The sequence below is a fragment of the Neopsephotus bourkii genome, unplaced genomic scaffold (assembly GCF_033783945.1).
Source record: "Neopsephotus bourkii isolate Nb327-2 ecotype Australia unplaced genomic scaffold, CSIRO-AGI_Nbou_v1 NB_1663, whole genome shotgun sequence".
Classification (NCBI taxonomy): domain Eukaryota; kingdom Metazoa; phylum Chordata; class Aves; order Psittaciformes; family Psittacidae; genus Neopsephotus; species Neopsephotus bourkii.
Window position 1 is genome coordinate 5,052,370 of NW_026902137.1, and position 72,089 is coordinate 5,124,458.

General features: G+C 40.5%; 1 protein-coding gene across 4 annotated transcripts; it reads left to right on the plus strand.

Moving 5' to 3' along the window:
• Window positions 1-2,401: 2,401 nt before the first annotated feature.
• Window positions 2,402-49,962, plus strand: BCAS1 (brain enriched myelin associated protein 1). 4 transcript variants are annotated; one of them, XM_061375532.1, is made up of 11 exons: window positions 2,402-2,475; window positions 2,581-2,662; window positions 11,554-12,110; window positions 17,454-17,609; window positions 18,151-18,195; window positions 21,625-21,765; window positions 24,864-24,899; window positions 25,241-25,444; window positions 33,908-34,075; window positions 43,156-43,422; window positions 48,879-49,962. In XM_061375532.1, the coding sequence occupies exons 1-11, from the start codon at window positions 2,407-2,409 to the stop codon at window positions 48,951-48,953; spliced, it is 1,800 nt and encodes a 599-aa protein (XP_061231516.1). In that variant the 5' UTR covers window positions 2,402-2,406; the 3' UTR covers window positions 48,954-49,962. The 4 variants fall into 4 exon arrangements, with proteins under 4 accessions (XP_061231516.1, XP_061231518.1, XP_061231517.1 ...); XM_061375534.1 differs by lacking the exon at window positions 43,156-43,422; XM_061375533.1 differs by lacking the exon at window positions 21,625-21,765.
• Window positions 49,963-72,089: the final 22,127 nt, after the last annotated feature.

Sequence of the window (72,089 nt, forward strand, 5' to 3'; positions counted from 1 at the left end):
TGACCACTGTGTGTGTTTTATTTCAGTGAGAATTGTAAACTCAATGGTAGAAAATGGGTAATCTCTCCTAGAGCAAAATATGACATAGATTGGAGCCTGTGATCTCTGCTCTGCATTAGTTAACTTACTTGATGTGAGCAGAGGTGCACCAACAGGAAACTGGGGTAACTGAGAATCAAGCTACACATCATTGTCAAAATAAATAAAGAAATTAAAGATGAATTTTCTTCTCTTGCTCCCTTCAGATAAGCACTGATTTTACAGCACATGTGAAAAAGGAAGCACGTAACCTGCAAATATTCCATCCTCTGCTTAAGTTGTCTCCTGGCATAAACCAGGCGGCCCTGTGAATGGAAAACAAAAGTAAATCCTCCAGATCCAAGCAGATACTAAATTTACCATCGAGACTAAGCAGTAGGATTTGAATCTTGTCTTCTTCTCTTCCGATAGGATAATACTTAAAGTTGCTAGGAAACGGAATTACATAGCAAGGACAAGAGGCCATTGTACATCCATGGGGAAGCATTGGCTGTTTTCCACCATAAATCAGAAGTTCTGATTTATAGTGGAAATATCAGCTGAGAAGATAAAATCCCTGTAAAATAACTGCACTCTGAAATCAAGGCTCAGCCTTACAGCCACTATTTATGCAGTGATTCTCAGCAGTGCACGACTGCATTTCATGTTTCAGCATCAGTGAGGGCCATTCAGTGTCCAGCACGGCATTAGGCATTTAGCAGAGAACAATACCCATCTCTGGAGAGAGGCCCAGCTTGGATTTCACGTCAGCTAGGATGCAGCATGAAATAGAAACCAGATCTGGACCATCCCTGTAAAGCAGAGGTTTGTAGATCGGGGTTAGGAAAAACCCACAACCAGCCTGAGCTCTGTAAAGAGTAACTGGAAGCAGACACTTGAGGCTGAAAGGAGAGCTGCCCCCCTTCTTGCATTCAAATTCTACTGAACGCAATTTAGCAAAACTACTCTTTTCCTTTAACTAAAATTCCCCAAAAGTTGCTCTCATCCATACCTCTGCAGCTTCACTAATATGCACTGGCATAAACCAGAGCTACAGTAAACCAGAAGGGCACTTAGTACCTATAGCGGCTGTGCAGGACATCCAACAGGATGAGCACTGAGGCTGGAGCTGACCCTCAACCTCTCTCTTTCAAGGTGTGGCTCAGAATAGTTTGTCCTTCTTGTTTGTGTATCTTTACCAGTATAGATACATATATATACTGAGCCAGTCAATAGGAAACTTCCTCTTGACTTCAACCTTGTTTGCCTGTCAACCATGTTGAAGGGAGCGTATTTGGTCCCAAAGAGTTCACAGTCCTAAAGCATAGCATATATATATATATAGGGTATATAAATGTATTTTTGATTAAGGGCGAAAGAAAAGGAAAAAGAAAGAAAAAAACACTAACCAACAGGTTTATGTATACTTGTACATAGGAAAGAGGCTAAAATTGAATCAAACTCATTGCTCCTGAAATGAAGTTGAAAGAAATCAGAACAGTTTCACCAAGTGCTGAATAATCTAATGGACTAATAGTAAATAACTAGATAAAGTTATGCTTGGACTGCAGTCAGAGCTGTGACTCCAGAGGTATGAACATAAGCAAGCCATTTGAAACTGACTACCTTGGGTATCAGTAGTGCTGCACCTGTGGCAACACAAGATGCTTGAAAAACACATCCAGGATCATGGATGATGGTGCCTGGTTCAACTTGTTGCTGACCTGCTACAGCTGCAGTCTTGGCAGCATTCAAACTGGCCAAGGAAATGTATCTCAGTTACTTGTGTGAGCTGCAGCTGACCGGTAAGGCCACCAAGAGCAGGACAAACACTTCCGAAGCCACAGGAGAATTTCCCCCAGAGAATTTGTTATACATAGCTGCAGGACACACAGGACCCAGTTTTACATGATGAATTTACGTGCTACCTCTTTTCTCTCTCTTTTTCTTTTTAATGGAAACCAACCAAACATATAAAACCTCACCAAGACACTGTGATTTATTAATCTATTTTGGTCTTTTTCACCTTATTCTGCTACTAACTCCATGTTACTATCTGATCAGTCTTAATGGATGATGCAGGTGTGATTGCACACCATTTTCCTCAACAAACAAGGAAAGTTTGTTAGGTTGTACCGGGTTTGGTGAGCAGCTGAGAGCCCCTATGCATAATTGGGTTGTGTAAGGATGGTCGGTGCAGCCTTGTGACTATAAGGGCAGGTGCCTTGGGGAAAGCAGGTGGGGTATACTAGAAATTGAAGCAGTCTGTCTTCATTGGCTGGCTCTTAATTTGAGTTAGGCAGGAAAATCATATGTATGTGAAAGAAAAGGCTGTTTGAGGGTTGGTTGATTATTTTTTTTTCCCCTCTCTTCCATCTTTCAGGAGCTATGGGGAATACAGTCAGCATCTCAGAGAGAACTGAAGAAGACAATACATGCACAGTAAAGAGCTATCAGGTAAACAAGAGCTTTCCACTCTGCATATACCTGGTTATTGCACATTGTAATTTTCAAATCCTATTATGTACCCAGTCCTAAGAACTGTGTTTTTTGCTATTTCAGGCTCTATCTGAATCTCCTGACAATATCAAGAATGGATCTGTTGCATTTGTTCAGGCTCATTGTCCTGCAATGAATGGTGAAGGTATGTACTTGGTGGATGTTTGTACGTATTTTGCCACAAGACAGGCAGAGAGAGGTTTATGCTGGAGCAGTAATAAATACTGATGCATGGTCTCAAATTAAGACAAGCCCATGTAACAGCTCTTCCTCATGGATCAGCATGTGTGGCTTTTCAGAAGCCTGAAAGCTTAAAGATAATGAATGGTGAAACAGGAAAACATTTCTCAAGTCCTCTGGTTAACTGTTGTGACTGAAGTGTATGTGCTGTTGGTCAGGCTGCTCTGCTTTGCCAAACCCTTCTCTGGTCACAGCGGCAGCAACTCTGGGGCTATACAGAGACCAGGCTGTTATTTGGAGAGCCACTGCAAATATTCTGTTTATAAAAGAAATCAGTAGTGTGCTCTGGACTTAAGGCTCTATCCCCAAATTGCCTATTAATGATGCCTAAAGACAGGTTTCTACAAAGATTTGCAGAAACTGAGTATTTTGGTATGGATAGAGAAGGTAAAACAGTAATGGGACAGGCAAATTACTATTGTCACATTGCTCTGCTAACACTGATCTGCTTACCAATGAACCTCACTTGGTTCAAATTTCATAAGGAGCTTGACAAAGGCACTTCAAGGGATGCCTGAGATTGGCACAGCAGCTCATTCTGCTGCTCTGCCATGATTCTGAGGGGTGACCCAGGCTGTTACAACATTGAGCGTAGCAAATGGTGATGAAATCATGCAAGCCCAAAACCAATGTGATAGTGTAAATTATTAAAATCCCAGAGTAACAGTGTATTGAGATGACAAAGGGAATAAGGGAGTAGGAAGCTGTTGGAGGGGGGAATGTGACTTCTTTTAGTGTCTGCAATAAAAGGCATCCTTCTGACATGTTCTGTGTGCACTCAGCCTTCTGGGGGTGGCTTGAGCAGTTTAATAAAAGGATGTTTTTCAAAATTCTTTGCCAGCTGGTTACAAAAACTGAAATAAAACTTAAAATCCAGATCCTCGCTACATGTTCTCATCCCCAAGTTTGCACAGTCTTAAAAGCCACCTCTACACTTCTGTTGTGACACCACAGTTCTGATCCTTTTGGTAGCAATTTCAACAGATGCTATGATAGAATGTGAGCACCTTTTTGTTCATCTAAACGTTTCCATCTTGTTCTGACTTCTTGTCCTGTGTTCCTGAGTCGGTGCATGGCTTTGATTTCAAAGATACCAAACAATTATTTGTTAAGAACTAAATACATATAGGGATGTGATTTTCTGTCCTGTTTGTCACTTAGAAAAAGTGCTTGGCTGGGGAAAGTACTGTAAGGAGGTAGGCATTATACCTGTAGGGATGCTGTTCTAGACCTCTAGAGTTTTGTCACTTCTGATCCTAAGCTGGTCCTTAATGGTACCTTTCATATATAGAAATCTACATTGCAGTCATTTTAGAAGTGATAGTCCTTCCTGAAGAGAGCAGAGCATGTCTAATCTGCAGGGAAATTTCATAAACAAAATATAACTGTGTGGACTGCCTGTGTTTGAGTTCTAGAGAATTTGGGGTACAGCACAGACATTTATAGAGGTGGGAATGCAAGCATGGCCTGACAGCATTATTACTAAAAGGTCAGTCCTATTTACCAGAATTTATTCAAACTGGGTCTCAAGACTAATGTTGTAACCCTGACCACCCCTTTCCTGATGCTGTTATAGGATGTGTTAGATATTACTGAACTACTGCCAGGACAGGAAGAGGTTTTCAGGGGAGTGATGACTTGTTTCTCTTTCTTTTTATACTAATGAAATAAAATTGATATGGTTCTGCTAAATATGAACTGTGGGTGTTACTGTAGAAGTTGAATAGTTGGTGGGGGCATGTGTAAATCATTACTCAGTAAGAGAATCCTGTTTCAGACCTAGCTGGGTGGTGTTCAGAGCAGGACAGCAAATGGGGTTTTGAGTGATCACACCCGGGGCAGGATGGACCCTGGGCTGCCCATGGAAAGGTGCCTGTGAGCAGCTGAGCCTCACTTCCAGTGCTGATGTCCTTAACATCTGGTGTGAACTACATGGCCTGAGCATTAAAAATTTGTCTCCAAGTAGTTTTGAGATGGTATCTCCACTTACTCACGGGCAATTGCTCCCATGTGTGTCTCTCCTCACCTTTCAGTGCCTCATTAATTTCACCTTGCATACCTTGTTGGCTTTGGAGCCTTTTTGAGCAGCATTCAGGCAGCATCCATTTGGAGCACTGAAGTGAAGTAAGGCACCTCTGCAGATTCAGCCACATTAATTTTGCCATTCTTTGCCTTGTGTTGGTTTTTTTTCTGTTTTCAGACTACAATAAAAACCAACAATTCCGTCCAATCTCTGTAAAGAAAAAAATCACTGTTTTATTTAAGAGAACCCTCTCAGCCTGTTACATCCATTTGAAAAATCTAAGCTTAGGTGCAAATAATCAAAGACTGGTATGGCAGTATGCAGATGGTACTGATTACAGTTCAGAATCTCTGTTCCATGGCTAATTTTCTAATGCCATCTCGCTATAATAAGTCAGTTTAAACAGTTGCCTACTAGAAAATAAAAGCTTGTAGCTGTATTTCTGCTAGTGTAAACCAGGAATGCTCTGGGAAGCAAATAAAAGCCACAGGATTTACATTGTCTGAAGACCTAGAAAATAAGTGCACATTTTACTCTTACTACATAAAATGAAGCATATGGCATTGTTTTACTTAAATGGATTACTAAATTAATGTAATTACTAAATCAGCTTAAGTAGCAAGTTGAAGAATTGGACTGTCCTGTGTTGATATTACTTCGATTTTAACTTTATTAATGTTTAAAAAGCAGTTAAAATCATTAACTGTTTAGATATCACTGCAGTCTCACTGGTTTCTGTAATGTAATCAAGGTCCTGGTCCAATAAAAGTGCAAGGGATGTTTGGAGGTGGAAGTTACTCCTATAGAGAATGTAGTTGATAGCCTTTATAAAATGAAATAGTGCAAGGACTAGTACTGTTATTATTTAATAGTCATGAAGTGAGCACTTCTGGAGAAGACAAAACGGCTGCAAAAAAGCAAGTGAAGCAAGAGGATTTTATTAATAATGTGATATGTTTGTGGTCTTTGTCTGGTTAGTTTGCATTTCTGTGATTGCCAGTGATCTGACCATGTGCTGTGCATTAAGTGGTATAGTTGATAAATGAGTCTACGAAATCTATATCTGTTAATATAATGAGAAAAGAATCCAGAGAGTTAACTTAATCTGACCAGAGGAAGTAATGTTATTTGGAAGAGCCCCATCACCATCTGCTTCACATCTGGGTGAGCAGATTGGTGACTGGTTCCCTGTGTTTGCTGCTTCTCCTCAAAAAGGCTGACAGATCTGTGGACTTGGGGATTCTTTCCATGACTTGCCTTTCCTGCTCCTATTGATTATCAGGGCTGCAGACATTGCACATCCACCTTCTTCTCCTGTAATGCCATTTAAAGAGTAGTGGTGCCCTTACTGCTACCTTGTGATGTGTTGTTTTGCAAGCAAATGGAGAGCAAACTTGATCCTGGCTTTTCTTAATGTTTTCTGTTTCCTTTGTTGAACTTTAATACAAGTATCTGTTGGACAGCAGGTAAAGGGAAGACCACCAGAACTAAAAGCCATGTACCTCTGAGATTTGCACTATGCAGAACAGAAATGTATCAGGAGGACAAAATGGGACAATTTTTGTTTGTTATTTAGGTGGTAATCACATGCAGATTAAAACAATGACCTGCTTATAAAAAGGAAAGATTACACAAGGAAGAAAAAGCTCAGTTTAAGATGCAGCTCCTTTGTTCTAGAGGATAAATCTGAGTAAGCAAATTCTGCTACTAGCCAGTATCTAGCAGATATCAGTGTATTGCAATAACTCTATGTGCCTGTAAGGTGTGAAACACAGTGCATTGTAGTCTGCTGGGTTTGTGGGGTTTCTATTTTAAAGGGTGATTACTATTCCTGCTATTTTTCTTCTCTGGTTTCCATTCATTTTGGTAAATGAGTTAGGTAAATAACGATGCTAGTTAACTTAGTGAAACACAATTCTTCTTAGAGCATAAATGTACAGTCAATTTTATTTGCTGGAAGTAGTCAAGCAAGACTGTGGAAGAATATTAGTATGTCTTTTCTTTTTTAAGAAAAGGGGGAAATGTCTTATTTTGAATTTTCTAATGCTTCTGAAAACTCGGTTATTCACTCTTGTCACAAGTATTTGGGGAGTCTCCCCAGCAAACATGAGGTATATTTAAAGATCTGAAAATTCTACAGCTATTAGAGCATTATGACACCAACTCAGTTCTAAATAATGGAAGGAAAAAATAACTTATGCTACACCTATAAAATTACCAGAAATTTAAAAACTCACTCTTTGTTGCTGTTTAGATTTTTAAGGCTAGTACTTGCTGCAGTAATTCATTCACGGCTATTGTAATTCATTGTGCTGGCTTACACTGATGGACTTCTTAGTGCCAACTGTTGCCTTGTAGGCCTTAATGGTTCCTTCATGGCCATTTATATCTATTGTCTCTATGATTATCTGAACTCTAGGGAACAAGCTAATGCTGTGGTACTATAATTACATTACTAAGCAAAATACCTTTTTCTAACTGGCTTGTATTCAAAATAGCCAAAGCTACTAAAACCATTTTGTAGCTGGTTATTTTTTTCTACTGACAAATGTAAAAACATTTTCTCCTGGCATTTCTTTTCTGTCATGTTCCCATACTGGTGGCCTACAGGAAGAGATGTCTGTGCTGAAGACCTTGCCAATTCAACTTGTCCCTCACTCAACAGCTAAAAATTACTTGCACTATGAAAGAGTCAGGATAAATGGCAGGAGGTGAAAAGCTGCCAGGATAAGGCATCACAGGACCTTATTTTACCTGTTTCCTATGTGTAAGTATTAGACATGGGGCTGAATATAACTGCTGAAACCAGACTAACAATCAAAGGCTAAGGAAAAGGAGCATGTTTTAAGAAAGCAAGGATTTAACTTGGGCAAATTGAGCGTCAAAAATAGACACTGAGTACGTGGCTTAGGCTGTTGCCAGGTGTACAAAGAGCAAACTAAGATTCAGAGAAAGCCAGGAGTGGGGAAGGCAGTCTGGAAGTGCTGGACAGAAATGATCTTGGTCCCACTTGAGGGAGTTTGGCTGCCATCTGTTCTGTGCACCAGACTGAAGTCTGGTTATATTCCCACTGATTAGCAAAAGCAAATCAGCTGAAAAAAGCTTGGTTAGCATTTTTATTTGTGTTGGACTGGTGGCTCTGAACTTCCTTTCATGTCAGTTGCATCCTCGGTATTCTATCCCCATCTGATGTTCCCTCTGGTTGAGTGCTGCGTCTTGATCCCAAACCCATGGGAAATAGGTGCTTCACTGCTAGCACTCTACACTGATGCTTTGAGCAATGCTGCCTGTCCATGGGGTCTGAGCACCCTGGGTCCCATAGCGAAAGAAATAGTTCCGCAGCTCACATGGTCATCTTGAAGCCTGTGCTCACCGTAAGGCTTTGTCTGTTATAATATTTTATCTGCTGGCTCTGTTTGTTAGAACCTAAGCACTTGCTTTTCAAAATGCAGTGCTAATTCTGCAGACTTGGTCACATTCTGTGTCAGCAAACTTAGTGCTGTTCTTCATCCACAGCCTATGGAAGTGCTTAAAATGCTGAAGTCTAGGATACAAAAGGAAGGGGGAGAAAGTCTGTCAGCAATTACTTCTGAGCAGGGAAATGGTATTGACATAATACTGCACTAACCATTACTCTTTTCTGTAGAGTTTTTATTAAAGAAAAAATTGGTCTAATCTAGCAAATTTCAGAATAAATAGTCTTATTTTGCATATGCTCTTACAGAAGAGAGGATATGTGAGCCATAGCATTGCCTTTCAACATGCTGATAAAGTGGAGCTAAAGGAAGGACAAATCTGCACTGTGACTCTTATTAAATACCTGAAAAGGAAATGCCTGTGTAGTAGTAGCATGAAATGCAATCTTGCAGCAGTGCTGTAAATTGTATATTGATTTTAGTTTCAGAGCAGTTATTAACCTCATTAAGTGAGCAGCTTTGATCTACTTGCAGAGCTGGCCTAGAATTTAGGATATTTTGTTTCTATCCTTAATTCTGCCCCTGGAATGTGGAATAACTTTGGGAAGAATGGCACATCTGTGTCTCTAAAAACAAAAAAATCATGCACTTTTCATCCAAGTACTGCCATTTCAAAGCCCTTCTCCTTCACAGCTTGCTGGGAATACAGCAATGAATATGAGTCAAGTTCTTGTGTTCATCCCACCACGGCAGCATCTCCTTTCTGGTGGTGGGATCTGCATTGCCTGGTGTCTGAGCAGAAACAGTTTGAACTGTTTTGACACAGGAGACATGCTGCAGAGCTCATGCTGGTGATATTTTCCAGGTCTTTCATTCCTTCCATGATAATTAGAGATAAAAAGAGCTTGATAGGTTCATGAGCTGCTTTTCGGTTGGTTGGTTTTCTTAATGATGAGTTTATATTCCTATTTTTATACTAAAGGCAGTTTTCCCGTGCATTTTTTTATCTGTTACATAAAGCAGAAGTTTAGCATCTATTACAATTATTTTCCAATTGATACTGTTTCTGCTTTCTTTAGCTGGGGAAGGGTTTGCTTTTTGCTTCCTTCCCAAGTTTCCAACTATAATTAGAACTTAGTGCTTTCATGTAGTACTACAGGAGACTTAGGAAACTATAACTGATACTTAGTGGCCTTGACTGAAGAGCTGAATAGGTTGTTGGGCAGCTACTTATTTGTACCTTTTCTTTGCATGTCAGTACACTGAAATGTACTCACGAAATATTGCAGAATATTGTTGTCAAAGGGTCTTGCCAGTGTGAGTTGTTTTCTCACATAAACAGCAACAGAGAGAATCCAGGGGAAGAAATTTTCTCTATTAGAGTGCACACAAAGGAATAAAAATCTATTTACCTGGATAGAACAGCTTGTACTGAGGCACTCTGGTTCCTTTGTGTGCTTGAATGTGACCAAAACATAATAAGAAAGCAAATGTCATGTTAAGGTTAGAAGTGAAGTTAGGAGCCAGCTCCCCAGCAGCTGGTAAAATGCAGGCTGCAATTGGGTGCTGCCACCACAGCCCTTGATTTGTCCCCTCTTTTGCTGCTGCCAGTGTTTCAGTCAAGTCACTTGAGGTTCATGCTGGCGCTTTTCACCTCTATGGTTTATGGAAGCTCCCACCTTTTGCTAGTCAGGACCAGCCCTGAGCTGTGAAGCAAGAGTCTAGCAGGGATGCTCAGTCACAGTTAAGGCTGTGAGGAAGAGGATGTCACAGCTGAATGCTGGATCTCTATTCTTCATTCCCCAGGGACATGACCAGGGACTCTGGGTGCTGCCGCAGGACAGTATCAAAGGGATGCAGGGATGTGTTATACAGCATCTGCTGATGTTTGTGTGGTGTTATGCAAAATCCTTCAGGGGGTGGAACACTGGGATAATTCAGCTGTGAAGAGCTGAGGGGTAGTATTGAAAGCTGTGATCTACAGATATTCTGCTTTCCTTACCTTAAAAAGGAAACTGAACATTGCAGGTCTGTGCTGTGAAAGGCAGGTGTTTGAATCAGGATGTGTTGGCATCTGGGGTTTTATTGCTGTTAAAGTAAAATGTGAAGGCATAATATTGACTAGACTATTGCAATTATCATTTGAAATAATTTCAATTTTCCACCAAACCTGTCAATTTTAAAATTGTAATTTAGCAAGTCAGTTTGAGACTGTCAGGTTTTCACTTATAATGAAGCTCATCTACATCCATCCTTGAAATCTGTGGTGCTGATTGACAGGGAAATCAGATCTATATTCTAGTCAAAGTAGGGAAGAGAAGCTCATCTGAGGAGAAGCTATAAGGCTTACTTCTTGACAAGCCTCCTCTTGTTTACTGGGGTTTCACACCACATCATCTGTGATTCAGTCTCCCAGCCACAAAGCATATACAATGCTGTATTTTCTTGTCTCTTGTTTCTTTTGTCTTCTGTGAAGCAGGAGCCTTCTCCTGTCTGCATACAGAGTGTTGGGGACTTTCACCTCAGTTCTGTTATCAAAGTGCCATTGCAATATAAAATCATAGCATATACTTTTAAGATGAAAGATTTTTTCACATCTGAAGTGTGATTGTCAAGGGAAAATTATCTGTGAGAATTGGGGGGGGGGGGGGGAACGTGATTAATAGCAGTTTGTGGGTAAGAAGAGTCGGAAACACAAGGATAAGAAGCCTGGCTCAGATGTGATTTATAAGTATTCAAATCAGGCTTAAGCTAACCTGCAGACAATAGGGGTGTGCAAGCAGAAACTGCACTATGGAGAGCAGGCAACGAGGCAGAGTACTGGAAAAATGAATGAAATAAGTTATGACTGCAAAGCCCTGTGAGGAGTTTGGCAAGCCAGGAAACAAGATCAATCCCTGCAGTTTTCACTCTTTTTTTCCCATTCAGCTTTGACAGAGGAAAGCGTAATATATTAATATATAACTTTGTCTCAAGGTTTACCCTCACCTCACTTCTTTAATCTTTATTGGAAGCAAAATATCCTCAGCATGTCCACTGGGCTTAGCAGTCAAACACCTGGGCTGTTACCTGACTTTGGCAGTTAAGAGGGGACTGAAGACCATTAAACTTGCACTGACTTCAATGAGGAGTGACAGGGAAGAAAATCAGACAGGCAGGTCTGATCAGTGAGCGGCAGCTTGTATTTAGCAGAGGAAGACAAAGGGGTCTGTCAACAAGATGCACTCTGTGTAGTCCTCCCAGAGGCTCCACATATCCATTAGTTTATTAAAGAGTGAGATCTCCATAATTAATTGTACAACTGATATAACTCCTTTGCTGTGCTGGATAACTACAGCTCTATGCTTCTGTTTGTAGTGGATGCAAAGGCGAGTGTTGCACAGGATAATGTGGCCGTTTCTTCCCCCAAGACAATGGAGCAGAGCCTCGGGAGCGCTGCCAGCAGAGCTCTGCCATCTGCTACACCCCGCTCTGTCTTTGCGTTTGCCTGGGCTGTACCAGGGCGTACCGAAGATCCAGCTACAGATTCATCAGTTGGAGCGGGGAAACTTGATGTCAGCTCAGAGGCGCCCGGAGTGAACAAAGCACCAAGTGACAGCACGGAGGTTCCCCCAGCAGCTGGGTGGGAGGAAGGAGCACATAAAAACCTGACCCAGGCCCCGGTGGCACCATCCCTTCATGACATCGGTCTTGTGGCATCGGTGACACCTGAAGGAGAGGGTGCAGCTGCCTCAAAGCCAAAACAAGTAACCTTCTTTGACAGGATCTTCAAGCTGGAGAAGGGAAAGGAAAGGAGTAAAGCACAAATTGATACCCAGGAGGAAAGGCAGACTTCAGACTTTCCTGACGGGCACATCACAGTGAAAGAGGCTGCTGGATTACAGAGCACATCAAACAGTGTCCCACAGGGGAAGGCAAGTGCTTGAGTAGGAATATCCATTTCACTCCTAATGAAACCTCTTAGAAATATTACTAGCATAGGACACCGTAATGCCATAATGCTGTGTGACTGGGTCGGTGTTGCGGGGTGGCTGAATAGAGGTACGGGAGAGGAACCTAAAGCGGAGTGGGAATAGCTCTGATGTCTGCCTCATGACTAAATGCTGGCATCTGACCTCGAGTTTAAATTCACTTGTAATTCTCTGAAAGGTCTAGGCAAGATAGCTGTGTTCATGCTCTTTGACAGGATGATGAACAGCAGTCAGCTATGAGTGAGAAGTACCTGAAAGTAAAATTGTTTCTTGTGGTTTAGAAGCTTGGAGCTTGACCCTGGATGGTTTTACAGTAGTTCTCTTGCATGTTTTGTGCCATTTTTAAAATAGTCACTCTTCAGCAATAGCTGCTTGTTGCATGCCCTACATAACAGGGTAAGGAATATTATGCAGCAGCAATTTTTGCATTCTTAGCTATTGTAATCTTATTCTTTTTATAGTCAAGGAAACCTGGTCCCTTAGAATTGATTTTATGGGATGAGAATGTGATATAAGTAATTAACTTGCCTGAAAGCATGTTACTCAAAGGAGCTGAAAACAGACCTGGGTTTAGATTTTGCACTTCCTGCAAAGTTTGATATCAGCAGATATACTCTAGGATTAATTTTCAAGTAATTAACTATTGAAAAAAGTCCATCCTGCAGACAGGAATAAGTGTCATAACTTGTATTAGCTCTGCTGGAGAGGTGCCAGCAGGCACTAATTGGTGATCTACCTCAAATACTGTCCAATGCCAGGAGCAGTAGGGAGAAACTAGCTGCATGGCTCCCTCATCACAATCTGTAAATGCCATTTTAATAGTAACTGTGTTTGTTGGCCTTGTTCAGGCTTAAAAATAAGACTGCTGTATGATTGGTAATGCTTTGAATAGTGTTGAATGTAGTTCACAAGATGCTCACTGTTTGCACTGATGACTTTACAAGGTGTGCCCAAAAGTCTCTTCAATTTCAGTTCTATCTTGTCTCCTATCTTATGCGTCCTCCCATTTGAAGATCATATTTCTTACATAAATTGTAATATTTTTCTGAAGTCATTTGTAAGACTGAACAGTTGCATTTTTTTCACTATTGCCCTCCAGAAGCGGCACCCATCACTGGTATTTCAGACAGCTATATATGAGCATTTAAAGAGTCTGTAGTCTCAACCTAGCCAGCATACCAAGTCATTCACTACATAAACAGAACAGGGTGCATAATTCAGAATAAATAATCTATTCAGTGCATATTGATACTTCTGGCTACAGATTATAAGACTGAAGATTTTCAACATTGTCGATTCCTGCAGATATTTTTGAGTAACACACACAAAGAATAGCTTCTCCTGTGACTCACAAGAATTGTTACTCTTACAATTAAATGCAGAATTCATTATTTTCTATTTTGCCATGACTGCAAACTACAAAGCGCAAAAGGTCACAGTTTGTGCTGTTAAAGTAATAGTGAGACTCTAGTGGAATAGCAGTCTGATGAAGCTTTAACCACAAGTCAAACATTTGCTGGTAGCAAATAGTTATGTTGGGAAAGCTCAGCTAAGAACGTGTTTGTGACAAGCAATAGGACAAGGTAACCTAAGCCTTTTTCTGCCATTTCAAACAGATATTGGAAGCATTCTCTCAGATAAAGTTTTTTTTCTATCAATAATGCCTCACTTTCTCATTAGTTCTGAATCTCTGCTCCAGTCCTCAGCTTACATCTATCACATCCTGAACCTCGCTAATGGAAATGATCTGGAAATCCTGGGCACTCATCAGCTGTAGGGTGTGTTTGTTATGAGTGTGTTTGCAGGATCCTAGCCCACACAACAGCTTTTGACATGCTTGAGGACAGGTCTCCCATGTAACAACATTGCCTGTGTTTATATGTGTTCTTAAAGCTGTACCACAAAAAAAAAATCTTTTGAGGACTCAAAATCAGGTTTGAGTTGCTCAGAGTAAGTGAATGGCAGAACTGTATCACAGGAGAGAGTGAAATTGTAACCTTATCCTTAATTTTCTGGAGTATTTCTGTCTTTGATTCTTCAAATATGAAATGGGATGTTCAGCACAGAAGTTAAGGACCTTTTCTGGGAAAAATAAGGTCCCTTCCAACCCAAACCATTCTGTGATTAAGCACTGCTGATATGTTGTCAAACTAACTTTATTTCTAAAACAAAGTCTGTGGTTCTGCCTTGCAGCACAGTTGCCTTCTGTTCCCACTAAAGTTGCTGGTTCTCCTGTAGGATGCGTGAATGACCAAGTCTAATTTAATTGCTGTTACTGTAGTAACTACAGACTGTTACCAAATAATCATACTAAAAATCCAGATATTGCTGCCAACAATTTCTCCCCCCTCTTTTTGTTTTTTTGGTGGATTATGACTTGTAGTATCTGTAAAAGCTAAAAGGAAAGCAAAGCTTCCCTGAATTGAGTGCCAGCACAAAACAAACAGCATTGCTGGTAAGTAAGAGAGAGGCTCCACAGTTGTAGCTTAAGAGCTGCACAAACATTCTGTGTTTGGTGAACCACTCTTTATTTTTTGTGGTCCACAAAACTACATTCAGAGCACAGCATAATTAAAACAAGGACAGAATTCATGAATTCATGAAGCATTTACTATGTAAGCCAAAGAAAAGATAAATTATATGCCTGAAATGTTTCACTGAGCCATGATTCATACAGACAAAAGTGCTGGCAAGGATACGTTCTTTGGTATGTTTTTCTAATGACTGAACTGAAACTGCAGTGTAAGTATTTAAGATGGTTATTACCCCCAAATTTGGCTCCTCAGAGGAATGAACTGAACATTTACATGGTATCTGTTAACTTCTAATGCTGACTTGTTATTTCTAGTTTTCTTTCGCTATTTGCCTCTGGGGCTTTGCACAGTGTATTGTGCAGTGAGCTGCTGCAGAGGGAGGGGTTTATGGTTATTTGACTATGACTCTGAAAATGTGACACTGTAGGACTCCACATTATCTCTGCCTGATTTATATGCTGATGGCCTGAGTCTCTGCTCCTTGCTACAGCAGTATTCCCACGAAAGGCCAAGATCATAGCATCTATCAAAGTCCAGGTTTGAGTTCTCAGTCACTAATGGCAGCCTTAGCTTGGGAATCCTGGAGTAGGGCTCCTCATGCAGTAGTAGGCCATTACAAGACCCATTTGTGTTCTGCAAGTCAGAGCTCAGGGATTTTTTGATGGTGGTGTTATTCCTGTGCTCTGCATAGGCTGCAATAGGTTTCACTTTTTCAGGGCAAAGTGTGTTCCAGGGAGATACACTTGAACAACTAGTGTTACCAGAGGTGGTACCTGTCACCACTGCGGTTGTCCCAGGTGGTACCTGCTGCTAACTGCTCTTTGCTGCAGTACTGAGCCAAAAGATTCTTTCCTCCCAAACACAGTGCAGCCCACTACCAGAGCCTGGGCTTGTGTGTGTGAAAAAGGATGTCTGATAGCACCCACTAGTTGAGTTATGAAGCTGGTTTTATTTTGAAACATCTTCTGCCTCCTGCTTCTTTGGTCTCTTGCCTCATGCTTTTGTTGCCCCTTTATATCTGAAACAGAGCCAGCATTCTTCATATGACCCAGGCTCTCTAGATGGCATCTCTAGAAGCAGGGCTGCCAAAGCTGGCCTGGCCACGCATGTTCTGCATGGGACATATTGTTCTTGGAGCTATTCTGGCCTGTAACTGGCTGCTGGGTAAAGCGGTGTGTTAGACCCTTGTAAGAAACTTCTAAATAGCCTGTTGAAGCACTCTCAGCTGCTGTGCTGCGTTTCTTCCTGGGTAAACTTGGAAAACAGTGGGTGGAGAATTAGACAGAAGTCCATTCTTGCAAGTAAAACCTTGTGCATTTTAACTTCTTAAATGCTGATGGAGACTGACCACTCAGGCTTATCTTTCCTGATGACAAATTAGCCCTCTGAAGTTTTAAAACGTTTCTCTTCAGTCTGCTCCTTCCTTTAGTGACCTATGGAAATGTATGACCTCTGCAAATCCTATACAAACATCATGGCCCAGTACAGGGAAACGTTCTCAAGAGTACAACTTCATTTTAACTTTTCCTAGTGGGAATTGCCCTGAACTATATTGAATTGGCAGGCTAGGAGAAAAACCTTGGTGTCATTTAGAGCTCCAGGTAGTCTGAGAGCGGTGATTTGAAGATGCTGTTTGCTGGAGACACATGGACAGGCTCATCAGTTTTCTTTTCTGTCCTGATTTTTCTTCTGGATTAATCTGGGCATTTTTGTATCCTAACAACTGCTTCTCAAGTCACTGTTTCTGAAGTGACCAGAGGTGTACTGCTGTCTAAAGAGCTGGCGATGGTAACTTCTGAAGAATTATGGCACTGCTATGATTGGTGTTCAATAAGGTCTCAAATCCCCAGCCAAAGTGGAGGCCATCGCTGTGCTGGGCACAAATTACTTTAATAATAGACAGGTCCAGCCTTGCTCTTACCCTGCGGACAGACAAAAGGAAGGAGGATTATTGGTAACAGACATTACTAGCCAGATGTAGTACGCTTGTATATTATGGGATATGATGACTTGCCTCATGCTGCTCTGTCCTGCACTTTTGTGATGGTTCTACCTGTGCAGGCTTCAGGTGAAAGTGGCCAGAATGGCAGACAAATTCAGTGTGAAAGGGGGCCAAGCTCTCCCAAACTGGTCCAAGAGAGTTTTTTGAGAATCAGACCCTTGTTTAACTGTCTAAAATTGTGTGACTTAATATTGCATACTGGTGAGTGCTTGAGCACTGGAAAACGTCAAAACATTTTTGGGCTGTGGGAACTGTAATTCCAGGAAGAGAGGAGGCAGCTCCATCTGACTCAGAAGAATTCCTTTGGGTTGTTGCTTTTTGTGTTTGATAAAAATTATTTCTGGAAATGCAGAATACAGAGTATCTGAAGCAATCTTTGTATGGTACAGTCAGACACTGAGCCATGAGAGGCCAAAATCTCTGCATTTGTTCTTGTTCACAAGTTCAGCCTTGAAAAGAGAAAAGTGGTGGTGTTTGGGATGTTGTGTGCAACTCTACTCGTGTTTGTTATACTTGGTAGCTGAGAACAATGTTCCTTCAACCAATGGGAAATGCTGAATATATGAGAAATGAGGGGGGGAAAGAGATGTATAAATGCTCAATTGTTCTGAATACGTAGGCTGGAGAAGTATGGTTGGAATTAGGGTTGTGACTCTCGGCAACATAATGCAAGTCACAAATGTTACTTTTGCATTCCACTGGAAATTAAGCAAGCTAGGACTCAGGGAATTCTGCCCCTTTTTTTAATAGGAGATAGATGCCTGCAACCAAAAAGACCTACAGCAGGACTCTGCAGGTGTCAACAGCCTCACTGCTGAGCAATCTCAAACAGCAGAGGGAAAACAAGAAAGCCCTCAAACAGCTGCTGCAGTAGATAACTCCATCATGAGTTTCCTTAAAACACTGGTAAGCTTTTGCCTTTCCTTTTCATCTCTAGGCTATGCTTTAAATTGCTTACAAAAACCCCATGTGGATGCGTTGAGCTAAACATATAGCATTCACTGTCCACGGGCACTGGGAAGTAATGAAGCCAGATACCTTAGAGACTGACTTAGATGATGTGTAGGTACAGTGCAGTTACGATCAAATTATGACCTAATCTGGAAACTTCCACTTCTGCATAGATACTCATTGACCTGGAGGTGTTCACCTGTCCTAAGGATTTTTCTGTCTTCTTTATTTTTCGATAGCTCTAAAAGTTCATTTTTATGGATTAATTGGATGTATAAGCTTGAATAACATTTCTTTGGTCCAGATATTTTCATTTTCACCATTAATTTGTCGGCAAACGTTTATATTACAAACTTCCCCATATGGGGGGAAAGCAGTGTTTGTGCTTATTTCACCTTTGTTAGAATAAAACTGCTAGTTTCAAACACCTGATCTTTCAGATCTTTCACAAGACTGATTTGGGTGTGACTGTTTATTTTTCTCAAATATATTTAAGGTCTCCCCAAGCAAAGCTGAAGCCAAAAGTGATTCTGAAGACAAGGTAGGCGCATTCCTCTTTCTGTTGCTGCTCACCAGATGTTTTTGATGCTATTTCCTCCTCACTGTGTTGGTTTTTAGCCCAGTTGATGTTATCACTTGAAGTAATTTTAAACATTTTCCTCCTGAATAAATTTGAAAGGAAGATGAGCATAGACAGTGTGATTCTTCACATCCTGCGTTACAACCAACATCTGAACTGTAGCATTTTCTGCAAGGTTGATGATGAGCTGGCAATGCTTTTTGATTGTTACTCTGACTTGTCCTTGATTTAAAACTAGAGGTCCCTGGAGTGAAATCCTCCCGAGTCCACAGAAAACTACTGCCCAGAACTTTTCCCTTTACACACAGAGATGCAGACCAGGGCTTTGAGTTTTAAGCAGGGTGAATTGAACACTCTGCTGTTCTAACAAATGCATTGGGCTGACTGCAAGTGTGTGATGTTCCTGCTGGGAACTGAAATCTATATTAGGTGGACAGGTACAGAACCAGTCTGAGGAATACTCCTCCATGCAATGGGCAGGTGTGGCATCTTGCCTCTCTCTTTACAAACCATTTGTTCTTGGATGCCACTGACAAGAAGAAATGTGCTTCTTATTGTCCATAAGCAGTGCTGGTCCTTTACATGTGAATTCAGAGAAACTTCATTATTATAGCTTTCATTTGGTATTAGAGATATTGAAAATACCAGATTGATCCAATGTATTTAACAATCTTGTAAAATAAAGCGGAAAAACTTAAACTGTAAAAAATAAGTTGAAAACAGTCATCTAAAAATGGAAAAATATAGGTGTTTAAAGCCTTCTCCTTTCCCCCTTTTTTCCTGTTGTGTTAGTGCCAAAACAGTAGCTTCAACAGAAGCAGAAGTGAGACAATTTGTATTAAGCTGTCTTCTATCTTCCACTGTTTCCATGGCTTACAGGCATATCACTGCATAACAGGGAACTTCCAGATTATATGTCCTTACACATTGTTATTGCTATAATAACTAAAGCTGTTATCATGATGCCTGTGATAAAGTTTAATTAACACATAAAATATAAAACCCTACAAAAGGAAATGGTCTTTCCATGCAACTATTAAGTAGCCAAAACCACTACAGGCATCAACATTTTTGTTTTCAATCTTATTTTTCACCTCTTGTCCCATTCATTTTTTTTATATATGGCCTGATACTAAAATTATGTCAGCTTTTCCAGGAAGTGTGGGGGATACACATCACTCTTCAGTTATAGCTCAATGGCTCTGGAAATCATTAACCAGGGCTAAGGTCTTCAAAGATATCCAGAAAAGGTGGTTATCAAATTGCATGGTTTCAGTGAGACTTGTAGTACTTTCAGTAACTCCTGAAGCATCGAGTCCTGTTTGCATACCTGACTTTATCGAGCACACCCATGTGTTTCTATAACTGGTGCCTGTTAGTGCGGGTGTAATGTGATTTGGAAACAAATAGGCTGTTTGGGTTTGGTTTTCTCACACCTGTAAGGATAAACAAATCCAGGGGACCAGAAAGATATGCAAACTTTATAGACAGGTTAAATGAGAGTTCTTTTCTGTAGAACTCCTTTATCTTCACTATCTTCTTGATACAAAGAATGACATTTTCACTATGTTAAAGAGCAAATATGTTTAAAAGGTTAATTTATCAACCACCATACAGAAAAGTTGCAGATTTTCCAGCCACTATATATAATGAAATAATTGTAATTTTCCCCCTGAGAAATAACTTCTATCTTAATAGTAGAGATACGCTCCCAAGTGAGGCTTTCACCTTCACATAGTCTGAGCCTCTCTGGGTGTTTTCATGTGGTTAGGCTTGCACAGGGACTGTCTTTGAGTCCTTTCATGCTTTCATTTTGGCTGGTCCTGCACCTCTTTTGCAGGGAAAAGCTGGCATTTATCCCACAGGGACTGATATTTTCCCAGTGTGTCTCAGCAGGGTTCTCCCATGTGAAGAGGGCAGACAAGCTTCCTTATAAATCCTTATAATCTTTCTTGCAAAGTACGGCAACATGCTCCTTCCTGCTGAAACGCAGAGGTCTTGTGGCATCAGCAAAGCTGAGCTTGGTGGGTTTTGTAGCAACATGCTGTCATCAGTGATGCCTCTGGCTTTAATCAGCTGGTTAAAGGCATGCATGCTTTCAGCAGCCTGAGCACTCCCTCAGCGACTGTCATTTCTTCTGTAAACAGCGGAGTTTACGTAAGTTGAGTCATCCTTTCTTGGATGAATTGATCCTTAGCAAGTGTATACTAATGAACATGATATTTGGATTAGATCTGTCCCAGATCCTTCTGTTGCAAATCCTGACTTGTTCTCACTTCACTGTACCTTTGGGAATACTGAGAATGGTACAGAGCACCACAGGGAAAAATGGCTGATTTTGATGTCACTGGCCACAGCCTCTTCATGGTATGAAGCACTTTGTAGGGAGCTTATAATTGCATTGAATGAAACCATCTAGAGACCAAGATCTCAGCTTCACATGCTCATGTGTGTTACATTCTGTACGCTGGACCTTCTACCCTATTAGTTGCAGTCAACCACAGTGCTTGGTACTTCACGTGGTAAATGCTGTAGGCTGATTGTTTCTTTGGAGTTTGGCTCTCCTTGTACTTAGCAATTCCTGGAAATTTTTGTCAACAAAGCTTAAAGCTTTTTATTGGTTGGAAGCTGCATTGTACAAATGCAAAATAGAATGAGACTTGCAAAGGGACAAGGTAATTACCTGGAGGGTGGGCACTCTTTTTCCATAGAGACATCTATCAGCACTCCTTTATTTTATAGCCCTTTCTAGTGGAATTTTCACTGGGCTGCCTAGTTTTTTAGAGATCCAGTCTCTAGTATCAGTGGGTGATGACTCCCAGAACAAGTGCCTCCTGCAGCTATTTTAACTGGAATGAAAAGAAAGCAGCACTCATTCAGCACTCTAGTATCAATTACTATTTTTTTGGATACTTCCATTTCTAACTAATTTTATGAACATTAGAGCAAACTTGAAATATACAGATAGCACATATAATGAATATTCACACTTCCCTTTTCCTAAATAATGCACTATGAAAAACAGTTAAAGGTTCCTATAATACTGCACTAAAAAGAATGAAGGTACTTTCAAAGACTTATATAGCTGCCTATTTTAAAATTATAAATTACAAACTCAGTCTCAGTCCTTGTGGAATTCGGGTCTTAATGAATATTTTAAGGAGCAAATTGTGATTTAATGCTCAGGCAGCTGTATTGTTGTACCATTTATATTTATTTCACTACTTGCATGAAAAAGTCTAAGGAGAACTGAGTGATCACGTCATTTGTTGTCCAGAGCTAAAAGCAAATGTCTGGGTTTAATACTGCATGTGAGTGTTTGAATGTCTTCCATGAACCAAATGAGAACTTTGCACTGAGTACTCAACTTCAAATGCTGTTGTACAAAAGGGATCAAAAGCGGAAAAAGGCCATGGTGGGCAACCTGCTCTGAAGACAGCACCTGAATCCCACACTAAAGGAGCCAAGAAAAAGAAGGCAGAGAGTCCCAAGCTAGGACACACTACATTTAGTAAACTCTTCAGGCATAAGGTCTGTATGAAACTCTAGCAAGAACAGAACCCTGAGCAGTAACAGATGGCTCCCGTTGCAAAGTGGAGTTATTTAATTGGGAACTGAAATCAGCATCTGGCCAGCTGTGCAGTGCTCTGAGAACTATTGGCATGAGCATTTCTGTGCCATGCATTATGAAAGCAATCTGCGTGTGCAGCATTTCTCTTTATACCATCTGTGAATTCAGGATTCTGAAACGATTCCTCTAACCTTCCCCAATTCCTGCTTCCCAGTTACACTTGCTAATGCTAACTAAGCTTCCTTGGCCACTGAAAATAAAAGGTACTGACAAACAATGAATTCTATAGATATGAACAGTGCTTGCAATTGTAGGACAAGTTTAATAGATCAGTCCAATCACAATCAAGGCTTTATGGTCCACACTGCCTGGTGATTGAGTGAACTGGGGCATCTGATATGGTGCAGCGAAGATTGGAACATGGAATTTCCTTCAGAAACAGTTACTTTTGCTGAAAACAAGTAATTGATTGAATTCTAAGTTTAGTTTGGAGGGGAAAAGTGGTTTTTGAGGATGCTCTAAAGCTGTTCAAAATGCTTTTTGTCCAAGTGATTGTTTCAGAGGACACTAGCTTTTATCTTTAAAAAGAAATCACTGAAATTTTTTTGTTTGAAAGTCCGTATTTGGGCATTTCTGCATTCTCTGACGATAATCTGCCATGCTGTTCTATGGCAGGGAAGCAGAGAAACGGTAGCTTTCTAGCCCAAAGAATGCAGAAGCAGAGACCCTTCCACTGGGGGAGGAAAGTAATTAATATTTAATGCTCACTCAGCACACCCACATGGAATTTCTGGTGAGTAGGGGGCTTTATAATGAAGAGCACAAGTCAAAGGGAGCTCTTTTAGTTACTTTCAAAACAGAAATGTTCTTGACTCTGTTTCATTTTTGAGATGTCATCCACATGTTACTGAAGGAATAATGATCCTGCCAATGGCTTCAAATCTACAGTTCTAGCCAACAGCTTAAAGTTAAGATCTCATCTTGCACGTACTACATTAATAGTTTTGATATTTAATACAATTAAAACAGGAATGATTTGTTCATGATGAGCTGGGGCTTCCTGGTAAAAACCACACCTGGCTAGAATTTGTCAAGGTGCTAAGCCTCTTTTGCAACAGTTAAAAAACTTGCAGTGAGTTGCTGGGAGATACAATTGGTTTTCATTAGGCTTTTAGATAGAATTTTAAAGACTTCTGGTCTGGAGTGAAGGCCATTATCTTGAAGGAATGTGGCGGCACTAAATTTTTACACCAATAAAATCTGTCTCGTAAAATGTCATTACTTCCAAAATAGTTTTCTTGTTTCAAAATGTATTTTCACAGCTTTCCTTCCACATACAAAATACAGAAGCAATAACTGAAGTATCATTTCTGACATATTAAGAACAAAGGAGATGGATTAGAATGGTGCCAACAGTTGGCTTGTAAGGTTGATTGAAAGTGGAAATTCAAACTGGAGCACTGATGTAACAGGCAAGCCCTGAAGTTATCACAGCTAGTAAAAATTAAAGAAAAAGTAGTTTATGCCTTTTCTTTTGAAATGCCTCAGCATGATGTGCCAACTGGATGAATAGGCAATGAAGTTCTTTATTTGAAATTATCACTTTAATATATGTATTTGTATTTAATATTAAGCACTTCACTGTCTCCTGTGAAAGTTCTTTCTCTGCAAGTCTTCCAAAACGCAATTCTCTGTACCTTAGTTAAGAACAGATTGACTATTAGGTTAACAAAATTATTGTTTTTCAGTGTCTTGTTGTTTACATGAGTATTAACTTTAAAGCAAGTTGTGAATGTTGTTTTCAAACAGCAATGTGCATCCTAATATAAACCATAACATAAGCTGCTGGAATGTGATTTGGCCATTTGACTTCAAAGACTGAGTTTGGATGGCATTTGACAGTTGGCTCTCCGTCTGGTTTTATTCCCATCCATGTATATTTCCCTTGCACTGCATGCCAGTTTTGCAGTAGAACTGTACCAAATTATGGAATTTTTACTTGGAAAAGAAGGGTTAACTACTTCAGCATTACTACTGAAGGCTTGTGGCATTACTATCTCACTACTACTTACCACTTGCTTTGTACCTTGTTTAATAAAGTTAACCACAAAAAGAAGCTCTTGGCTCCTGCAAAATAACTCACCTATTCTTTCAAGAGATCCACAAAGCATGTGGCAGGCTGCCTAAACCCAGAGGTGCTACATTCCCGTTTACTTGAGGTGGTGGCTTGCTGCTCTTCTTTGTAAGGCTTAGATACTAGTCTTGAGTGTAAACTATGCTGGATGCTAGGGTAATAGAAACTGATGTGAATCACTGGCCAAGAAGAAGTTTAAACGAACTGGATTTTTCCTGGCTTTGTGCATTCTGATGAAACCAGGAGACTCATCACTGTGAATGATTTCTTTTCACAAAAGAGTAAATCCCACCTCCCACACAAAAATGTGAGTGGCTGGACTAAACCAACCTCCAGCACCTGCAGAGCTGCTCTTTGTAGAGCTGCAACTCTTAAGTTATAAAGCCACTGCTGTTCTATGCCATTCGTTTCCAGCCAGCCATCTGCCTATGTTTTGTGTCCCAGAAAGCAAAGCTTCCCGTGTTAGAGGTGATGTTAGCACATCCCTGACTGGTATGCGATTCCCAAGTGGAAAAGGCCCAGCTCTGGCTTGTATGTGTGCACTGGAAGTTGCAGATGCAGACACAGCTCAGAAATCTCTCTTAAAACCCTGCACAGTGTCTCATGTGAAGAAGCTGGGAATGCATATGTAAACATACACACTTGTAAAGAACAAATTGAGGGCTGCAAGCACGGCAGTGTGAGCACAGAGCAATTTGACACATGGCTGCAACACTGCTGCAGGTAGAAGGATGCAAGCTGGCAGTCTCTTCAGGCAGCCTCGCCTGTGCTAGAGATCAGTTTCCATGGTTGCAGGAGCCAGGACTTTCACAAACATTCACTAAAAATAAAATAATCTATGACACAGACAATTCCTGAACTGTGTAACTGTGAGCACTGACACTGCCGGAGACAGACTTGTCTTTGTGTTTTGTTTCCCTTCAGGCTGCAAAAGAGACCCAACAGACAACTAATACCAAAGTGAGTAGGATGATTCAAGTTATGTGTATGAGTAATGCAGTTAAAGAGGAATTATTCTCACTGTCATTTTTAATCTAAAAGACAGTGTTTTAATTTCTTTAGCAATTAACCATTTCAGTTACAAAGGGTGGGTTGCTGTGTAATCTGCTTCATCTGTTCAAGACACTCATTTGCAAAGGAACAGGGACACAGCTCAGGAGCTGCACCTTGTTGCCTTGTGTGTCCCGTGCAATGGTGGTCTGCTGCATGCCTGTCTCTTGTACCAGATGATGCCTGAATTTGCTGCAGTATCTTGTTCTTTGCATATTTCCAATAGCCTGTGTGTTCATGATTCTTTCTAGAGCATTGAACAGCAGCCTGTTACCTCTGTAAAATCAGACAAAAATGTCCCTTCCTCTCAAGAGGCACAGACAACTAAGCAGAGTACAAAAGCTCCTGAGGCTGCAGCCCAACAGCAGGCAGTGCCCAGCGATGCCCCCAAAGAGGTGACAAAGGAGAGATCATCATCTGCTCCCATGCCGCTGAGCAAGCTCTTTTGGAAAAAGGTATGTCTGGATTTCAGAGCTGGTCCTTCACACAGCATCTAGTGTTAAGATTAAGTCAATATAGTAAAGCTGTCAAATCTGCAAAGTTGAGCATATCCCATATGCTAAATGCAAGAGGGGTATAAACAATACATGCATGTACAAACACGTGAGTTTTGGGCAGTCACTTAGGCACATGGCTAGTAATACAGTTAGACTGCTGCAGAAAAATCATGTAAACAAGCCTTTTAAACCTGTCAGTGGCACTTTTTTTTAATGATACTATGGAAGCAGGAATGTTGTTCTCTGTCAATTCAACTTATCTGTTAAAAAAACCCACAGAAATTATAGCATTCTTTACCAGATTATATCATTAATATAGATGCAGCTATAAAAACCCATTTCATTTTCATGAGAACTGTTTGCTTTAGGTTTTATCAAGGTCTGAAAACCTGGAATCTGAAAATCTGGTAGCTCTATTCTTTCCCAATAGAAATAGTTCCATACCAGAGTGGATCAGTCCTTGGGCTTGGGAACAGAGGTTGATTGCTTGGGAAGACACGTTTTTCTTCAAGTTGAATAATGGTTTTAACTAAAATTAGGACTAACTTTGAAAACATGGTTCCTGTTTCCATGATCCTTATGGTTTATAAGCTGAAGGATTACACTTTTCTTGTTTCACTTAAGAGAAGAGCTGTATTAAACTTTACTGAATCACTGCATGTTGAATAACTGCTTTCCTGGGCTTCTGTTCAAGTTCAAATCCCAGAAATGAACTGTTTCCAAATACACAGATGCTGACTGAGCAACTAGCCCTGCAGCTTCTTTAGCTGTATTTTCCCCACTCAACAGTGTTAGTGGAGATATGGTTTGAGTATGTTACTTAGATTTTAAGAAAGGAAGGTATTTAGCTATTTAGAGTAAACATGTTTGAAAACAGTCTAAACTTGAGACATTTGTTACTTGGGATTTAATTTCCTGTGGAACTGGGCAAATCAGGTGTGTAAAATGAGAGGAAAGTTGTGAAGAAGAGGGAGAGGGAAGGGCTTTATATAGTTATTATTGCTCCAGAAACCTCCTCCTCTAAGTAGTCTGGCTTATTTGAAAATAGAGATGGGAAGTAGGATGTATACTGGACATCAGGATGAAGTAAGAAAGAAGAGGCCTTCTGGCAGGCAGTTGTATACAATTTCAGTGTAAAGTTGAGAGCAATAGATCTGGTCTGAAGTTCAGTAATTTCATAATAAAGTAACAAGGCCTTTTAAAATAGAAAAAGCATGTGAGAAAGGCACATATTCCTGTGGAAAAAATAGTGAAAATAATTCCTGTGAAGGAGAAATTGGTGGTGATAGTTGATTTTAAAAAACTGGATCTGGTAAGGCTTTGGTAAGATTTTAGAACATTATTTTGAAAGACGGATACAAACTAACCCAGTTATAGATATTTTACTGTTCCTCATAATGCAGGTTCTGCCCACAGTGAATATCAGCTGCTTCTGTCAGTGGAAAGTGTTATAAAGAACTCTCTATAACTCTGTAGGTTTTGGTTACTACCAAAACTATTAAGGACTAGTTAAACCATTTACACAAATGCACTGAATCACAATAGTATGTGAAATCTGAAATGGGTAAAATGACCCCACTTCTGTGTCATTAGAATTTCTTGGGTCTGGATTTGTGCTAAAAATCAAATATTTTTGCAAGTTTTCTGGATTAACTGAATTTGGTCCCTGCAATGTGTGCTTGCAGCCCAGAACCAAGTGTATGCTGAGATGCATCCCCAGAGCATGAGCAGCAGGTTATGGAGGGGAGTCTTCCCCTCTACAGTGTGTGCTCTGGAGGGACACCCCGCCCCCCCCCCGCAGTCCTGATCCAGCTCTGGGGCAACAGCACAAGAGGGACGTGGAGCTGTTGGAGAGAGTCCAGAGAAGGCCATAGAGATGCTGAGAGGGCTGGAGCAGCTCTGCTCTGGAGCCAGCCTGAGCCAGCTGGGCTGGTTCATCCTGGAGAAGAGAAGGCTCCTTAAGGGAAGACCTTCGAGCAGCTCCAGTGCCTAAAGGGGCTACAGGAAAACTGGAGAGGGGCTTTGGACACAGGATTTAAAGGACAGGACAAGGGGAATGGCTTTAATGTGCCGGAGGGGAGATTGAGATGAGCTCTTAGGCAGAAGCTCTTCCCTGTGAGGGTGCTGAGGCGTTGGCACAGGGTGCCCAGAGAAGCTGTGGCTGCCCCATCCCTGGCAGTGTTCAAGGCCAGATTGGATGGGGCTTGGAGCAATCTGCTATAGTAGAAGGTGTCCCTGCCCCTGGCAGGGGGCTGGAACTGGATGAGCTTTAAGGTCCCTTCCAACCCAAACAATTCTGTGAACTTAAAACCCCCAAAAAATTCTTACCTGCTTGAGCATTGAATCTTTACCTATAAAAAGCTGATGCTGCTTTACTGGATTTTCTTGACAGAGAATAATATTTTATTTCCTTTGATGAAAGACCTTGGTGACCCAGTCAGCTTGGAGCAAAAAAAAAAACCCAAGGATAAATGTGGAGGAAAAAAAAGGTCCTTAGACTACAGGTCAGCCTCAAACCCAGCTTGGTTTGAAGATCTGTCTTCTTTTTCTGCAGTGATCTTTCTTTCTGGCACACTTAATGTACTGCCCTTTTGCTAAGATAGAGAATCGAAGCTAGTGACTGTTTCAAATGGGTGTACAATTCAGTCATGTGTAGCTTTTCTTTTGAAATAACAAATAGCAACCAAAACATTCAATAGATCTGGGATTTAGATCCAGCATCTCTCTTTCCAGGCAGTCTCTTAAACGTCTACCTTCTGATGAACTTCCACTTCAAAGTAAAGCTAACAAAGTGCCTGTCAACACACTGCAGTTAACACTGTTGCTCTGACTACAGATGAATAAATATGTAAAAGGAGGAAGAAAAAAATCCTTATTCAGCTCCTTAGATGGAAACCACTTTGTGCTTGCCCCATTTCCTGAATTTCAAGAATTTTTATAACTGTTACCCAAATGTTTGTTATGCTAACATTTGTTTGTTTGTTTTTGCAAATACTAAGCAATACTAATAGAAAATTAGAGTTAGTAATTTCCAATATTTGTGTTGGAAACCTGGTTCCAAGACCTTGTAGATATTTGATCTGGGCAGAAAAATGTGATGCTTCATTTATATCTGATCCAAGCATGCCAGTAAATGGAGGAAGGTGACTGAAGGAGTATTATTTAGATTGCTCTGGCAATTATCTTTTAAAAATAGGTATTTTTTTCAAGAACTAGAATTTTAACCTGTTGCAATTTTGTTGCCATACAAACCCAGAAAAATCACTGCCTTTTTACTGAGGGGTATTTATGTAATGATCATACAAACAGCAAACTGGTTAGCTATTAAGTGAAGCATAATAACACATTTTTTTGCTGAGTCTGCAACCATACTTTGCCATAGGAAGGCAAAGATAAATATCTGGGTGGAATGTATAGGATAAACGTTAAAATTACCCATGAGTTACTAAGTTTCTACTCTTATCCTGGAATATACCACCTGCCAGGCAGGAGAAAAGGGAATTCTGGCTGGTTTTTGCTGGGTGAAGGAACTTGAAAGAGAATTCCCCCTGGCTGTGGGAGTGCAGAGGACAATAAGCAATGGGCTTCTGGGGACCATTTCACAACCTGATTACTGATATAGCTGCCTTCCTGGCATCAGGGAGGGCCCTTAACCAAACCACCTCAACCCAGCGAATAAAACCAGTAGGATTTGTGAGTTAGCTCCTGGGCTGTTTACAGACCAGTGTGGTTTAACTGTGGTTAACACTAATTGGTTAATAGTCTGAGCTGTTATAGCTCAAGATCTGGTGAGTGATCTTCAAGCAGCAGCCGCAGGTCACAGGGGGCTTTAGGGTAGAAGACTGAAAGCATGTTCACGGCTAAAGCAGAGCTACCTTAACTGCAGCAACCTCTTTGCTTTGGCAAAGGAGGGCAGGAAGGCGGGTTAAAGCCTTTCTAACCCTCCCTGCTTCCTGCCTGTGAGTCTGTAAGCGGCAGGAACAGATCTCAAGCATGACTGCCCTTTTAAGTGGAAATTTCTTGCGCAAAAGGTCATCTCTCCTATATATTTTTAAGATAAAAGTAAAGCTGCTTCATAAAGAAGGCATGACCCAGGAAAACATGAACTGTTCCTTGTGTCTAATGAAATGTAGTGGAGAGTGCCAGTTCAGACTCCAGCACAAGATCAAAGTAAGGTAGTGTTTACATGAATTTTGAGGAGAGATACAGCAAGCAAAAGGAAAACTCCTATCAAAGTTATCTGGGTTACAAAATAAGTTACACTCTCACGAGGCAACTATTTATAGGGTCAAGAACCTAGATGAGAAAATGCTATAGTAACAATTCTACAAAACTATAAGAGGGTTTTTAAGAACCAGAAGATGACTTAAAGAGTAGACACAATTTTTCACCACAACTGTTTTAAGTAAGCTTATTACTGAGATTAAATTAAGACCACTGTCATTTAAGAGATGGAAGAATGTTTTGCAAATATAGTGAAATAAAGAGCTCAGTAAAACTCTTCTAGAACACCACTAGTACAGATAAATTAAAATACTACTTTGGAAAAGAAAACAAAGCTAGCTCTGTAATAGGGAGAACAAAGGATGGCGCTCATCTTCCTTCAAACAAATGTATCTTGAAATGTTTTCTAAGCTTGGCAGAGTGCCTTTAAAAGAAGAAAAATAAAATAACCCAACAGCACTTCTGTCTCTGTGGTGCATAACAGCAACAGCTGCTGACTTAAGTCGAGTTTCTTACAATCCACGTCTAAGGAAACTGGAGGCGGAATTTGGGCCCACGAATGCAGCAACCTCAGCTGATGTAGTTTATAGTTATAAGGAGATAACTTGCTTTAGTGAGAACATTTATGTATCAAAGACTCATGAAGCTGTTTATAAATTATTATTATAAACAAGTTGCATTTTCTTCCCCAAAATAGTCACAAAAGTTGATAAAACCGTTTGGTTTTCTCCCATGTGAATTGAGGAAACTGAGCCCACTGCTCTACAGAACAGTTTAGGCTAATGTAACATCATTTGAAGTTTACTTCTTTGTCAGGCTCTTCCTATTAGACTTTCAATTCCTGCCAGAAACACCTTGGTGGTTTTCTTGAACGCACAAATGGAAATATTTCTTCTAGTTTCTCAGGGGAAACAGGAACGAAGATTAAAAACTCTGTTCTTCAAAGTATGTCAGAAAATCTTCTATACTGGGAGGGGTTTTCCCAACTACTGAGATACTATACCTTCTCTGCCTCTTAAAAGTATACGACATACCACATTATGTATCATCAGTCTCCAAGAGCCTGCCACCTTGGTCAGTCTTATTTGAGAGGATTTTGTTATGTCTCTATAGTTTCTGTTTGGCCCAGTATGTCTGAATACCGTCATGTGATTGCACGCAAGCTGCGGAACCTCCAGTGCTGCAGATACCAAAAGCTCAACTTGACAAGTTTCTCAGCAGCTTTGAGCAGAAGGTTAAACTACATTTCAGAGGTATCTTTGAGATCACAAAACCATAAAATAAAATCTTCAGCATCAATTAATCCAGTCTTACAGACGGAGATGGGCATACAAGAATGATTCCTGCAGATAATGATAAGAAATTTATCATAACTTTTTTAATAGCAAGGCTAAGATCTCAAACAAGATAACCTGTAACTTCAGCGACAATCTGGATATGCTTAATACTATCAAGTTAAAGTAACTGCAAAAATACACTGGATATCTAAGCTCAAAAAAAAGAAGGGGGGGGGGGGCAAAAATAAGGTATTCTAAAACAAGATTTCAACTTTCCTGAAGCTTCCTATGGAAAAAAAGTATAAAAAAGACACTGATTACTTTAATCAATCTCCCTGAATAGTTCACTATCGCTTTGCTCTTTATTTCAATAGACAGTGCTTTTCAGAGTTTGGCATTTTGCCCCAAGATGCATTTGTTATCAGCAGTGTCACTAACATTGCATACACATAGCTTGAGAGACAAAACTCATTTGGGTTGCAGCTGTAACAGTGCAGCAGTAATATGATCCCAAACTGTGATCTTTGAATGATGAGCTCCTAGAAGCAAGGTTGCTGCTTTATTGAGCCACTGTTTCAACTCATGCAATGAATCATTTCCTTCAAGCAAATAGATGGTGAATTGATTATATGTATGTGTGAATAGGCAGAAATATAGATTAAAATTATTATAGATTATCTCAAAAGTGTTCATAAATATAAATTAAATCTGCAATTCTGGGGGGGGAAGCAGGCTGGGCCGCAGTCATTTCAGGCAGCTGGAGACAAGGAATATTTATACCCTCATAATTTTCTCCCCCCTACCTTACCCCCAAAATGTTCATTTCTTCCACAAAAGAGGAGTAAAGAACAAAACAAAACCTTTCATGCTGCTGCAGAAGTTCATGGGGAGTTCCCATGTTGCATGTGGGGTGCCCTTCAACTCAATTATAATAGAACTAAAAGGTATGCTACTGAGACAAAAATGCATAAATGTATTGAATGGTTTCTCTATAAAGAACTTACATAAATTAGTTCAAAGGAAGATGACAAGAGCATACAGAATGACTACTGTAACATAAAAGGTGAATAGGAAAGATCAGTCGTTGCTCAAAATAAAAGCAGACTATCAAATAAAATTATTTGGTGACAGAAATAAACTACTTTTCAAAACAAACAAACAAAATAAAAAGCATATTTTAGCTGTTGAATCTTCTGCCACAGGATGCTGCTGAATACCGGGAATTTCATCAACTCAGAAACTGTTTAGCTAAATTTCTGTAGGAAAAAAATCCCTCAAGGGCTATTAAACCAAAGATACTATATGGGAATTACCAAGTGGAAGACAACTGGAAAAGTACATGAGGGCAGTAGTACTGTATGGATGCTGGAGGAGGCATCCCTTTTTCATCACTCTCTGAGGCTGGGGTGAATCTTTGGTATTACCTTTTAAATTATTCTCATGTTCATGTGGCTAAAATTAATCCGATCTAAAGAACTACAAGTATGAATTTACACATGAGTTCCTGTAAGTGCATGTAAAAATTGTGAGCTATCATTCTGATATTTATTTACAGCAGTTCTTTCCTATAGTAACCATAATATATGCTTCAGGTGTAACTGTGTTGATTTCTAAGCAGAAGTATGTGTTGAAATGCCAATACCTAGGGTAACTGCTTCTGTTTGACTCAGTATTGGAGGCATAGGTTGCAACATATTCTGCTTTTATAATGTTCTGCACCTTTCTGTAATAGGCTGCCAAATGACCAAGGGCTTGCTCCAGGTCAAATTACCTTGTTATTAGCATAATAGCTTCTGTTTATGGCAGAAGCGAAGATACGTCTTTACACAGTTACACTGGCATGGGAATTAATTAGTGGTTCTTGAGGGCACAGAAGAATGTTATTTACCAGGGCAGTGTAGTCAGCTAAGGAAGTGCCTGTGCAGCCTCCTGCCCAGTCGTGCCTCCACCTCCTGCGGCACCAGTGTGCCTCCTGCTCACGTATTCTGCTCTGCACAGGTCTTGTCCAGTTAAACACGTTCAGCGTTCCCAGGATAGCCTTGAGAGGGCTGTGGAATGAAACATGCAGGAGATTAATCAATAAATCTTATGGGGATCCATATTTCAGAGCAATGTACACACTGCATGCCTCTGGTTGAAGTGCTGTTTTAATAGAAGGAACTTTCCAGTACTTCACAAAGGCTCAGTGGGACCCAAAATCCTTCTATAGAGGCAACGTTGCTGAGTACCCACCAGCTTTTCTTGAACTCAGATGAAGGTCAGCACTATCAAAGAGGGTGACTGTGACCCATGGGATTAGGTGAAGTAATAGATGAGCTACTTAACTACCTTGTACCTCAAGAAGTCATTTATATCTTTACAACTGGGAATAGGCACTAACGCGAATACAGCCAGCCTGGGAACGCTGTGGCTGGTATGTTCTGTACATCACCAAGAAGGGTGCTAAACAGTTTTAACGGTGTCCATGGTGTGTTTTAATTAATCCCATTTGTGTTCTTGTGTGCAAGCTCCTGGGTGTGATCCTTCTCATATTTATCAGTTTTGCATGAGTGGCATCTACTCAGGGAACGTATTACTGTATGTGATTTCATTTATATTTTCAGCTGTAATCAAAGATTAATGACTGTGTTTGGGATCTGGCACTGCAACTCAGGAAAGCCTATTTCTTCAGTATAAACAAGAGCTTAAAATCCCACCAGCCTATATAAATGCCATTTTCAATAGGGATGAATAGACTTCCTGAAGAGACACATACAGATAGAGTGAAGCTGATAATGCTTTCGTGCCACACGTTAGTGATATACCAACATACCGCACTGCTGCTTGTAACCTCTTTTAAAAACCAAAACCTCACTGCTTAGGCCTGAATTTTATTATATTTTTCCCCCCTTTCTCACCATTTACCAAAACCCAACCCCAGAACACATCGGAAGAAGCGGAGATGGTAAGCAATGAGAAAGCAGACATGTCTTCAGAACCTGCTGCTCCTGACAAGGATGACAGTAAGAACCCAGAAGCCGCAGAAGTGAAACCCAGAAGAGAAGAAAGTAAAACCCCCAAAGCAAACCTGAGGAAGTTTTTTAAACTGGTAAGCAAGCAGTCGGTTTAAGAGTTTACAGCAATATGTGTGCTGCGAGGACGGGTTGTAATTCTTCGCAAAATCTCTTGAAAAGCGTGCTGCAGCAGAGCTATGCCGGCCTCCAGCGGCCCGTGCTGCTGTGGGACCTAACCTCGCCGCTACTTTTGCCCCCCCCCCCTCCCGCCGCCATTTGCCCCTCGCCCCGTGGCCGCCGCCGCCCGTGCCGCGTTCTGCATCTCCCTCTCGTGGCTCGCCCGGGAACAGCCCCGGGGCTCCGCGCTGGCCCTTTCCCCCCCGCGAGGTGGCACAGGGCGGCCCGGGAGCTCTGAGCCTCCGAGGAAGGCTTCAGCCACCCAAACCGCTTCCACTGGTGCTGCGAGGTCCGGGCTCCTGGAGGAAACCGTCGCCAACAGACACGGCAGCATCCTCTGTCCCTGCGCTGCACCTTTGTTAAACCCTGTGCTTGCCTCGGGGGGTTGATGTTTAGGCGTGGAACTTATTTTGGCAGTTTATGTAGGTTAGCTAAGCTGGCACATAAAAGGGTGTGATTGCTGCTTCAGTATGTTAGACAGAAAATAAAGGCACAAAGTAGTACCCAGTTATTCCCAGAAGACTGGAGGGAAAAAGGAGAGCACTGATTTGGTAACGTGACTGGTGTCATTTGTGGTTATCTGTGTAAAGCTATCCTGATGGATTGGCTTTATACACATATATGTTATATATGAACCTATGCTAATATATATGTTCAAGGACAGGTCGGACAGGGCTTGGAGCAACCTGATCTAGTGGAAGGTGTCCCTGCCCCTGGCCGTGGGTTGGAACTGGATGAGCTTAAGGTGCTTTCCAACCCAAACCAGCCTGGGATTCTATCATTTGTATACAAATGACAGCCAGACAGTATTACTTGAAAGAGTCTAGAGAAGTGGCTAAGAAAGAAAATAATCCAAGTCCAGAACTAGTGCTTCTCTGATTAAAGTTGGCCTTCAGGATTTATATAGCCATTGATCTATTTTGGCAAAGTTTGCAAATATGTGTGGAAGATTTCTATTTTTAACCAACACTGGGTTATTTTCAGGCAGTTGCATTATGTGGGTGTCAGAGTAGCTTATACATTAAAATGTGGAAAGTGTAGTTTCTTACTACCTATCGTAATAAATAGTGCAGGTACATAGCTCACAGGTACATGCTGGTACATACAGCTGTGAACAGATTAAAAAGCTGTCAAAGATTAAAAGTCCCAAGTCAGATCATAGAAGGTACATGCAACAACTCAAATGCTGATTTATTTCCCAAAGATTGCTGTTTCTTTTATTTTCAGGTTTTTGATAGCCCACCCCACAATGGGTACATTTACTTCTTTGTTCTTCAGAGTTACTTTATTACATAGTCACCGGTGTATGTGAGGATCCAAGCTAAAATTCTTGATATCAGTCAAGAATTATGCACCCAATGTGCCTTTAATTCCACATAAGACTTTACAAAATTAGTCAGTTTGGGAAAATCTCAACCTTATTCCTAAATCTGAGGGGACTTGTGGTCATCCTGCATAAAGGCTTGTCACCACAGCACGTGCCAGGCATGCAGAAGCTGACTCAGGAGCAATGCATATGAAACCCTCATGTCCGTGGCAACCATGACTTCAAATAATGTTGCCCTACCCAAAATACTAGCACAGATTAAAACAAATAAAGCTGTTCCACACCCGTTTTAGTCACCATGGAAGAAAAAAGAGCTGTGATAAAAGTAGTAGATGTAAAACACTGCTCTGATCAAAGCAGGGGTTTAATCCAGATTTTGGCCTAGAAAGACAGAACTGGTATATAGGCAAACATCTACTTACGTGGGAAACAGAACTGTATTAACAGTGGAACTGGTTTTGCAGCTTTTTGAAACTTTTAATATTTGTTTGCTCTACTTTTGGCTATCAATTCCAAACAGATTGTGGATTATTTTAATGTATTTATTGTCCTTGAAGTGTGTCATGCTGTTTCCTCTGAATAACTTTGGGATTACTGGATCACTGCCATGCTGTTGCGCACAATCAGAACTATGTAGCTGCTCTACAGCTTTGGGCTGACTGAATAGTCAGTACCTCCAATTCCTAAGGCAGGCAGGATTTTGAGCCACTGCTAAACAGCTAGCTTCTGTAAAGCTTTCGAACTAGTGGTGAGTGCTGAAAATGCATGAAATGTTTAAAAACTCCAGCACAGGCTTGATTTTCTCACAAAGAAAAGCAAAAGAAGCAGGACTTCTTTGATAATACTTTGTTGCTTAATATCCATTCTGGCAATAGGTGGAGCACTGCTCTGGTTGCTGCAAGGGATTGACTTTTAATTTCATGTTAATATGATTGTTTACTGGGTTTCTCTTCTGCCTGCAGAAGATAGTCCCAAGGTGTTCTGGTAACATCCACAGTTAGGTTACACAGGTCAACCCCTCAGGTGTCTAAGAAAAGGTAGCTTATTTTCTTCTTGGAATCCAAGGTTGAGACTCAGAAATTAATTTTAATTCTCCTTCAGTCTATTGTAAGCCTCAGACAGTTATTCTCCATGTGCCTCAGTTTTGACATATTCTCCTCAGATAGCACAAGCCCAGGCCAATAACAAGTAGACATTTAGATTTACTAGCCCTGTAGTCACTGCTACTGACACAAGGACAGCCATTGCAAGAACTAGGAGTAATTTACTTTGCAAAAGGCAGTGAGTGTCTCAAAGACTTGCTCAGTACAGATGTCTCTTCTTATTTGTGATGAATTGTTTGCAATTGCAAAGGTCACAAAAATCACTGCTGTGGTTAAAATGGAGATGGTTAACTAATGCTATAAAAGCTGTTGGGAAATTATAGAAAAATAGAAAGTATTAGTTTAAATCCCTGCATTTCAATAAGAGATGAAGAAATAGCATAGCCACGATATCTATGCCACACCTACATGAATGTGAAATCTTATGCTTCCAAATTAAAGTCACTCATGCCACATTAATCAAAATCAAAGAGCTATCTTATTGTTTACAGGGTGGGATACATCAACCCCAGTCCAAATGTCTTGATAGAAATGGCTACACCTGAGCTAGTCACCCTGAGTTCTCTTTAAAAGCATTGAGTAGAGGTGAGCAGGTCTGAGAACCCCATAAGGACATGTCAGATGATGTGAGCCCTTAAAGTCACTGCTTTTCTCCATAGAATATAAACTAAAGAGCTAGGTAAGATAAATAGAAAATGTCTGGCTTGAGATGTTTTGTGGAGATAGGGTGTAAAATGGTAATTTTTATCAGAATTACCAACTGTTAACTGAGGCCTTTGTCCTCAGCTGGAAAGTTGACATGGTTGGTCTGAGACAGCATTGAGTATGGTCTCAACAAATAAAATGTCCTATTCTCTGGGTTAGTGAAGATGTTCCCAAGGGGTATTTATCTTTCTGGAATAACAAAAAAGACCTTTTCTAAATTTCAGCAGTGTCTATGCTGACCTGCTTGTGCACATAAATAAACTTGCACATAAGAAATAGCATTTGGAGTCAAGTTAACCATTTTATGCTGTCCCAACTTAATTTTCCTTCATTATTCATGAGAATGTAGCATGTCTATCCCCTGTCCCCACTCTCCTCCATTTAAAGATATGCTGATCCACCCCTGCTGCAGAAAGCAGAAAACCCTTTCAGGAACCTTTCAGCAGCAGCAATCCTAAATGACCAGAGGCAAGGATAAGAGGTCAGCAGTGCTCTAAAGAGAAATCCTTGTGATCCTTACATATGTGTTTCACAGAAGGCAAGAGGCAACTTTGTCCAATACTCATTTATTTATTAAAAAAAGAAAAAAAGTGGATTACTAAAGGTTGGCTAAAATAGCTTTTTTATTTTTTTTATGGGATTTTTTTTTAAGGGGGGAAAATGTAGCAAAGTAGTTGCTTGTTATAACACAAACTTTTTCTTTTTAAGGCATTTAAAGGCTTACTGAAATAGAAATGCAAACTAGATCTTATCACAGTACATCTTCATACACTCTGGACTTAGTTTCTATCCTGTCATGTTAAGACAGACCACACTGTGCTTCCTCCCCTCCATTTCTGCAACTTGTTACACAGATAAAGAGTCGCGAGCATAAACATGCAAGAGGCTGAGCAGTGGCATGTTCCAGAAAGAGAATTTTTTCCCCCATGGTTTGTGACAAGTAATGAATTGTCATGGAGTGGTTTAGTTTTCTATCGTGCTGCTGCTACATATGGATTTCCTGTGGTTTCATAGGAAAATCAGAGACTGAAACTGGTCCTTGCAGTAACAGCGTACACAGGATCAAGCTGATACTGTTGTGCTTCAAGTAACAAATCTAGAAGCTGCAGAAAACCACAAATCCGCCTGATCTATCTTTAGAACAAAAGTCACATCCTTTCATTGTTTTCATTGAACTTAGGCAATGAAAAATGACATTTAAATTTGGGCACTTTGAAATTCTGGAATTTATTTTGTGCTTTACTGCTAAGCTCTGTAGCTTATATGGCACTCAGGGGAATGCTACATTGAACTCTCTAGCATGCTTTTTAATTAAAAATATACATACCATTGCTTTTGTTTCTTTTATAGCATTAATTGTAGCTAAACCTCAGTCTGTCAGAAATCTTGTAATGTTTATTCATTGTGCTAGTTTTGTCAAATGGGTTTTTCTCATTTTTAAATCTAGATAGAAACAGGGGATCATACCTTAAAAACCTACTTCAGAGTTTGATTGGAGTGCTACAGCCTCAGGGTCTGCTGTCATTGTCCAGGCTGGGAAAAGTGGGCACCAAGAAGATCCATTATTTCGATGGATATAGAGAGAAAGTATAAACTGGAAAGGAGAAATTGGGAAAAATGGATGCTGATGATAAAATATAAAAATATATGTATAAAGCTGAGTGGGTTTTAATTATTCATGGTATAGGAACTTATTATGATTGCTAAATAGAAAGGAAGTCCCACTAGATCTTCTAAGGCAGATTTGCCTCTGAAAAGCAAGCAAAAGCTCTTTCCTAGAAAACTACAGTGGCAGGGCTGATAGCACTGTCTTGTTTACTGCCTGCTCTGATCTCTGGTCCATGGAGACCTTGTTCATGTTTCTCAGGCCTTAAAGGAAAAATTGACTTGCAAGAGACAATCACTTCACACAGAAAAGAACAAGCAGAAATCTACCTTAGAGATGTGGGCATTTCAAAAGCGTTGGTAGAGTTTCTGAAACGTCTGGGTTTGGTTCAGTGCTGTAAAAAGTATCTGTATATCAAACCTTGCATATGTTGGCTCTTGTGTGTTTTCATATTGGATTAATGCCTCAAACAGGAACCCAGTTAGGACCCCTATAATCCATTGTCATTTTAGTCAGTGATGGAGGGACAACCAGTTCAGAAGAGGTAAATGCCTGGATATTTTCATCTTTTGGTAATGGGCTGTTGTCACCTACTTCCATACAACTCTAGCTTTTGGAATGCAAAAGTCACTGAAACAAAAAAGTGCTACATGCTCACTGGGCTTTAAATATTTACATATTTCATTACTTCTCTATTTTTTACCTATTCATGCTATTAAATAAATTTTAAAGTTTTGCTATCAATTTTTTAAAAATAAATAATCCAGTTATATTCCTTTTCTTAAAATATTGGTTTTATGTTCAATTTTATTCCTATCCCTCTTGCCATTATTTTATTTCCCCGTGTGCCTTGGCTTAGGCAGTGAAACTAAATACACACAGCTAGAATTATTTTTACTTCGATTCACTTGTCTGCTGAGGAAGGGACCAATTAGATGGAAACTCTGCAGATGAGAAATGGAAGTGAAAATGAAAACTGGTCACTGCAATTTAACAAAAGCCATGAAAAGGCTTGTTATTATTCAGTTTTTGTTTCTTGCATTCTATGTTCGTAAAAGGTAAACCAAAACTTTGGATGTGACCTTTACAGTATATTCTTTATGGCTTTAAAAATGATTCAGAAAAATCACATTTTCATTAGAAATACAAATATAAATGTCAGAGAGTCAAACCCTCATCTGTTGCAAGTATCCAGAATAATTGCATTTAGTAATGGGAGATAAAACACAGGTTCTGTGTATAGATACAGGGTTTCCTTTAACCTGAGTAAAACTGAAGTTACATTGAAAAACTGGCTGTTCAGAATTTCCCTTTTTATGTTCTTTTTTAATTATTAGTGAAATTATTTTCTCACTTTTCCTGTTTTCATGATGTCCTATGATAGGAAGGTTAATCTTTATGAATTATTTCTCTAAAAACATCCCAAATATAGGTCTGGTCTTGTGACATTTATTACTTCTGTCATACAACAACCTTATGTAAGTGACTAAAAGTTAAAGTCCTGGATCTAGTTTTTGTTATTTCAACTAGCAGCCAATTTCCTTCCAAGCTTTTCTTAGTCAAATTATTACTCTTTCCTCTCTTGCTTACACTGGTGTAACTTAGGACAGTTTTATTACACAGACAAGCTCAAGGCAGGCTGTATCTGCTGTTGACTTTTTCCTTTTTTAGAATTTTTGTGAAATTTAGAGGGTTTTGTTCAGTTATGCTGTGGCATCTCTGGAATGCCATGATTCTCCTTTGCTTTTCATCACTGCCATTCTGTATGCTGCAGAAATCATAACAACACTTTCCCAGAATCTGTAGAAATTTTGGGGTCTGCCTCCGGCGCTTAAGGAGCAGCCTTGGATTAAAGTCTCCTGCAACATGATGGGGAAGAATACTAACCTGGTAATCTTTTTTCAGTGCCTCTGTTAATGTTGAGAGAGTAAAAACAATCTGTCAGGTGCAGATGCCTCTTTAGAATAAGAAACATTAACATTTTTCATTATTCATAGGCTTCGCTTTGTGTTTCCTGAGCTGCTCCCATCAATATAAAATATGCCAATTTCCTGCCTTTCAAAGTTAATATGAAACACCTCAGGGATTATCTGATTTGAACTTTTTTTTCTTATTTTGTCTGGAAAATGTATTATGAATTACTTTTTTTTTTCAAGTGTTTTGTTTGACTAACATCAAAGGCCCAAACCTGCTCACAGAAATAGTCCTGTTTCATCCAGGCCAGATTTGGCTGCAATACTGTTAACTCTCGGGTACCTACACAATCAAGCACATGTGATGAGGAAGACTTGGGTCTAATTTTACACCTGCAGAGTAAACACACACAGATTTCACAGTGTTAATAAGAGTTATTCTGGCACCTTTGAATTCAGACATACCCAGTTTCACAGCCGTATTTTGGGTGCTGTGGTTATTTTTGAACTACATGTGCGCATTTGCAGTTGTACCAAAGAGAAAAATTTCAAAAGCAAACTAAGGTGAGAGCAGGAAGGGTCTTGTCAAACTAATTGATGGGGCCAGCAACTGAGAGCTTCTCCTCAGATAGTTAAAATGAGTCAGAAAGAAAGAGGCAGAGCTAAAGTGGGTTTTATGGAGTTCTACTTGGCCTTGTAGTGGGAGAGCTTCAGCATCACTCGGAGACTCAAAAGTGAATCCAGGCAAGTCTCTCTCTTCACACAAGGTGAACAAGACACATGTAGTGTGTGGTAGCTGTGCAGCCCCAGATGACAGTTCTCCTGCAGTCTGACATTGCTAAATGTGCATTAGTAAGCTATTGACGCTCGGTGCCTGCCTGTGGTGTGTGGGGTTGCTGATCACCCACATCTCCAGGTCTCTTGTGTTGTCTCCATGTAAATCCCACAGAAGTAGAGCAAAGACTAGCTTCAGGACTGTGTTTTTTAAGCCTAAAAGCAGACAAATCCAGATGTAAGCAAATATATACCCACATATGTCTGTTCTCTGGGAAAGGAAATAGTTAAATAGAAACACGTATCTTGTTGAGGACTTTAGCCTGCTGGTCAAGACTGAATGGATTAAATGGTTGCTGGTTCTGTAATTTAAATCGGGAGAGGGTTAATATTGGGTGTGGAAGAAAAGTGAATCAAGTTAAAACAGGCCAGCAGTAGTATTGCTAACCCCTCTCATTCCTGTTTCCCCAATGTTAGCATGGCTTGAGGGGGTTTTTTAATAGATGTAAGAGGTGTGTTTGCGTTCCATTTCCCTGGAGTTTCTGCTTTCAGATTTTTCTCTGAAATCATGATATCTAAAAATGCTTTTGTTTCTAAGGAAAGCTAAGCTTGTCATGTAAGCATATAACCTTATGCTTCTAGAACGCCAAATATCTTAAGACTAATAGTAAAATCCCCAAAGTAAAATTACACAGCATTCAGCTCTGAGCTGTGCTTTAAGGGCAGATGTAAGATTTCCAGCTTTTCAACATGGCAAATTTATGTGCTATTTTACTTATTGTGTTAATAAATAAGGCAGTATAATTTTTTGCATAAGAAAAACAGAAAATCCCATTTGCAAATAGATTTCCTATTAAAACCATACCTAGTCACTTGCAGTGACAGTTTAATTGTCTCATCCTTTGTTTGTCAGATACAGTTTTTCTCCTGTCAACTTCAAACATATCCCTTGCTTCTCTGAGTTTCAGAATATTTTCTTTTACTATAAACAGCTGCTCTGTCATTGTGTTTGTCTTTGGAATATTTGCTATCTCTTCTTTTGTACTTGTAGGTGAAATGATGCTGTGACCGTCCATAGCCAAACCCTGTGTTCATTTTTTGGTGAAGTGCTGCAGTTTTATAGAGGAGTTGATTTTTATCTTTTGCTTTATGGTGTCTTTAATTCCTTTCTTTTTCCTTACGAATCTTTCCATTGCACTTTTTGAGTGCTTTCCACAGCCTGGGATGCAAAAGCTGGCGGAGTCTCAGTTGGCAGTGCATGCTTGTGATTCTGTGCATCTTTCCATGCTGTCCTCTGCCTCTTAAAACAGCTTCAGCATAGACATATATGTAAGTAAAGCAAGTCTATGCAGGGATGGTTTAATCCTGCAAGTAATTCTATCAGCTCCCTAGGAGTCCTTCCCTAAGTCAGGGCTGCAGGAGTTCATCCCAAACTCTGTAAATGAAAACCTGTTGGACAGCAGGATTTCTCCCTGCCAGGTGGCCTTTCATTTTTTAATATATTTATGGATTGCCTTCCAAAATGTTTACATTTCGCACTAAAAATAACCCTTGTTTGAAACTGCTTTAGACATTAAACTCCACAGAGAGGCCAGTTGCCCCAGCTGAAAGTGAACCTGTGGGCCAAAAGAGCAAAGAGAGTTCAAAAGACAAGAAGTCTACAGTGGAGCTGAGCAAGCAGAAAGGCAGCAAACAGGAAACCAGGGAGCAGCCAGACTCCAGGGAGCAGCAAGCAGCCGAGACGGACTCCATCCAGAACGGAGGAGACGCTTCAAAGGAACCCTCCTTCAAGAAGACAGAGAAGAGGCAGTCACTTGGAGGGTTTTTTAAGGGCCTTGTACGTGTACTTGATCTTATCTTTCTGGTTCGTTTTCAGCTGATTTAAGCAGCCAGCCTTCAAGCTGTTGCCATGTGAGATCTGTGCTTAGATGGAGTGCACCTTCACAAGCAGCTTGCAGGGCTAAAGTCAAACAACAGCAAATTTTGGACAAAGAAAACTTGGGCCTCAGGGTACTGATTCATGGGCAGGTACTGCTTACTATGGGAGAGCTATAATTGTTCCCATGCCTCTGGTTTAGAGGTTCATGCCTTGGCTATGGGGATGACTCAACTGTTCCTGCAGCAGGTACTGAACCACCTACAAATTACACTGTGTTTACTAAGGAAAAGTGGAGGTGGTGCCAGTTTCCCAGAGTAACCTGCTGGCCATGATGCTGGTTCAGCTCCTGCTTCAGAGCAGCTGGGACATCCCTGTAAGGTGGGAAATCCCTGTAAGGAAAAGAATCAACATAGACCACTGGGTGGGTAGGAACCAGCATACTGGTCACAAGATAAGCACCTCATATTATATGTTATCAGTTATAGACTACTCAGAGCATACAAAAAATACATACTATTTTTTTCTTCCTGCATTTTTGGTCACATCTTACCCTAAATTTGCTGTGTTCCCTTCACTGAAACCTGAAATTTAAATAGGAAAGAATTCAGCATAATGAAAATCTGAGTTTCTGTAAGGCTTGGTGTTACTGATTCAGATAGTGGTTCCTCAGAGCATTAAATAGATGGAAACTTTTCTTTTCCCCCCTGTCCATATCCAGGGGCAAGTATAGAAACAGAAGCACAGGTTAGACCTATGACTGCCACTCAAGCCTTAGCAAGAGGGCAGATTTCCATTGCTTTTTATATATAATATAAATTTATATCTAAACTGCAGTTTGCTTCTCTTTCCTCATACAACAGCAATGAATCCACAGAGCTAAGGGGTCATTTTTAGCATCTTTCGTAAACCTGTGTGCAAACCGAGCTTCATCAGAAATTTCATGTGGTGCAAAGAAACCAAGCAGATTTGACTGCTGCCTGCAGTGATTCCTAGTGAGTTTGGCTCCCTTGAGAGGCAGACAGCTTTTTGTTTTTTCCTTCCTCCCTATCTTACTTGTAAGGCTGTCAGAAGAGGAAAAGAGCCAGGCAGCCCTCCAGGTCTGAAAGAAGTCAAGCAATGCAGACTGACATGGTAGTGCAGATTTGAACACTAGCCCTGTTAGGACATAGGTTTATAAAGTTAGGCTGCTGTGCAGACCAGAATGACTCATTCAGAAGCAAATGTTTTTCCACATCATAAGAAGTGTTTAATTTGCATGCATTTCACAGAATTACTATGTATCCTACAGAGGGAGATTTGCATTACTAAAATAATTACACATTAGAAGGGGAATTAAGAAGAAAAGAAAAATAACTTTCTGCAGTATTGATTAGTGACAGTTCATTACTGCTTTCTGCTTCACCCCATTGTTCCGGGATAAAATCCAGTGGGATTTTCCTGTAGTTTCAATAGAGCAAAAAAGTCCTGGAGCTCATCTGGGTAACTAGCAACTTGCACTCACTTCCACTCTTCTTGCTGAGTGTGGTGAGGCCCTGGTGCAGGTTTCCCAGAGAAGCTGTGGCTGCCCCATCCCTGGCAGTGTTCAAGGCCAGGTTGGACAGGGCTTGGAGCAGTAGAAGGTGCCCCCGTCCTTGATCTTTAAGATCCTTTCCAACCCAAACTGTTTTATGATTTTTCTTAGCTCAATGTGAAAAAGCCAGGCTATTGTTTTATATGTACCTGTGAATGACACTAGCTAGTTGAAGTCACCAAACACATGCGTGCTCAGGCACACTTTGCTTTCCTCACCCTCTTTGCCTCCAAATTCTGCAAGAAATTTCCATTATGCACAACAATGTTGCATGCGTGTAACATCTGATTGACGCTCACAAGCACAGTATGTAGTTGTCATATCCTGCTCTGGGTATTGGCAACCTCCCCCCAGCAGTGAAATCAGGAGTTCTGTTACTTAAATCACTTAAATGATGGTAACAGATCTCTTACATCAACTGGAGAGGAGGAAAACAGCCACGTTTTTCTGTCATAGGTTATCTAGAAACGGGGCAAATGTTAACTACCTCTATTATTTCTGGAGATAATTGAGATTTGTTTCTCTGGGCCGGAGATTTGTTGAAATTGAGCACTGACAGCCCTTCTTTATCAAAGTTCTCACTGTAGCCACTGTGTGAGAAAGGGTTTGTCTGTCGACAGTTGCACTTTATTTTGTATGGTGTCATTCATTCAAGCTGTATCTTCAAATCTTTCATAGAGTTTAACAATGGATACATATTTAGAATTATTCCAGAAAGGGAGATACGAGGAATTGCAAGCTAGCAAGGAAATAAGTTTTCCAGTGCAAGTTCATGAAAGGCAGACAGAGAGGCAGGAAAGGTGCCTCTGATTCAAAAGGTAAGAAAAAGCTTTTTTACCAAGAGAGGAGATTGTGAAGAAGTAAAATGACCACCTGGGGGGAAAAATGCAAAATAAATATAGAAGTATAGATGTTCTGTGAGATATTTGTGCTTGCTCGAGTAATAGGCAGACAGTTGGCTGTATAGTCTCTTATCTTCTGTTGCAATTATAGAGGCCAATAATATTCCTACAACTTCCTTCTCACATTAGCAGAAAATGGCACTTTAAAACAACAACAACAAATTATAACAGTATAACTGATTTGGTCAGTTTACTGTGCTTTTGAACTGGGAGGGAAAAAAGATGTCTTACAATAGATTATTACCTCTTTTGAATATCCCCAGAAAGAAAGAAAACCAGTTCTGCAATGCTTCTTAAAAGTAATCCGCCCATCTCCTAGGTGGATCCTAAGTCCCAAGAAGGTGTAATCATTAATCTAGAAGTATTAGAACATACACCAAAGCCAGAATTTCCACTTCAAGATAACAGTTCAAATATCTGGTAACAACTCGGCTAAAATATTAAGCTTTACACTGATAAAATGGAATCAGTGATTGGATTAACAGGGGATCCAGCAGACTTTACTTGCTCATATAACCTGTGCCCACCAAGCTCCTCCTAAATTCTGGTGAGCTGTTTTAATACCACTCTTTCCTGAATCTGTCGATTCCTCTGGGAAAGGGCACACGGTAAGAAGATGTCATAGTGCAGGAATGCAACTGATGAGAACACTGCAGTCCAAGCATCTGTTCCAGTTGTGCTAACAAATGCTAAAAGTCTTGATACAAATGGATCCTCTTAGGCAATCAAAGTGTTACCACCCAGCTGCATAGTTTTAGTACAGATGATAAGGTCCAGTGGTTGCTTCTATGGTAAAAGAGATTAATTTATAAGCTATATGAAATAAAAAGGTATTTAGTGAGTCTTAGAAAGATTAGATTAGAAAGAAAAAAGGGGGGGGGATAGGATTAATAACATTGTTTTCTAAGCTGGAATAACTCATTCTTAAATTGTCAGAAGCTGGGAGTGCTTAGCATATGGAAACTATTCTGACCTACTCTGATCACAATATCTGGTATATGGCACAACCTGGAAAAAAATATGCTCCAATACAGTGACATTCCTGTGTGTGCACTTTAAAGTGGTCTGCCCAAGATAATACGTTCCATCTTAGCTGTCACAAATGCAGGGAACTTCCACTGCACCGAAAGGGCCTCTTCAAAGTAACGGAGGGCAAAATGTGAGCCAATGGTACCCATGATTCTGTATCTGAGGGCAGAGCTCGAATTTGTCCGTTAAAAGGGCAGGAACAAAGTTCTTTATTTCACAGCAGGCTTAGAAATTCCAGTTTAACAAGAATCATCAGCCAGTCTCCCTCCAAGCTTCCTGTTTTAATCAGCAACCACCTTTAAAATGGGTGCAGCAGGGAGACTGTCCTATAAGCAAATAGCATGACACCTCTGCAATTGTGCTAAATGAGTCAAAATAGGGATTATCTCAAATGAGCTGCTCCTCCTCTCCTTCTTCTTCCACCCTAGGAAGAATAGCAAATAGCAAAATCTTGTTTCCTAGATCACCCTAGAAATGGCTTAATACCTTCATGCATCAGATGGGAACAGCTACAGTTAACAGATTCCATTACTCTTGTAGAATGGAAATATTTGAACTAATATGTAGTTTTTTGGGTTGCTGGATGAATTTGGAACGATTAGCTCATTTGGTATTGTTCGATGGGTGTTAGAAATTAGTACTTTTTTCCTTTTAATGTCTTCCATTCCCTGCTACATATAAGTGGCCAAAAAAATTATTCTGGTCTAGAGCATCTTCCAAACTCACCATCTGTGTAAGCAGAAGCAAACCTATTGCCACTGAGCTACACAAGATTACAGTTAGTTTAAGATGGGGGTGGGGGGTGTCTTTTAGTCCATTGTGATTTTTAGCTGCTCATTTTTATGCTTAGGTTTCCAAAGGTGGAAAGTTAAAAGAATATCAGTGAGGTGGAGTCTAATCAGTATAAAACCCCCACTGTTTTTACTTCCCTGAAAGGGATGAGGAAGTTGAGATCTTTTAATTCTCCCAGTCTGATACAGAATAGTCCTATGGTGATCTGAAGTGATGAGTCAGGTTTCCACTGGAAATGTACTGTGTGAGAGAACAATTCACATATGATTCTTCAGAGTTCCTATTGCAGGGAATGCACATATCAGTCACCTTTAGCCTTGTCACGTTATTTTTTCTTTTTAGCATGTAATGATTTAAGCATCTGGCTACAAACAGGATTGGTATCCTCTGCAATGTTAGTAGTGACCTCTGAAACAGTGTTTGTGGATCCATTCTGCTGTCATGTTGTGAAATTTTCGTGGCTTCAAGGCCAGTAAAATTAGTTCAAGGCATCTTAAACTGAAGCCAAGATTTTTACTAGTCAGAAATGTAGTTGGTATAGCTACATCTATGCATTTCGTTCATCTAAGCTGGATTAGTGTCTTGAACTAGTTCCAAAACTAGAATTATATTTGTAGTGTAAAAAAGCTTTATCACTCTAACATTGTCAAATGCCTGTCATGCATAAAAGTATTTAATGTTCCTTTAACTTAGAGCAGACCAAGGCTGGCTATAATACACTATTAATCATGCTTGAAGGACTCCTTGCATGGTTTCAGTGAACCATTTAGGCCAGAGAAATTTTACAGTTATGCCAAAACTGTAATACTACAAGTACACAGCAACGTCTCTCTGGTATGTTAGTGCAGTTTCTAAAGACAGTTGTTTTCCATGCTGACTAGGAAAGTCATATTAAAATAATCAACACATTCAGGCAAAGTCACAAGCAGTATCTCTCTGGGATTGTCACGATACAGATGGTGCTCATATATTTATGCATATTAAAGAAAGTGTAAATTAAGAAAAGCAAAGGTGAAATGAGTGGAAAAAATCTGGTAGTAGAACTCTTAAGACATAATCCCAGATTTAACTGTTCTGGAATGTTTGAAAATTTGTATAAATTTCTCTGTCTTATTCCACAGGGTTCCAAAAGGACGTCTGATGCAGAAGTGCAAACAGATCCAGTGTCTATCCTACCTGCTGGGAAATCCAAGTAATGAATATGCTTGGCTGCTGAAGTATCAGCAGCTCTCTGAGAGCAACCTTGCAGTAGGGATGACTCATTATTTTCCTTTACATGGCTGTCATCAAATGCCTGAGGCTAAAGCAAACACTGGTGTATCATTTAAGGTATATCATTTACAGGATTTCTTCATTAGATGTTAGAAAGCAACTCTAAAGGTCATCAAGCAATGTGCAGTGTATTTAAAGAAAGGTCATGTGGATGATTTTAAGTCTATAGAGGGGTGAGTATGTAAGATTAGAAAGTGGCAGTGAATTAAATAAATGGCAGGAAAAAATGCATGTGACAAAGGAATGCAGTTTGTGCAGCAAGGCACGAGCAATAAATCCTCAGCTTTAGAGAGCTTTAAAGCAGCCAGGGAAAAAAAAAATCCCCTTTAGTAAATGTTATACTTAAATGTAAAAACAACCAAGTCACTTTCCATGGTTTTCGACAGAGCTGAAATTAGCAAAAAGTCTGCAGTATAATAGAATCAGTGGTTGTAAAGTCGTGCTTCATATTGGTTATTAATGTAAATTAAAAAGCTAAAATGCAAAGGCTTTATATGATTGAGACAACTTCTCTCTTGTCTTGCTGAGGTGGGATAACAAATTAAAAACTCTTTCAGGTTCTAATAGGAACACAAGGGGGCACCCGCGTCCCCACCGCCGTCCTAACTCCGAGGCTGTACCTACAATCCTGTTATTAATGTTTTTCAGATGATAGAAAACGTAGGTGTTTCATCAGATATTTGTTGATATCCATACTTGTAATTAATCCTAATAAAAACCAAAATCAAGGCTGTCCAGGCACCTCCCTGCTTCACAAGGCTCCTGTAATAACTGTAGTTAATAAATTTTACAGAAAGTTAAGATTTTTGTTTATTCAGCCCTGGGCTCCCCTGGATGGGGAAGCGTGGGCCTGACATTTTAATCCACACTAGCATCTGAACGATACAGTACTGTATATTTTGACCTCCTTATGATTAAATAAACAAATACTTATCCTTTCAAAAAAGAAGTCATTTGCTGCTTCAGTCTTAAAAGAAAGTTTGTTATTTACATCCCTGCTTTCTGATGGTTGATGTGACATTAAGACATAAATCAACACATAAAAACCCTGCCTGGGAGTGAATAGCTGTCATTCTTTATTTGAGCAAAGTTTATAACTGGAAATCAAGTGAGAATTCTGTAAAATCTGCAGAATTACATTTCCAACCTGTCATACGAGACAGAAGTAAGAAAGCCTTGTTTCTCTATACAAGCCATTAGGTGGCATTTTGCACTGGCCTCTGCAAACCTGTGGACTCAGTGGCAAATGACCAAAAACTTGCCACTGCCTCTATGCACAGAGAACACAGACAAAAGGTCTTTGAGTTGTAACAGCACTTTCTGTTCTCCTCCCTACCACAATGGCTCTTTCACACCATATAAAGTTATATCAATCAAGACTGACTGCTTGCAGATTTCAAACCTGATTCATAACAACCTATTTCTACATCTGTGTGGGGCTGGTGACCTCTGCGCATCCCCATTTATGGGAGCATGAGAGAAGAATTGGGCTTGTTATATCCAGCTTTGCTCTACAAAAAAAAAAGTCTTGGGCTTTCTCTGTACTACAGGGACATGCAGCATGTAAAGTTACATACAGTGAGGCATGGTTACATGCCAGATGTCAGCATAGTGAGTGTTACCAGCAAAGAGGAATAAGCCATCATGCTATTTGCTGACTTCATACTGCTGTAACTGCCCCTGTATTAAAATAGTACTTAAGCAATTTTCAAATAAAAGTATATGCTGGGTAATTCATTATATTATAGACTGCGTATATATGTGTAAAATCATATTACAGACAGTGTAGATATTAATATTATATTATGGATAGATGAGGCCTTCTGTGGAAAAGAACAACTCTTCCTTAGTCCAGTCTTTAGGAGCAGGTCTGCCTTAATTGAATCCTATATTCCCGAGGCAATCAGGACTGCTGACCATGTGATTTGACCATATCACTTGGCAATGCAGCTAATTTCAGGAATCAGGAAATCCTCTTGGCAGAAAAACAAGAAAAACAGTAAGTTTGGCTGTGGATGCCCCTTATGCCACTGAGCTATTATTGCAGATGAAATAACGGTTAGTGTTGGCACTGCCTCCTACATAGAAACTCCCCGATTTGATTCGTCTCTGATAACAGGAGCAACACAAGCTTTGAAGAAGCGAATCAGCTTTCTCATAAGGCAGCAACACATGAAGCCCCAAGAGGAAGAAAGGTCTTAGGAGATGCATCCAGTTAAGCTGAGCTTCCGCATTCCACATGCCATGTAAGAAACATAGAAGTACAGCTTTTATGTTCAGGCCCGGTAAAGATTAACAAGTCATTTGGAAATCAAAGCTCTGGAAGAGGCTGCAGTCCAAGACAAAGGAAAAGAGCAGCCAAAGTAATACATTGCATTTAGACTCTGCTGTCAACAAATAAGCTCTGGGTTTATTCATAGGATCTTTTGAGGGGAACTGAAGCAGATCAGACTGCCTCAAGGATCTTAAGGTGTGTTTCATGAGGCATTTCAGAAGAATTTTAAGAAGCTAGTGCAGTCTCATAAATATAAAAATCCCAGGGAATGGATTAAATAGCTGCTTTTTGTGTAAGAAATGCTTCCCTCCCATGGCTGTCTCCAGGATGAGCCTTCGGTGGGCGAGCCCTGCTCGCTATCCCAGTACAGAAAATGGAGCAGCTCCGCAGCACGCTGGGTACCATGGGTTTTTATAACCTGAAAGCAAATGATCTCCCATGAAAGCATATCTGAGCTCACTTCCTCTGTCCAGATGTTTAGCTGCACTGCAAGAAGGTTTCTGCAGATAACTCCTCACAGAACTGCCTGCACTGGCTCTTACAGTGCACAGCCCCACTAGAGCAATGTGATTTCTGGTACTAAACATTCAGCCCATTAACTGTGTGCATTAATTGTGGCCGCCATGACGCTGCCTGGATTTCTCTGGTGGGAATGCTGAGGCCTGTTGGTGGCTGCAAAATAGCCACAAAGTGTAACTAATCACTTAGGGGGCTGTAGAAGAGACCTCACCACATGCATGAAGCGTTGCTCTGAAGGCTGACGGCAGAGCAGCTGGCTGTTGTGTGTGTGGGCAGCATCCCACCTCCATGCCCCATGATGTCCACGTGCTCTCAGCCCCCTACAGCCTCCTCCACCCACTGCTCCTGCGCCAGCTAAAACCGGGGGGGGGGCTGCCAAGGAGTTTCTGTCCCAGCTCCTGCAGGATATATGCCTGAAAATATCATAATTACACTCTTGTTCCTGTATAACAGGATCTTCCAAGGTTCCTGTGAGCCGCCTGTCTGCTGAAAGCATTTGTGCTGTTGAATGACGTATATCTATCAGTCACAGTGCATTTGAACACCTCTGAGAGTATCTAGAAAGCACAGGCTTTCTCCCTGTTGACCATGCTAGACCTCTATCTACCCTCAGCATGGTGTTAAGCTGGAGCGGTGAGAATCTGATTAGGATCTTGCCCCTTGTAAGTACAAGATTCTTCACTTTAGGTGATGAGGGGTAAATCTGCTTACACTCGAGACCAGGATCTGTTACACACAGGAGTGACAAAGCTGCTTCCAGGGCTTGTGTGTTTCATATTGCTGGCTCTGAACCCAGGGCTTAGAACATGTTTTAAGACTACCTTAATATCTTTTTATATGTAAATGTTTACAGCTGGCTTTGAGGCGACTTATGCCACAAAATCCATGGTTTCATACATAGAAAAGATAGCATGGCAGAAGACAAACAGAAAGGGTTAGTGCACAGATGAATCTTTGGTTGTGGGAACTGACCCCATTTGTGAGGTTAAAGATGGAATAGCTCTAGCTTCAGTATACTCATTTGGGAATAACAGTGAAGAATCCGGATTTGCTGTAGACTCCACCTCTTCTGGATAACACACCCAGGTCTTTACTGGCAACTTCAGCAGTTTAGCAGTTCTGAGAACACAAAAACAGGAAATTCTGCAGCAGTCTTGACGGAGGCTGAAGATGAGTATAAATTCCTTAAAGATTGTATTCTTTTCTGAAAACAAATTATGGAAAGCCTCGAAGAAGAATAAAACCCTTATCAACACTCTTTGCTTTTACTTAATCATTTCCTATTAAGTTTGTCACCTACTAAACTGCATAGGAAAACAGCCTCCTGCACAGGAAGCATTAGCAATTTGAGTTTAAACCGGAAAGGTATAAAGTCCAAATTCCTTCTTTATCACATCCCACTGTAAGCAGGTGATGCAGTATTCCACAATACCCCTTCACCTACCCTTACACAGAGTAGGAGAAAGGTCCTTTATGATTATCATAATGATAAAGATACACCCTGGACACAATCTTCAGGGCATTTAAAATGTTGTTGAAGTACTTCATAAATTTTAAGGGTATTTGTGATTACTTCATTAGAGCTGTTTGGAAAAGAGAAAGGAAGTAAAGATTAAGCTGCAGTTTCCACTTTTATTTCTGTCATCAGTTTCTAGTCAGTTGGAGAAATAGTCTCTTAGTTGTTATAAACTGAAATTGTATTATTGAGTAAATGAGTTTGAAGTAACCCAGTACGTTGAGGCACTGTCATCACAGGAAGCTTGCTTTTTGCAGCTTTTGAGCACTGGCAGTAGCTGTCATAAGTGGAGGAGAAGAATTGCTTGGGAAAAATTTGCTTGTAAAATTGAGCTTGCCTCTGAAGCAAGCTTTCTTCTGTTTTTTCTTTAACACTGATTCACAGTATTGGAAAAGCATGTAATTATCAACTGCCCTGTTCCTACACAAATAGATTATATAAGCCCTGATAAGCAGAAGACTGATAAAAATAAGAACATATGTCTGTCTGGTAGAACTGAAAATCTTCCTATCACTCATTCACTGCAGAAAGCCCAAATCAAAACACTGCTGTCACGATTCCTCCACAGGCAGGTTGTCACAGAGCGCTGCATTCAGGGAGCAGATCCCTTCAAGAGCATAAACAGAGGGCTTGGAAGAAAGCGTGGGATTTTGCCAGCAGCTGGCTTCAGCCTCCACCTCTGCGGGCTGGGAGGGAGCGTGGGGTAACCGGGCAGTAGGCAGCGCTGTAATCACTGCTACAATGACCGGCTTGTAAGAACAGCAAGAGCTTAGCTTGCAGATGTCCTGCTGCCTGCTTCAGATCCTGTATCTTTTCCTTCTTAAAGCCTTTTTACTCATCCTCTGCGTAGGAGACCATAAATTCCTGCCTCTGCATAGCTTGTGCTATTTCTAGTGAATATATGAACACAGGTGCTTGTTGCCACCATTCTGGCTTGTTGCCACCATACATACCCTACTATGTATGAATGCACATCGTGCTTTGCTTCTGAGAATATCAGGTTCATATAAACATCTAGATAAATAGATATCTGGTGAGTTCCTAAAGCCTGGTGATTCTTACTGGAAGTACTATGAGAGACTTGCAGAAGTAAACCTGTATTAGCTGTGTCGCTAAAGTATTTTACAGCCTTGGGTATTTATTTCTGTAAACTAAAATCCCTGGGTATGACCTGAGGTGACTGAAAGGTGTCCTCTCCCTCAGCTGCCAGCAGAATAGAATAACAAGTAGGTGGAGACAATAACCACTTAAATGTATGCAGCACAGATTAGCAGGCATCCTTCATCAAATTCAGTAATTAAAGCTAGACAGCTTCAATAGCACCTATTTATCGACACAAAATGTATATCTACATTCAAATTCTGAATCATGGAGCAGAATCTGGTCCTGGGTGTTAGGGAATCAATTCCCTGTATCCAGGAACCCACCAACAGTGTACACAAGAAGCATTTTGGTGATTGCAGCTAAGTGCTTGCAACTGTGTTAGCAGCACACCCCTGCCGGAGACACCAGTTACACACATTTAATTCCAGTATGACTAAATCCACACTAAGGCTTTTATCAATGTTGTGACTGTACTTGAAAATCATTTTTGGCTCTCTTCTCCCACCCTCTCGCCTCCATGCAATCCTGTCAGTAAAACTGCCAAGTAAAGACTAGGTTTTGTCTCCTTAAATCTGCTGTTGCAGTGGGGTCTGAAGGTCCCACAGAGACCTAGCAAGGGTTAATTACCGCAGTGGGGTGAGTGAGCCCAATTGGTTTTCATATATGAGATGCTGAGATGGCTTAAGCTCCTTTGAAAGGGAGTGGGAAGGAAGACAGAGCCAGCACATCAGCTGCTAGAAGAAAGAAAGGCCAGGTTCCAACCAGACCAGGTAGGAGCTGTGTGTTACTGAACCACCCCTTGGGTAGACAGTCCAGCATGGTATTGTTTTGTTGTCTTTTCAATCTGGAGCATGTGCCCAGCCTTTCCTGTGGAGTCTATTCATGGCCTTCAAGGAGACACCAGTCCCTGATAAACTTCTCTGGTTTGAGCCTCCTCTGGAATTTGTGGTATGGTTTGTGTGGAAGTGCCGTGGCAGTGTCTTAGTTCAAGCCTTTTGGGGAAGCGATGCATTCCCATAGCCTAGTGAAGCGATACACTCTCCCAAATTTTTGTTAGAAGCCTAAATGTGGATTTAGCCACCAAACTTCAGCCCTGAAAACATAAACAGCTTTGACCTCTGTCAATGTTTATTTTAAGGCTAATGGCAATGACTGAAGCCCAGAATTACATAGGAACATTCATCACAGAAATAACAAGCTTACTTTTTAAAGTTGCCTTTCCCTGTGAAATGTGCTGGTGTTCTCTAAGTAGGAGATAATGTCACTTCCAAGCCTCACTGGGACAGTGGAGCAGGACTTGTGTTGAGTATCCTGATGAGAGAGTGATGGTGGGTTTTGGCACATCAGCATCAGAAAGCCTGCCTGTGCTGGACAGACTGAAATATTGTTTCCTGGGTTAATTTTGGGAGGGTTTGTTTGGGGTTTCTTGTTTCTTTGTTTTCTCAACAAGAAAAAATCTCTACCTATCTTGTCTGTTGCAAAGAGGTTTAGAAACAGTGCGAAAGGAGCCAAAAGTCTGTGGTGTGATTAGAGCATGCAGGAGACGTGGCGTGGTGAGGGTTAAGGCAAATCTGCCTTCTTTCATTGCCCCATGTCACTGTGTCAGTCATGATAGCTGACCTGCAGTGATGTAATATAATATGGACACTGAGGCTTTTAACAAATGTCACTTTGAAACAAAGCATGTGCTTTTAGAGAAAGTTGTTTGTTTTAACTGAACCCAAAATTAAGCATTCATCATTTTGTCTCCTGTAAAGTATATTGTTCTAGCTTGGCAAAAACTGAAATTAAACCATATGCTAAAAGTAGAAGAATTTTGAAAAATTTAGTCTCTTTCATCAAGTCTGTGCCTCATTTTTCTAGCTTCAAGAGAAAAAAACTAAATGTAATTGCTGTAGACAGGGTAAAGATGGTAGTTACTATTCCTAGTCCATTACACAAAAGTAGGTGCTTTCAAGTACTTGGAAGCAAACATTGTACTAAAATTACTACTGGTTACTGGCAGAATTACTTGTAAATGTCTCCATTCTAGGATGGAAATAGTATTTAGGGTTTTGCAGAAAGTGTTCCTTAAGTTTTTGTTCACAGATGTATCTTTGTTCTTATGTACACACATTTGCCAAGAATTTCCTAAGCAACTAATGATTATGCATGCTTCAATTTTGGGCTGTTTGGCTTGTAACTTCTCAACGAACTTAACCTTTCATGAATGCTGATTCTTTGGTGGTGAGACATTGTAAAGGTCATCCCAAATTGACATTATCAGCGTGCTTTCAACCTTCTTGTTTATTTTGCATTTACTTCCTCCAGTTGACTTCTCTTTGTGAGACTGTAGTGTTAGTTCCTGTTAGAGTTGAAAATCATGATGTTAGTTTGGAACTGGAATTGTAAGCTTGGGGATAACTTTCATTTCTGATTAATACTTTTCATGTTTTCAGGATCAAAATTGTATTGTCAGACACCATGCATTGATCGCATTTATCGAAGTACTTTTCTGTATCTGACTTCCTCTTAACACATTTAGTTGATCTTTCCTCTACCAACAAGAGAACAAGAAGTATTGAAGTACTTCTGAACGATTTCAATTTGCAGTTTGAGATAATCAACAGTGATGCGAATAATCCAGTTGTTATCACCAACAAACATCCCATGTATTTAAAGTGAGATCTTTATTCCAGTTGTTAGTCTGAGTTGGATCTTGCTGTTAACTGTCTGAGAAAGAAAATAAATTCTGGATGAAAAATCACGTTTTGCAAGTTAATACAATGTCTACCTTCAAAATAGACAGCTCCAGTAAGATAATGCATTATTGTTCCTTAACCTGTTTGTACTTCATAGATGTCATTGGGCTTCCTTCAGTTAAAGCCAGGGATAGAGAAAGCAGTGGCCCGACAGAGGAAGGGACTGTGAGTTGGGGTGGGAGCAGCACCACTGGTCACCCTTAGGGCCTTTCCCTGTTGATGGCTATTTTCCTTGTAGCCTCCTCAAAGTACAGCATGAGGCAGATGGAGGCCTTATACACCACTACACCACTTCTCTTAGAAGAGCCAAAATGAAGAGCTGCTTCTGGAAACTTGCAGAACCTGGGACTTCCATGCCAAGTGGAAGACCCTGAAAAGTGCAGGGACAAGCCAGGCTCTTCTCATAATAGTATGCAAGAATCATGTGAAAAGACAGCTACATGTATGTTTTTAATTTCACTTTTCCCAGTGTATATTACCCCTGAGACATTCTTCTACTAGGTAGGTTTGGTAACTGTCTCCAGGGGACAATGTTTCCAGCCTCGCCACAGCCCTGTTTCAAATGTGGTTATTGTGCAAGTGAGATATGTCCACACTTGGGCAAAATAGCCTTTTTCTTCCTTTTTTCTTTCTTTCTTTTTTTTTTTTTTTTCCTTTTTTAGTTTCCTGTTGCATTTGGTGGGATATTTAACTTTCATTATCAGAACTGGTCTTGAGATGTTTATGATTTAATATCCGGCCTGCGAGAAAGTTTAGGCTTGGGCCAGATGATGAACACTATATAAAAGGGAATGTTGCTGCACTTTGTAAAGCATCAGCTCAGGTGGAAAAGGGAAGGTGTGAAAAGGGAGGTGCTCACAATGAAATGGACTGCAAACAAGCTGCTGCAGAGCCATATGCCAACCTGTTCTCAGCAGTAAAATGTTAAAGATGGAGCAGATAAAACAATCTTTGGTATGAAAATAAAATTACTGCTTTCATGCATGTGTATTGGCACTGCAGTCCTTTCCACAGATGGACACTATTAAAGGGAGTAATCAAATATCAACATGTGTTTCATACAGAAAGAGACCCTAAGCTAACTGGCTAGCAGGAGAAATTTTGTCTTTATTTCTATTTGTATCAGAAAGGTGACCAGGATTTTAAAGTGTTTTAGGCTGATACTGTGTGACTGATCTGGTGGTTGTATTGGGAACTAGATCTTACCTTAAGTTCTAGTCTAACAAAAGCATAATACATGATTTTTGTTTTGTTTTGTAGGAAAAAGTATAATGCATGAACCTTATTTCACACAAGGCCTTGGCACTGTTTCTGGTGTGTTTAAACCTGTGCTAGGATAATACAGATGTCAAAAACTGAATTGCTTGTACTCTAATTAAATTGGTATACATTAGGATTACCTAAAGTGAATTTAGCAGAATCACAGAATGCAGAACAGGCAATGCTGCAAACCCTGAGTGGTGCTCATCCTCTCCCAGTAGGATAAATATTGCAGCTACTTACTGAACCACTTGGAATATGACATTTCTGAAACGGATTCTGGACACAGCCAGGGGAAAAGAACACTGTACACATATTTGGAATAGTCACATCAATCTTCCAGTGAGTAATCGCAATCCCATCCAGCTTTATTCAGCCTGTACAGAGCAGGCTCCTCCCCTGCCTTCCTGGCAGAAAAACAGACAAAATTGTCACTTCCCCAAGTTGCTTCCTCATGCGGCAGCTGAATCCCATCTCCATCCAGCTCTCCTGTTCTGGGCTTTGCTGCCCCAGCGCCTTTGTGTCTTGTGAATGCTGCATGACTCTCCATTCTTGACATGCTCTCTTCAGTAAAAAAGTCACTGCTCTTATTACAGGATTTGAAAAGCACTTTCCCAGAATTACATATATTTTTAACCATTGGTTTACCAGAGTTTGCCACTTGAATTTCTGTTAAAGTCTCTTTTCTTAAGTAGCCCTCCCGCTCTACTGCAGTTAATCTGTTTGTCTGCAATAACGTTAGGGTTGTTTCAACTTTTATTGAGGCAGTCGATAAGATCCTGTGGATTACTGAGCCCAGTAAAATCTGTACGCCCTACAAGTGTACACTACAAAGTACTTCTTGATCTTGCAAATTCACTAAATGTCAGCACAGTGGTACCAATAAAACCGTACACACTGCTTTCCTTGCAGGGCAAGAATGAGTTGTTCTATCCAAAAATGACTGTCTGAAACAGATTTTCCATGAACTCTTTTGTCAGTGTGTGTGTGCGTGCATGTACACACATACAATCCCAGCATTCCTGGGACCTCCTGGATTAAGTTCCCATAAGCGCACATGATATAATTTCTTCCAGGACTAGATTCATGTGATAATGTCAGTGTTGCACAACTGGTTTTCTCAGCTTTAAAATAAAGACATTAAGTACTAAATAACCAAAAGCTTTTCTTCCTTAACTCCCTTACCAGTTCTTTTCAGTGTGAAATTTAAAAGCCAGGAATAATTAAAGTAAAAAAGACATCTTCTGTATCAGGAGTACAAACATAATCTTACATTAAAGAGTTTCATTATCTCCCCTTCCCCATCCCTAAAACAGAAGTTGTTTCAACATCCTGGCTTGTTAGTTCTCTCATACCAGCAGTATGCTTTTTGGCATGTACTGTACATTACAGTAACAACCCAGCCTGCCAACAGTTTAATAGCTCTGCTATGCGATTATAGTTTTCAGGCCGTACCCACTTTATTGACACAGCTTCCTTTTACTATTGCTTAATATCACTTCCCTCCTCCTTCTGCAACGCCTCCTCCTCACCCAGCCACATCTCCCTCTCTAGTGCCAGTAGAGGGCACTTGGACTTAGGTTCTTGGATGTTTCAATCGCTAAAACTGTTGAAGCAGTTGCACTTGCAGGTATGGGTTTTCTTTTTTGTCTTGTTTTTGTTTTGGTTTGGTTTGGTTTTTTTTTTCCCATTGTCCCATTCATAGAAACCTGGAGACAAAAAAAAAAAAAAAAAAATATAGAACGAACAACAACAACCCAAACAAACCAACCCCCCCAATCTACATAATCAAAACATACAGAGAAACCAGGGAAGGGAGAGTGGTGCCTAAAGGTGCTGATGGGATGGGAATATCTCTGCACTGGGGACACACACCATTTTAGTGAGCTCCAAGTCATCTGTTTTCTTTAGGGGGATATTTCTGATGATGGAGGGAGGCTAATGAAAGTCTCAAAACAAAAATGTTTTGAGAGCAATTTCTTCACAGCAGTGCTCTGGGTAAATAATGCTTCTGCAGCCTCAGCAAAATGGTGCCTTATCCTAAGCACAGCTTAGTGCTGAGCACAGGACAACTGCTCACCTCCAAACCTCCCTGGTTCTGCTGCTGGCTACTCGTTTTTCCAGGATTTACAGCTCAAAGTGGATGTTGTTCCCAGTAATCTCTGTTCAGGTTTCCTGTTAATCCCACCCTCTTGCACAAAGAGTGTAATGATGCCGCTGTGTGGTTTAATTCGTAATATTTGGCTCAGGAGAGCTCCTGCTCATCAGTGCTCAGGGTGTCACTGCAGATGGGGTTTCATTTGGTACCTTTTCTGGGATACCACTGATTAAAAGGTGATGTAGGGTGTGTGAACGTGGGAGTGGGGCAGACAACAGTGATGGAGTGTCACTGAATGGGAGAGGGGGGATGATAAAGGGGAAGTGAGAGAGCTTTGCAAGGCTTCTTCATCTGCTGCCTTGCAAAAAACATCATGTGCTTTAGGCACAGTATTATTTCTTTTCTGTCCAAAAATTTATCTATGCACAGGGTGACATGAATGTTAAGCAAGTGCCACAGAAGTGCTTTTAAATTAGAAAGGGAGAAGATAAACGAGAATAAGGGCCTTATGTATATGAAAAGCCATGTTCCCCACTCCATTCTCTCTTTGTCTTTCAAATGCAGAAGAAACAAAAAGGTCAAGAGAGATTCCGTCGGCACCATAACACGGAAGTCACTTCTTGTGCTATTGTGAACATATTATTGTTCTTCTCTTACTGCCTTGTCCATATTAAGAATGAAATAAAAACAATGTTAATGGTGAGAGAAAGACAAAGCCTGTGGTGGGCCAGATGGCTGTTGGAGAGGAAACATGCTTACCTGTGTACTTTACCACAGTGCTTTGAAGAAAAAACTGTGCTGTTTACTCTTGCCATATCCTTCTCAGAAAGCAACTTTCAGTTTTCTGCTTGAGACCTATGAAACTTCTTACTGTAAACCTTTCCCTCCTAACACTGTCATCCAATCAGGAAAGCTGTTACTGAATAGAAGTAACCAAAGAATGTCTCATACAAAATATAACTGGGGTTGATGGCTTAAAATTGCACACAGCTAAGCAAATCTAACTGATTTGTGATTTACATCTGCCATATATATACAGTTGTGCAGCCAGTTCTGTGCTTTCAGTTCATGTAAAAGTCAGATAACAGTATAACTGCTTTGTGAGATCCATAATTGCCTAGTTATGTATGTAATTAATTAAATACTGTATGCAATCGTAACTGCATGAGTAAAACAGGAGTGCAGTCATACCTGTCACAAGAGGCTGAGCTTGGGCACACAGCTGAGTTATTACAGAGAAAGCCTCGTGTAGACCGGGATGACTGGGATCCTTAAGTGTCATCTGTGTAACCTCAGCAGAACAAGCCACTGCAGAATCAGTTGCTTTTAAAAGGAAGTATTCTTATCCCACAGTCTGCACCAGTCCAGAGTGTTCACAGTCCCTGCCCTAAACTAAAAAATAATTTGCCAGCATTTCCGGTAATATTTCTAGTGCAAATTAATCTGGGTTTTAAAAGCACACTCAGCAGGACCCTTACAGAATGCGCATTAACAGTTATGCTCCTCTAGGATAAAGGAAAACTTTTAATTTCCTAGTTTCATTATAAATAGGAGAAGGCATTGTCTTTGGAAAGTATCTTGGTCGTTTTGTACAATAGTTCACACAACAGGATTCTAGTTTGTGGCTGCAGCTCTTAGGAACTATGATATTTCCTGAGACTGAAAATGGTGAAACTCTTTCTAAAACTGACTGGTGCATATTTCAGTTTAATAACGGAAAAAGTGTGTTCTGAACTCTCTCTTTAAAGATAAAGGATGGGTCCTACTCCAAGGGGTATCTGAAGTTCCTGGTATTTGGTGTCAGCATTCTGCTTCAGGCAGATATGAGTCATGGATCCAGATCGAATTTTTGTGTAAATGAGGCAAATGTTCAGGTTCTTTAGTCGGTTCTGAGGGGCACATCACTGCACTGAGATTTCTGTGGTGATAAGAATAAGCATTTAAGCCTTTTGGCTGAAGCAATTAACAGTTTACCCTTGAACTGTAACTCCCAGGTTAAAAGAGAAGTTATTGGAAGGGAGCAGATACCTAGATAATAGGGGAAGAAAACCTGCTTTTAATTTGAGGTCCTTGTGCTTGCATCTGCTGTGTTTCCATCCCTGGATGAAAGTTTGTTGTATATATTTCCTACTCTCCATGCATTTGAATCCTGTAAGGGACAAAGGTCATTACCAGGGCCAGAAAGATTTTTATTTATTCTTTTTAACAAGTCTGGAAGGAGAAGGAGAAAAATAATTTGCCATATCGCCTAGTAAAGAGTATAACGTTTCCCTATAGCTTTGGCTGGCATAAGGGAGGCTGGGATAACCTGCTTAGCTTTTCCTGTTGCATCAGTAGTGCCATTCCTGTCAGTCAGTCATCCTCTTGGAGAGGAAGAGGTGGCACAGGCCAGAGCTCTGAGATTTTAGGGTGTTTGGGAGTATGGAGCAGTGTCCAGGTTGGACACATTCTTCTTCCACTGCAGGATGATGTATGCCCATGAGCAAGACAGCCACAGGTACATGTGTTCACCTAGCTGAGGCTGAAGAATTGCTGCCCCATGCCCAGTCAGGGGGCCAAAAGTTGCTTATGGGATTGGTTCTAAGCCCACCACAGGCAATTGGAGCCAGGCTGGCAGAAACCTGCTCACTTTTGTATTCAAGTTCACTGACTTCAGGCCAAATGAGCAGGCACAGTCATAAAAAGCAGATTGCCAGTAAATTCTGAGGTGGCAGCAATGAGCAGCTGAGTGGGGACGGAGACCTGCCTGTGGTTTAAGGTTCAGCTATAAGCCACTTCCAGATTTTCCTCCTCTGGGAGGTATTTATTTATTATATAAAATGGGGAGTGTCACCAGGGTCAATCTGGGCAACCAGCATAAATCTAGTTTATATGCTTCCCTTTCAGTGTTCGTGTATCTGCATAGTACAAGCAGATACAATAAAAGATGTGATTAAGACAGTAAGGAACATGGTGAAGATGGGCATGTTTTCGATGGTCAGAAAAGAACTATAACCCCACTGTAGTGAATGAAAGCTTGAAATAAAAAGTGGAATCAAATGCACATTATACACTGATACACAGTGTATGGTCCAATGTTTGTTTGTAGGGCTGTCAGAACATGCTAGGAGTAACAAACAAAGCAAAAGCCTCACACACACTATTTCACGTCTGCCACTGCCTGACAAACTACATAGTGTTTCCTTACTTCTAAATAAGGATCACACTGCAGCTAATACTCTATCAAAGCTTAAAGGCCAAATAAATGCAGTGCTTGCCTCCGAGGGGCTATGCCCTGTTTTATTGGCTTGCATAAGGGAGGCAGTGTCGTGAGAGGCTTGTGAAATGCAACTTCCCACATGCAGCAATGCTTTTTGAACATCTTGGCGCAGATTTTCTTCAGAGATATCTGTGTTCTTAGAAGGAGCATGTCTCTTCTCTGAGAAATCACTTATTTTAGGCTTGTTAATGAAACTCTGGAGGGGGAGAGAGAGATGGAGAAAGAGAGTACTGAAAGAAGAATGATCTGCTAAGAATACAGTTTGCAAGGTTCAGAGTGGTTTATTGGAACTGAGCGATCAATATTTTGCAGGATGATTTGTTCTGTGAAGCAGGAACAGTGGATCCTTCTTTAAAGCGACCAAGTGACAATGGAATCAAGCCAGAAACCCTAATTCTGGAACCCTATATGTCCAGGAAGATTTGAGGTTCTATACTCAGCCTCTGTGCAGTGACAGATAACCTATCTGAAAGCTCCTGCCTGTTTGTGTCAGAAGCCGTTGGTGCTATCTGTGTCAGAGATAGTTACAGAAAGAGAAACTGCTGGTTTTGTTTCCATACAGAAGATGTTTGAGTATTAGTGTGCTTAGAAAGAAAAAGAGATTCACAGTATCTAGAGTAGGGCAAGCAGCATTTATAACATCAGTGAGTCTGGTTTGGATTTGGAATGAGCAGACAAAGCAGAATAAAACAAGCAACCCAAATGCAAGAGGGTCAAAACTTTCTTCTTCTTCACCCAAAATATTACTCAGTGTGGCTCACTTTATCACAAAATACTTAAAAGCCTTGAACTTAGGCATTGGATAGTCTGTTTAGGTAAAATTTTGTGGAATTAGATAAAATAAACCACTTAGATTTGATCACAGTCATCATGAATAATCTAATTTAACCCTTTTTTGGTTTTAAATCACCTGATACGAGTCTATTTGTTCACAATGATTCATCAAATAGCTTGTGCAAACAAACAGTGCCCTGTGATTTTTCCATAGACAGTCCAGGAGGTTCATGTTGTTCAGTTTTTTGTCACATGATTGGCCACAAGTCACATTCTGCTATTTCTGTTTCCTGTTTGATGACAGAAATGAGAGTCGGCAGGTCTTGCACATTATCTGATCTGTTATGCAAATAGAACCCCAGCTTTTGAGAACTCTCCCAAGAAGACTTTTCCTTCTATTTGACCCAATATGTGTTTTGCATCAGTACTCATGATGGAGCTGCTTTTCCTTGGTATTCTGGAGAAGATGCAGAAATCCTTCTCTGCATTTATACACCTTAGTAATGCTTTATGCATCCTTGGTTTAAAAGCTACATAGAAACTTTGAAGGTGGACAGTTGTTCATTAGGTGTATCAGTATGAGCCGCTTCTGTCATCTCCCTAAGTGTACAAATGTCTATGTATTGCCACACTGGCACTAATTGCACACACTAATATCATTTAAATTAGACATTAAGCTGTTTGTGCAAAAGCCATAGGAACATTGCAGGCTTGTCAGACTATACAAAAATAGTACTTTTGGGTTGTAGTGAGGGTGCTGTCTTGGCCCCAGCATTAGTGTCTATTAGTAATTGAACCAAAAAAGTATACAAATGAATGATGCTTGAGGAAGAGACTGAAAATAATCACACATTTGTTTCCTGTAGCCTACATAATGCTTCTTTTAATAATCTCAGCTGCAACGTTTAACATTCGTTTAAATGAAAATGAAAGACTACAAGATAAGATCACACAAAAAAACCAAAAGGTCGCTAAAGTAATTCTGTGCCTGCTAATAAAAGACTTTTTTTATAGAGGTATCTTTAGTAAGAAGATACTTGAGAACAAAAGCGAATGTTCAAGCAGTGTCTGTCAGTGAACTCAAAGTCACTTGGCAAAATCGTACTGGCTGATTGTAGTTCACTTTCAGTTACCTTTGGAAATTAAGGGGGTTAGAGGGTTAAGGAGGAGACATACACATAAAGCAAACCCCAGCATATAGGTGTCAGGTTATAAGGATAATATACATTAAGTTTGTGATTTAAAACCCTAGAGGCTATCAAACAATAAATAAGGCCAGGCAGTATAGCACATACCCTGTTACTTCCTCAGCAGTAAGGGGTATTCTGGGAGGTGGCAGAATCTGGTTTAATCTGCAGATTGAACAATTCACCCATAGGAAAGGAAGAGCTGATTATATGCAGGATTCTTGGAGTTAAAGTGCTTTATGAAATCACATTAATGTAACCAGAATTGTGTTCAGGTCAAAACCAGAAAGGTTCGACAAGGTTACATGTAAACTAATTTTAGAAGAAAAGCAGGGTATTTGGTTTTGTCTGTCTAGTTTATAGTTTAGACTACAGTGCGATCTATTCTAAAAAGAACAGAGTTTCCAAGTCTAACAATGTAACATTTTTTTAACATTTGGAGTAAATCCAGTAATTCAGTGTGTTGCAACCCAAAGTAAAGTCAAACTTCCTGCAGAACTGTAGTTTTATTTTCTGGTTTTAGGTATATCTGGGAAGAGGGGAAGGACTATGTGAATTTTGCTATAACTACATTAGGACAAGAATACTGCCATTTAAAATTATAGTGTATGAAATAAATATTTCTAATTTCTAGGTGAATTTCAATGGCAAACAATGAAAGGACAAGGGGAAATGGGTATAAATTGGAACACAAGAGGTTCCACTTAAACCTGAGAAGAAACTTCTTCTCAGTGAGGGTGACGGAACACTGGAACAGGCTGCCCAGGCAGGTTGTGGAATCTCCTTCTTTGGAGACATTCAAAGCCCACCTGGACACGTTCCTGTGTAACCTTATCTAGGTGTTCCTGCTCCGGCAGGGGGATTGGACTAGATGATCTTTTGAGGTCCCTTCCAATCTCTAACATACTGTGATACTGTGTGATACTGTGAATTTGCTTGTACACAATAACTGTTGCTCACACAAATTCACGCCTGGTTCATGGCCATGTTTATCCTTGCTATAGCAGGGTGAGCCTTCCTAGAAGTGCAACAGGAACAGCTCTGTCTCAGTAAGACTGTAAGAACGACCACTGTCTGTCTCTAAATTCCCATTTGCAGATGAAAGTGAATTTCATCATTATGAAATTGGTCATGCTCAGGCAGTTATTTTGGATGAAGAAAGAAGTTGTTACAGCTTGTAGTTTTGTGGAGCCTGTTTGGAACCATTGCTTTCATTCTGGTCATTTAAACAGAGTTTCTTACCTGAAGTATATAAGCATCACAAATCATCACAGCAGACCTTACTCACTGTGGGAGGCTTGGCTGACTAGGTTGGATTTACACAACATAAGTATAATAGAACAATGTTAGCAAACTTTGATTTTGTGAACTATACTTATACTCTGAGTTTAAATCAGTATATGCCTCAGTTTATCTTCATTCAGTAACCTGATTTTAAACAGCAGCTTCTACTGGGCAGAGTATGCAATTCTTTAAATTGCCATTTTGAAATAAAAAATGAAAGAAGTTTGGTCAAATTGTCAGCTTGCTTCCCTGTTATTTCAGTATTCTGTGCTTGGGACTTGTGAGGTCAATGTAAGAGAAAATAAACAGAAAATATATATTTAATAATTTTGCTGGAATAACTTCTTTTGGCATAAGGAGTTTTATTCAGAGGTGAGTGTGTGGGCACCACTGCACGAAGGAGAGTGTAGCGGAGTGCATAGAGTGTTGGTCAGTTCTGCGTTTCAGGATCAGAGTTGTTCTGGGGAAAGATCTGTGCTTATAGAGGAGCCAGGCTGGTGGTGTATTTGGGTTTTGTTTTCTTTCTTCTTTATTTCAGTCAGTTGGTTGTGCTTTGAGTAGCAGGGGTCTGTCAGCACCGTGCTTCTCGCCCAGCACATAGACTATTTGAGGGAGACAGTTTTGCAGCGATGCTCAGACCCTGGATTTGCCAGATCTCTTCGATGAGGACGGCTGTGTAGCCAGCTCCCTTGACAGAGAAAGCTTTGTCTCTGGCTCTCATGTGCTTCATCCTGAGCTTTGTGATCTGCATTTTCCCAGCGGGGCACAGCTGTCACGGTGACTCATAGACTGAAAATCACCCTTTGATGTAGCTGTGTCTCTAACCATGTAGTATGTTCTTCAGTTCCTTGTCCAGTCTAGTTTCAAGTGATTCAAACACCACTCCTGTTAGCAAAATATTCCATAGTCTAGGATACCGTCTGCTATTCAGCCTTATTTCATTTCAGCCCACGCTATTTCATGCCAAGCTTTAATGTTTACACATGTCAAGTATTTCAGGCTGTTATCATATCCTCCCTTAGTCATAATTTTACCAAATTACATGTACTCGACCTTTCTGTTGCCATCTCTTTTCTTCCTTTTTTTGTTTTTAATAATTTACCCAGAGCCTAGTTATTTTTCTGTTCCCTGTGTTAGCAATAGAACCCTGTAAACAGATGGACACTGGAGGGAGGGGGGAAGGGGGAACGTTTGAAAATCAAAGTGAGTTCATACAGAAGTGTTAAAATATACTCAACAATGTAATAAACTTTTCTTTAATTGAAAGGATTAAATTTGAGGGGGTTAGACAGAAGGTTCTGTGTAAAGATCACAACAGTTGTGCAACTTAAGTCTGTGTTTTCCATTGGTGGTGGTTTGTTTTGTTTCCAGCAGTCTCCTCCCTGTCAGTTCAGAGCTCCTTTCAGCGGCTGGATTTGTATGATTCTAAAATTACTTGGTAATTTTATGTTATTTCTTTTTCCAGAGTCTCAATGGTGATTTGATTTAGCACATTTATGATTAGGTGAAATCATTAATTATGCAGTTGACCTCATGCAAGACAATATATTGCCCCTTTCAAACCACTGACTGGCTGTTGGAGGGTAGTTAAGGCTGAAAGAGTAAGCAGATAATACTGAAGAGACTGCTTGGGTTTTTAAACTAATATTAGGATGTTCTTTGAGTAGGCAGAGAGGCTGGTGCAGGATGCCCTGCGTTTCCTCCGTGTCTGGAGTAAGTGTTCAAGTGTAGTAATGGCACTTCCTGTCGGTGGGAATTGTTCAACAGCTGATCACTTTATAAAGTGGAAGGGCAAGGGAAGGGACCGAAATAGCTGGGAATAGGAAATTCCTGTAGAATAGAGAATAGAGAAGGAAACCCTCAAAGGCCTCAGAACTGAACACTGGTGGAAGATAGAGCTTCAGGAGCTGCGGGAGTGGCTTCTCTCACTTTTCAATCAGTTCAGTTTGCTGGACTCTCACTGGTGGGAGTGATATGACTGTGAATGTAGACCCTGGGACGCAGAGTCCCGCTGCACAGTCGCATCACGTGTCCAACAACAACAACAAAACCTGATGCATTCTTCCTCCCCACAAAGCCTGACTTTTTTTTTCCTTCTCCCCCCCCCCCCAACATCTAATTGTCAATTAAAAATTGCAGTATTTGTTCAAATGCTTGGGGAAATGCTATTTTCCAGTGGGATATGAGAAGAAAACTTTACAAGCTGGGGGAGGGGAGTAACAACAAAGCACTTATTCTTCCCTTTCCCCTCCCCCAGAAGAGGGAGGAAGCAGAGGAGTGGTGGTAGAAGTAGGAAGAAGAAAGGAATTAAAAAGTAAAGAAAACTTGAAAGTGGAGTAAGGAAAGGAATTTAAAGGGGAACTGTGCACTTTTTAGCAAACCTTTGGACAGAGAGCTAAATTCTGGGAGATAATGAAATTTCTGGGTTTAGGAAGCATTTAATTTTAAGCATATGCATTGTCCTGCTGGTACCAGCTTAGTTACTCCAGTTTATTCCAGCAGAAGGTGTGGCCTAAAGGTTTAGGATAAAACACAGATAAGACTATTTGTGTAACATCCTCGCTGTTCATATATTAGGGGAGAGGTAAGTAACTTGGATAGTTTCACTCAAGAGGTTTCATAACCTTTAAGCTGGGTGTGTGCTGATTCAGTATGGTAAAAGCAGTATTCAAAATGAGTGGGGCTTTGTGTGCTGCATGCTTTTTTTCAGAGGATTAGTCCAACCACCTGTTACTAACACATGAAACTCAGTCAGAAAAAACAATTGCATTACCTTTCCAGAGGCACACAGAAAAGCGCACCTTGGGTGAAACACTCGCAGAGCCAAGAAAAGTCACAGAGAACACATCAGCTTTTGTCTTTCAACATGAAGCGTTTCCAGCAGCTCTCACTGGATGCCAGCTTTGCATTTCTGTGATTCTTGTTCTCTGACTTCATGCACACACATGTGCACGCACACGCGTGCATGCACACACTCGGACAACATCTACTGCTCACTGAATCTTCTGTTCAATCGCAGTCACGCTGCTCAGGCTGTCGATAAGCAAAGATAAGCAAAGCATATGTTACATGCTTGAAAGCATGTGCTTTCCCAGTTGTTAGCTGTATGCACAACACAAGCAAAGGAGATATAATACTGACAGCTGTGCTGACCCGGAGGAGAATTTTGCCTGACTTTCTTCTTAAATCTTGGTTTCAAATACAGAGATCTTGTTTAGTTTTGGTTTAATTGCTGTTGAGTACAGCTGGCTTGAAAAGCAGGGTTTCCAGTTTGCAAGCTTTTCTTTCCTTTTTTTTTTTTTTTCTTGTTGCCTGCTTGCTCGTTTTCAACTTGCTCTGGGTCCCAGGACAATGAAGTTTGCTGAATCCACTGTCAAGCGGCACCCCAGGCTCCAGAGCCTGCTGGGGAAATGGACAAGAACAGGGTTAAAGCCAGCCTGGCCAGCAGCTGCCCCACTGGGGCTTGGCTGGGCTGGACCCTGTCCCAGGCTCAGTGGCTGCTCATCAAACCCTGGGATGATTCAAATAACATTTAGCAAACTGTGATTGTCCAACAAAACATCACTTTGTCAGACAGTTTCTGATCAGCTTTACTTTTGACTGACTTCCTACATCCGACCCAAGACAGTAAAAGCTCAGCTTTCTTGAGGCAGGGAATATATACATAACTGATAATGCATGCCCAAAGTTCTCCCACTGGAATTAATAATAGTGCAAAAATACTTATAACAAAAGTGAGGTGTCCTTGAATTAGATCTGGAGACACCGTTCAGTTTGGAATGGAATTGAACCTGCTTATACCAGATTTGTATTTGGGCCTGAATTTCTGTGCTGGGAACAATTAGAGCAGAGGCTGTTTGGCCTCCTGTCAATGCAGCTCAGTTACACCACTTCTGAAAGCTAAAACTGGAAAAGTTCCTCATTCCTTGTTCCTCATTATATGGCAGAGCACTTAGTTCTTGACAATGACCTGTACAAGTGTAACTGCCTGTTTGCTCGCAGTGTTGGAAAATGGCTTCGGACCCTTTGTTCATTTACTCAGCAGCTAGGTGTGTGAGAAAGCAGCAGCTACGCTCTTCTTCATTCACTCGCCGTCCTGCAGCGCTGCATCAGCTATGCAGAAGGCGACAGTTCGCAACACCAAGTCGCTATGGCTGTGTGGTGTCAGTTTTGCTTCTTTCTATTTAACAGAGAGGGTTTGAGTTAAAAGAGGAAACAAAAATATGCAGCCATTCCTATCTGAAAACCAGACCTTAGCTCCTGGTGGTTCTTTTCCTTTCAAAACATGAGCAAGATTAAAAATAAAGAAGTGTCAGTGTGCTAATGTTTCAGTTTCTAATCAGTTCACAAATGGCAGGAAATTAACTGGCTTTTCATGAACATCTGTTCCACTTCTGGCTTGAAAGGTTGGAGGCAAATGCTATCTGTCAAATTTAATAGTGAGCATCAGTAGTAAGTATACTTTTCATTTTTCACACGTGCACCCTCCCTCATCTCTCTATTAGCCATTCAAAATAGTACCTGGTAGCCAAACGCATTGTTTTCTTTTCCTCTTGTATTTAAGGGGGCATAATATATGCTGATAATTAAAAGGATGATGAATTCCCTAAGAACAGCGATCAGGCAGAATGTTGTGATTATAGCACGGGAATGCTGTACACCTGCTGGAGGGGTTATGAGCAGCTATAATAGCACTCATCCCAGGCTCTTCTTGGGTTAACTTTTCTTTTTTGGAACTTCATAATGGCTTGGGAAGCAAAGTCTCTTTTTACTAGTATTCTTTAAATGACTTGAGGAACTAAAGGTCTTGTTGCTGTAGCAACAGTCTCTATGGGGATGTCACATCGAAGTAACTTTATTTAATTCACCTTTTCCTGCCTAGCATTCCCATACAGCCAGGTTCTTCAGGCTGAAGTAATAGTACTCTACAGGACAGGTATAACTCATTTTGCAATGAGCTGGTATTTTTAGCTTTGATAGGAACTAATGACTATCTAGCCACTCTGGTATTTAGTTTGTCCCCAAGAGAGACTTTTGTTACTA

Excerpts from the sequence above, each read along its gene's own strand:
- BCAS1 (XM_061375532.1), top strand. The coding sequence starts at position 2,407 with ATGGGGAATACAGTCAGCATCTCAGAGAGAACTGAAGAAGACAATACA. Across the intron at positions 17,610-18,150 it reads TGAGTTTCCTTAAAACACTG|GTCTCCCCAAGCAAAGCTGA; the intron begins GTAAGCTTTTGC and ends AATATATTTAAG. Across the intron at positions 24,900-25,240 it reads AACAGACAACTAATACCAAA|AGCATTGAACAGCAGCCTGT; the intron begins GTGAGTAGGATG and ends GATTCTTTCTAG.